Genomic DNA, 72,089 nt, shown 5'->3' with positions numbered 1-72,089 from the left:
AATAAAAGACCACCACTTTTATAGAGACATAACGCCACATAATTATAAAAAGTATAGTGTGTGGATCTAATCAACCACCACTGGCACCAGACCCTCAATGCCCTTAAATTTTACCTCGTTAAAATATTTAAAGTGTACTCATTCCGATTGCGAGACCTCGTAAGAGTCCCGTATCGTTATTTTTCGTCACTACCTACCCGTGTACCTCCCCCCTGTGCGGGGTACAATATTGATATGATATTAAAATAATACCATTAATAAATAACATAATAAAAGACCACCACTTTTATAGAGACATAACGCCACTGTGTGGCGCCGCCATCAGTCTCCTTAGACTCGGTACTTTGTCGTCGCCGTCGACTTCGCACCTTCGCCCCATATAGTAGTGGCGCGGCGCGACGGGCCTAATGTGTAAGTGAAAAAAAAAAAAAAATTAAATTAATTGTTATTTTACAATATCTTCTAATATGAATAAGAGTACTTTGTATTGGTACGTTTTGTTTTTTGTTTTTTTTTTTTTTTTAAACGGAACTGAACCTAAGTGACCGGCCTGCGGCCGGGCACCCGTCTTATTCATGTTCTAACCTAACCTAACCTAACCTATCCAAACCTTTTAAAACTAGTTTGGATTCCTTTAGACCTCAGCCCACCGGCAACTACGACTAACTAAACACTGATCTAGCTATCTGGCTTTCATCAGTGCATCAACAGCAGCATAACTAGTATTAAAATAGTAATGAGTTTTTATTAATGCATATATTCACATTAAATCTTGAATCTAAAGTCTAAAGGTGTCAAAACTAGATTTAGGTTAGGTTAGGTTAGAACATGAATACGAGGGGTGCCCGGCCACAGGCCGGGCACTTACTTGGGTTCAGTTCAGTCGAAAATTATATATTATTTACTATTATTTATATTTGAATGAGAATGAAAAATAGCAATTATTTTGAATAGTTTTCAGAATGAGACAGACGGGTGTGGTAGGGTAAAATCTCCAATTTAAAGTTCCCTTATTGCGTATATGTTATGTGTGTTTGCATAGTAGTTTACTATAATGGTAAGCGGTTCGTGTAACGATCTTGCGCGTCTATATTTACAAGTGTGTGGGCAGTTCGTGTATTGATTATTCGATGACGAGACCTCGTAAGAGTCCCGTATCGTTATTTTTCGTCACTACCTACCCGTACCTCCCCCCTGTGCGGGGTACAATATTGATATGATATTAAAATAATACCATTAATAAATAACATAATAAAAGACCACCACTTTTATAGAGACATAACGCCACTGTGTGGCGCCGCCATCAGTCTCCTTAGACTCGGTACTTTGTCGTCGCCGTCGACTTCGCACCTTCGCCCCATATAGTAGTGGCGCGGCGCGACGGGCCTAATGTGTAAGTGAAAAAAAAAAAAAAATTAAATTAATTGTTATTTTACAATATCTTCTAATATGAATAAGAGTACTTTGTATTGGTACGTTTTGTTTTTTGTTTTTTTTTTTTTTTAAACGGAACTGAACCTAAGTGACCGGCCTGCGGCCGGGCACCCGTCTTATTCATGTTCTAACCTAACCTAACCTAACCTATCCAAACCTTTTAAAACTAGTTTGGATTCCTTTAGACCTCAGCCCACCGGCAACTACGACTAACTAAACACTGATCTAGCTATCTGGCTTTCATCAGTGCATCAACAGCAGCATAACTAGTATTAAAATAGTAATGAGTTTTTATTAATGCATATATTCACATTAAATCTTGAATCTAAAGTCTAAAGGTGTCAAAACTAGATTTAGGTTAGGTTAGGTTAGAACATGAATACGAGGGGTGCCCGGCCACAGGCCGGGCACTTACTTGGGTTCAGTTCAGTCGAAAATTATATATTATTTACTATTATTTATATTTGAATGAGAATGAAAAATAGCAATTATTTTGAATAGTTTTCAGAATGAGACAGACGGGTGTGGTAGGGTAAAATCTCCAATTTAAAGTTCCCTTATTGCGTATATGTTATGTGTGTTTGCATAGTAGTTTACTATAATGGTAAGCGGTTCGTGTAACGATCTTGCGCGTCTATATTTACAAGTGTGTGGGCAGTTCGTGTATTGATTATTCGATGACGAGACCTCGTAAGAGTCCCGTATCGTTATTTTTCGTCACTACCTACCCGTACCTCCCCCCTGTGCGGGGTACAATATTGATATGATATTAAAATAATACCATTAATAAATAACATAATAAAAGACCACCACTTTTATAGAGACATAACGCCACTGTGTGGCGCCGCCATCAGTCTCCTTAGACTCGGTACTTTGTCGTCGCCGTCGACTTCGCACCTTCGCCCCATATAGTAGTGGCGCGGCGCGACGGGCCTAATGTGTAAGTGAAAAAAAAAAAAAATTAAATTAATTGTTATTTTACAATATCTTCTAATATGAATAAGAGTACTTTGTATTGGTACGTTTTGTTTTTTGTTTTTTTTTTTTTAAACGGAACTGAACCTAAGTGACCGGCCTGCGGCCGGGCACCCGTCTTATTAATGTTCTAACCTAACCTAACCTATCCAAACCTTTTAAAACTAGTTTGGATTCCTTTAGACCTCAGCCCACCGGCAACTACGACTAACTAAACACTGATCTAGCTATCTGGCTTTCATCAGTGCATCAACAGCAGCATAACTAGTATTAAAATAGTAATGAGTTTTTATTAATGCATATATTCACATTAAATCTTGAATCTAAAGTCTAAAGGTGTCAAAACTAGATTTAGGTTAGGTTAGGTTAGAACATGAATACGAGGGGTGCCCGGCCACAGGCCGGGCACTTACTTGGGTTCAGTTCAGTCGAAAATTATATATTATTTACTATTATTTATATTTGAATGAGAATGAAAAATAGCAATTATTTTGAATAGTTTTCAGAATGAGACAGACGGGTGTGGTAGGGTAAAATCTCCAATTTAAAGTTCCCTTATTGCGTATATGTTATGTGTGTTTGCATAGTAGTTTACTATAATGGTAAGCGGTTCGTGTAACGATCTTGCGCGTCTATATTTACAAGTGTGTGGGCAGTTCGTGTATTGATTATTCGATGACGAGACCTCGTAAGAGTCCCGTATCGTTATTTTTCGTCACTACCTACCCGTACCTCCCCCCTGTGCGGGGTACAATATTGATATGATATTAAAATAATACCATTAATAAATAACATAATAAAAGACCACCACTTTTATAGAGACATAACGCCACTGTGTGGCGCCGCCATCAGTCTCCTTAGACTCGGTACTTTGTCGTCGCCGTCGACTTCGCACCTTCGCCCCATATAGTAGTGGCGCGGCGCGACGGGCCTAATGTGTAAGTGAAAAAAAAAAAAAAATTAAATTAATTGTTATTTTACAATATCTTCTAATATGAATAAGAGTACTTTGTATTGGTACGTTTTGTTTTTTGTTTTTTTTTTTTTAAACGGAACTGAACCTAAGTGACCGGCCTGCGGCCGGGCACCCGTCTTATTAATGTTCTAACCTAACCTAACCTATCCAAACCTTTTAAAACTAGTTTGGATTCCTTTAGACCTCAGCCCACCGGCAACTACGACTAACTAAACACTGATCTAGCTATCTGGCTTTCATCAGTGCATCAACAGCAGCATAACTAGTATTAAAATAGTAATGAGTTTTTATTAATGCATATATTCACATTAAATCTTGAATCTAAAGTCTAAAGGTGTCAAAACTAGATTTAGGTTAGGTTAGGTTAGAACATGAATACGAGGGGTGCCCGGCCACAGGCCGGGCACTTACTTGGGTTCAGTTCAGTCGAAAATTATATATTATTCACTATTATTTATATTTGAATGAGAATGAAAAATAGCAATTATTTTGAATAGTTTTCAGAATGAGACAGACGGGTGTGGTAGGGTAAAATCTCCAATTTAAAGTTCCCTTATTGCGTATATGTTATGTGTGTTTGCATAGTAGTTTACTATAATGGTAAGCGGTTCGTGTAACGATCTTGCGCGTCTATATTTACAAGTGTGTGGGCAGTTCGTGTATTGATTATTCGATGACGAGACCTCGTAAGAGTCCCGTATCGTTATTTTTCGTCACTACCTACCCGTACCTCCCCCCCGTGCAGGTTGTGGGTAATTTGCGCGCCTGCTGCCTTCCTTGGATGTGGTAGCAGTTTCTCAGGCTCCCTCACCGGAATCGAACCCTGATTCCCCGTTACCCGCGACAAACAATGGTAGTCGCAGAAACTCATTCCGATTACGAGACCTCGTAAGAGTCCCGTATCGTTATTTTTCGTCACTACCTACCCCCCTACCTCCCCCCGTGCGGGGTACAATATTGATATGATATTAAAAAAATACCATTAATAAATAACATAATAAAAGACCACCACTTTTATAGAGACATAACGCCACATAATTATAAAAAGTATAGTGTGTGGATCTAATCAACCACCACTGGCACCAGACCCTCAATGCCCTTAAATTTTACCTCGTTAAAATATTTAAAGTGTACTCATTCCGATTGCGAGACCTCGTAAGAGTCCCGTATCGTTATTTTTCGTCACTACCTACCCGTACCTCCCCCCTGTGCGGGGTACAATATTGATATGATATTAAAATAATACCATTAATAAATAACATAATAAAAGACCACCACTTTTATAGAGACATAACGCCACTGTGTGGCGCCGCCATCAGTCTCCTTAGACTCGGTACTTTGTCGTCGCCGTCGACTTCGCACCTTCGCCCCATATAGTAGTGGCGCGGCGCGACGGGCCTAATGTGTAAGTGAAAAAAAAAAAAAAATTAAATTAATTGTTATTTTACAATATCTTCTAATATGAATAAGAGTACTTTGTATTGGTACGTTTTGTTTTTTGTTTTTTTTTTTTTTTAAACGGAACTGAACCTAAGTGACCGGCCTGCGGCCGGGCACCCGTCTTATTCATGTTCTAACCTAACCTAACCTAACCTATCCAAACCTTTTAAAACTAGTTTGGATTCCTTTAGACCTCAGCCCACCGGCAACTACGACTAACTAAACACTGATCTAGCTATCTGGCTTTCATCAGTGCATCAACAGCAGCATAACTAGTATTAAAATAGTAATGAGTTTTTATTAATGCATATATTCACATTAAATCTTGAATCTAAAGTCTAAAGGTGTCAAAACTAGATTTAGGTTAGGTTAGGTTAGAACATGAATACGAGGGGTGCCCGGCCACAGGCCGGGCACTTACTTGGGTTCAGTTCAGTCGAAAATTATATATTATTTACTATTATTTATATTTGAATGAGAATGAAAAATAGCAATTATTTTGAATAGTTTTCAGAATGAGACAGACGGGTGTGGTAGGGTAAAATCTCCAATTTAAAGTTCCCTTATTGCGTATATGTTATGTGTGTTTGCATAGTAGTTTACTATAATTGTAAGCGGTTCGTGTAACGATCTTGCGCGTCTATATTTACAAGTGTGTGGGCAGTTCGTGTATTGATTATTCGATGACGAGACCTCGTAAGAGTCCCGTATCGTTATTTTTCGTCACTACCTACCCGTACCTCCCCCCCGTGCAGGTTGTGGGTAATTTGCGCGCCTGCTGCCTTCCTTGGATGTGGTAGCAGTTTCTCAGGCTCCCTCACCGGAATCGAACCCTGATTCCCCGTTACCCGCGACAAACAATGGTAGTCGCAGAAACTCATTCCGATTACGAGACCTCGTAAGAGTCCCGTATCGTTATTTTTCGTCACTACCTACCCCCCTACCTCCCCCCGTGCGGGGTACAATATTGATATGATATTAAAAAAATACCATTAATAAATAACATAATAAAAGACCACCACTTTTATAGAGACATAACGCCACATAATTATAAAAAGTATAGTGTGTGGATCTAATCAACCACCACTGGCACCAGACCCTCAATGCCCTTAAATTTTACCTCGTTAAAATATTTAAAGTGTACTCATTCCGATTGCGAGACCTCGTAAGAGTCCCGTATCGTTATTTTTCGTCACTACCTACCCGTACCTCCCCCCTGTGCGGGGTACAATATTGATATGATATTAAAATAATACCATTAATAAATAACATAATAAAAGACCACCACTTTTATAGAGACATAACGCCACTGTGTGGCGCCGCCATCAGTCTCCTTAGACTCGGTACTTTGTCGTCGCCGTCGACTTCGCACCTTCGCCCCATATAGTAGTGGCGCGGCGCGACGGGCCTAATGTGTAAGTGAAAAAAAAAAAAAAATTAAATTAATTGTTATTTTACAATATCTTCTAATATGAATAAGAGTACTTTGTATTGGTACGTTTTGTTTTTTGTTTTTTTTTTTTTTTAAACGGAACTGAACCTAAGTGACCGGCCTGCGGCCGGGCACCCGTCTTATTCATGTTCTAACCTAACCTAACCTAACCTATCCAAACCTTTTAAAACTAGTTTGGATTCCTTTAGACCTCAGCCCACCGGCAACTACGACTAACTAAACACTGATCTAGCTATCTGGCTTTCATCAGTGCATCAACAGCAGCATAACTAGTATTAAAATAGTAATGAGTTTTTATTAATGCATATATTCACATTAAATCTTGAATCTAAAGTCTAAAGGTGTCAAAACTAGATTTAGGTTAGGTTAGGTTAGAACATGAATACGAGGGGTGCCCGGCCACAGGCCGGGCACTTACTTGGGTTCAGTTCAGTCGAAAATTATATATTATTTACTATTATTTATATTTGAATGAGAATGAAAAATAGCAATTATTTTGAATAGTTTTCAGAATGAGACAGACGGGTGTGGTAGGGTAAAATCTCCAATTTAAAGTTCCCTTATTGCGTATATGTTATGTGTGTTTGCATAGTAGTTTACTATAATGGTAAGCGGTTCGTGTAACGATCTTGCGCGTCTATATTTACAAGTGTGTGGGCAGTTCGTGTATTGATTATTCGATGACGAGACCTCGTAAGAGTCCCGTATCGTTATTTTTCGTCACTACCTACCCGTACCTCCCCCCCCCGTGCAGGGAGTGGGTAATTTGCGCGCCTGCTGCCTTCCTTGGATGTGGTAGCAGTTTCTCAGGCTCCCTCACCGGAATCGAACCCTGATTCCCCGTTACCCGCGACAAACAATGGTAGTCGCAGAAACTCATTCCGATTACGAGACCTCGTAAGAGTCCCGTATCGTTATTTTTCGTCACTACCTACCCCCCTACCTCCCCCCGTGCGGGGTACAATATTGATATGATATTAAAAAAATACCATTAATAAATAACATAATAAAAGACCACCACTTTTATAGAGACATAACGCCACATAATTATAAAAAGTATAGTGTGTGGATCTAATCAACCACCACTGGCACCAGACCCTCAATGCCCTTAAATTTTACCTCGTTAAAATATTTAAAGTGTACTCATTCCGATTGCGAGACCTCGTAAGAGTCCCGTATCGTTATTTTTCGTCACTACCTACCCGTGTACCTCCCCCCTGTGCGGGGTACAATATTGATATGATATTAAAATAATACCATTAATAAATAACATAATAAAAGACCACCACTTTTATAGAGACATAACGCCACTGTGTGGCGCCGCCATCAGTCTCCTTAGACTCGGTACTTTGTCGTCGCCGTCGACTTCGCACCTTCGCCCCATATAGTAGTGGCGCGGCGCGACGGGCCTAATGTGTAAGTGAAAAAAAAAAAAAAAAAAATAATAATTAATTGTTATTTTACAATATCTTCTAATATGAATAAGAGTACTTTGTATTGGCACGTTTTGTTTTTTGTTTTTTTTTTTTAAACGGAACTGAACCTAAGTGACCGGCCTGCGGCCGGGCACCCGTCTTATTAATGTTCTAACCTAACCTAACCTATCCAAACCTTTTAAAACTAGTTTGGATTCCTTTAGACCTCAGCCCACCGGCAACTACGACTAACTAAACACTGATCTAGCTATCTGGCTTTCATCAGTGCATCAACAGCAGCATAACTAGTATTAAAATAGTAATGAGTTTTTATTAATGCATATATTCACATTAAATCTTGAATCTAAAGTCTAAAGGTGTCAAAACTAGATTTAGGTTAGGTTAGGTTAGAACATGAATACGAGGGGTGCCCGGCCACAGGCCGGGCACTTACTTGGGTTCAGTTCAGTCGAAAATTATATATTATTTACTATTATTTATATTTGAATGAGAATGAAAAATAGCAATTATTTTGAATAGTTTTCAGAATGAGACAGACGGGTGTGGTAGGGTAAAATCTCCAATTTAAAGTTCCCTTATTGCGTATATGTTATGTGTGTTTGCATAGTAGTTTACTATAATGGTAAGCGGTTCGTGTAACGATCTTGCGCGTCTATATTTACAAGTGTGTGGGCAGTTCGTGTATTGATTATTCGATGACGAGACCTCGTAAGAGTCCCGTATCGTTATTTTTCGTCACTACCTACCCGTACCTCCCCCCCCCGTGCAGGGAGTGGGTAATTTGCGCGCCTGCTGCCTTCCTTGGATGTGGTAGCAGTTTCTCAGGCTCCCTCACCGGAATCGAACCCTGATTCCCCGTTACCCGCGACAAACAATGGTAGTCGCAGAAACTCATTCCGATTACGAGACCTCGTAAGAGTCCCGTATCGTTATTTTTCGTCACTACCTACCCCCCTACCTCCCCCCGTGCGGGGTACAATATTGATATGATATTAAAAAAATACCATTAATAAATAACATAATAAAAGACCACCACTTTTATAGAGACATAACGCCACATAATTATAAAAAGTATAGTGTGTGGATCTAATCAACCACCACTGGCACCAGACCCTCAATGCCCTTAAATTTTACCTCGTTAAAATATTTAAAGTGTACTCATTCCGATTGCGAGACCTCGTAAGAGTCCCGTATCGTTATTTTTCGTCACTACCTACCCGTGTACCTCCCCCCTGTGCGGGGTACAATATTGATATGATATTAAAATAATACCATTAATAAATAACATAATAAAAGACCACCACTTTTATAGAGACATAACGCCACTGTGTGGCGCCGCCATCAGTCTCCTTAGACTCGGTACTTTGTCGTCGCCGTCGACTTCGCACCTTCGCCCCATATAGTAGTGGCGCGGCGCGACGGGCCTAATGTGTAAGTGAAAAAAAAAAAAAAAAAAATAATAATTAATTGTTATTTTACAATATCTTCTAATATGAATAAGAGTACTTTGTATTGGCACGTTTTGTTTTTTGTTTTTTTTTTTTAAACGGAACTGAACCTAAGTGACCGGCCTGCGGCCGGGCACCCGTCTTATTAATGTTCTAACCTAACCTAACCTATCCAAACCTTTTAAAACTAGTTTGGATTCCTTTAGACCTCAGCCCACCGGCAACTACGACTAACTAAACACTGATCTAGCTATCTGGCTTTCATCAGTGCATCAACAGCAGCATAACTAGTATTAAAATAGTAATGAGTTTTTATTAATGCATATATTCACATTAAATCTTGAATCTAAAGTCTAAAGGTGTCAAAACTAGATTTAGGTTAGGTTAGGTTAGAACATGAATACGAGGGGTGCCCGGCCACAGGCCGGGCACTTACTTGGGTTCAGTTCAGTCGAAAATTATATATTATTTACTATTATTTATATTTGAATGAGAATGAAAAATAGCAATTATTTTGAATAGTTTTCAGAATGAGACAGACGGGTGTGGTAGGGTAAAATCTCCAATTTAAAGTTCCCTTATTGCGTATATGTTATGTGTGTTTGCATAGTAGTTTACTATAATGGTAAGCGGTTCGTGTAACGATCTTGCGCGTCTATATTTACAAGTGTGTGGGCAGTTCGTGTATTGATTATTCGATGACGAGACCTCGTAAGAGTCCCGTATCGTTATTTTTCGTCACTACCTACCCGTACCTCCCCCCCCGTGCAGGGAGTGGGTAATTTGCGCGCCTGCTGCCTTCCTTGGATGTGGTAGCAGTTTCTCAGGCTCCCTCACCGGAATCGAACCCTGATTCCCCGTTACCCGCGACAAACAATGGTAGTCGCAGAAACTCATTCCGATTACGAGACCTCGTAAGAGTCCCGTATCGTTATTTTTCGTCACTACCTACCCCCCTACCTCCCCCCGTGCGGGGTACAATATTGATATGATATTAAAAAAATACCATTAATAAATAACATAATAAAAGACCACCACTTTTATAGAGACATAACGCCACATAATTATAAAAAGTATAGTGTGTGGATCTAATCAACCACCACTGGCACCAGACCCTCAATGCCCTTAAATTTTACCTCGTTAAAATATTTAAAGTGTACTCATTCCGATTGCGAGACCTCGTAAGAGTCCCGTATCGTTATTTTTCGTCACTACCTACCCGTACCTCCCCCCTGTGCGGGGTACAATATTGATATGATATTAAAATAATACCATTAATAAATAACATAATAAAAGACCACCACTTTTATAGAGACATAACGCCACTGTGTGGCGCCGCCATCAGTCTCCTTAGACTCGGTACTTTGTCGTCGCCGTCGACTTCGCACCTTCGCCCAGTGGCGCGGCGCGACGGGCCTAATGTGTAAGTGAAAAAAAAAAAAAAATTAAATTAATTGTTATTTTACAATATCTTCTAATATGAATAAGAGTACTTTGTATTGGCACGTTTTGTTTTTTTTTTTTTAAACGGAACTGAACCTAAGTGACCGGCCTGCGGCCGGGCACCCGTCTTATTCATGTTCTAACCTAACCTAACCTATCCAAACCTTTTAAAACTAGTTTGGATTCCTTTAGACCTCAGCCCACCGGCAACTACGACTAACTAAACACTGATCTAGCTATCTGGCTTTCATCAGTGCATCAACAGCAGCATAACTAGTATTAAAATAGTAATGAGTTTTTATTAATGCATATATTCACATTAAATCTTGAATCTAAAGTCTAAAGGTGTCAAAACTAGATTTAGGTTAGGTTAGGTTAGAACATGAATACGAGGGGTGCCCGGCCACAGGCCGGGCACTTACTTGGGTTCAGTTCAGTCGAAAATTATATATTATTTACTATTATTTATATTTGAATGAGAATGAAAAATAGCAATTATTTTGAATAGTTTTCAGAATGAGACAGACGGGTGTGGTAGGGTAAAATCTCCAATTTAAAGTTCCCTTATTGCGTATATGTTATGTGTGTTTGCATAGTAGTTTACTATAATGGTAAGCGGTTCGTGTAACGATCTTGCGCGTCTATATTTACAAGTGTGTGGGCAGTTCGTGTATTGATTATTCGATGACGAGACCTCGTAAGAGTCCCGTATCGTTATTTTTCGTCACTACCTACCCGTACCTCCCCCCCCGTGCAGGGAGTGGGTAATTTGCGCGCCTGCTGCCTTCCTTGGATGTGGTAGCAGTTTCTCAGGCTCCCTCACCGGAATCGAACCCTGATTCCCCGTTACCCGCGACAAACAATGGTAGTCGCAGAAACTCATTCCGATTACGAGACCTCGTAAGAGTCCCGTATCGTTATTTTTCGTCACTACCTACCCCCCTTACCTCCCCCCGTGCGGGGTACAATATTGATGTGATATTAAAAAAATACCATTAATAAATAACATAATAAAAGACCACCACTTTTATAGAGACATAACGCCACTGTGTGGCGCCGCCATCAGTCTCCTTAGACTCGGTACTTTGTCGTCGCCGTCGACTTCGCACCTTCGCCCCATATAGTAGTGGCGCGGCGCGACGAGCCTAATGTGTAAGTGAAAAAAAAAAAAAAAATTAAATTAATTGTTATTTTACAATATCTTCTAATATGAATAAGAGTACTTTGTATTGGTACGTTTTGTTTTTTGTTTTTTTTTTTTTAAACGGAACTGAACCTAAGTGACCGGCCTGCGGCCGGGCACCCGTCTTATTAATGTTCTAACCTAACCTAACCTATCCAAACCTTTTAAAACTAGTTTGGATTCCTTTAGACCTCAGCCCACCGGCAACTACGACTAACTAAACACTGATCTAGCTATCTGGCTTTCATCAGTGCATCAACAGCAGCATAACTAGTATTAAAATAGTAATGAGTTTTTATTAATGCATATATTCACATTAAATCTTGAATCTAAAGTCTAAAGGTGTCAAAACTAGATTTAGGTTAGGTTAGGTTAGAACATGAATACGAGGGGTGCCCGGCCACAGGCCGGGCACTTGGGTTCAGTTCAGTCAAAAATTATATATTACACATCCTTGCTTCGTCCTTCGAGATTAGGTATCGCCTTTCTACCACTTATTTGAAAGCAGAAAAAAAAAACTGCAGTTTTTTGCGGGTAGGTACGTAAATCAACCTGGTACTGGGCGCCTGTAGTGTCCGTCATTCGCGTTTTAGTGCCTCGCCGATCACCACATTATTAAATTTTTTACCACTAAAAAGTTTCAAACGATGCCGAAACGTAGTCACAAAAACGACAGTGATTATTTAAGAAGAAAATTAAGGAAGATTGAAAAGAAGCTTGCTAAACGTGACAAACGTTTGCATGATAATGCTTCTTCCTATAGTAGCAGCATATCAGCAGATGAATCACCCGTGCCCGTGCTACTGGATTCTGATGAAGGTATTTACAGTGAATTGTTATCTCAATCTGAAGGTGATGTAAATAGTTACAAAAACTATCACTATAAATAATTTGTAATGTTACGATTCCAACTCGTGTTGTGTGCATCTTGTGGGGATGTTACCTTCATTCTATTAGTGAATGTGTACATTTAAAAGGAATGTTACCTTCACATTGTTTAATTATATTTTTATTTGAACTCATGCGGTTCATAAGATTTCCAAGTGTTGTGGATAGTTTTGAAGGACTATCGCCGCGCTAACAATAATGATATTTTACGTCACTTTCCAACTCGTGTTGTGTGCATCTTGTGGGGATGTTACCTTCATTCTATTAGTGATTGTGTACATTTAAAAGGAATGTTACCTTCACATTGTTTAAGTATATTTTTATTTGAACTCTTGCGGTTCATAAGATTTCCAAGTGTTGTGGATAGTTTTGAAGGACTATCGCCGCGCTAACAATAATGATATTTTATCGGCATACTTTATAATATATATTATGCATGTGTGTTGTGGCCATCTAATAGGGATGTGACCCTTCGCTATATAGGTATAATTAATGTAGTTAATGTAGGTTCACCAGCACCGACACTCGTCTTTTTTCAGACGAATTACAACTCGAACCCGAGTTAGTGCAAATTACTGATACCCAGCCGAGCACGTCCACTTCTGCAGTAGAAGCCACTGTCGGGGGCTTATTGCCGATAGAACTGCCTCCCGAAACAGGAGTTAAAGCTAACCCTCCGCAACTGGACGAGGAGATTCTGGTTTTATTAGGAGAAACGCCTTCAAAGGATAAAAAATATGGACCAGACATTCGGAATGAGTTAGCAGTTCGCTGGGAGCACATCACTACAACTGGCTTATCCAAAGATACCAGAAAAGAGCTCTTTGATAAACATCTTGTGCCAAAGAATTGCGCTAACATTGATGCACCAAAGCTCAATCCCGAGATAAAGGCCGCGTTATCGGATGAGCTCGTTTAAAAATATAAGGCGTTAGAAGATAAGCAAAAACAGATCGCAGCGAGCATATCTTGCGTTAGTGAGGCTCTCACACGTTTGTTCTGTTTAGAACACAGGGATCAGTCTGTAATTAAATTATTGATCGAGGCCGGTCAACTTATGTGCGATTCACAGCACAACCAATCCATGACGAGGAGGAGCTTTATATGCTCCACAATAAAAAAAGATATTAAGGATCAGCTCTTTAATACAGAAATAGGCAGTTTCTTATTCGGCGAGAAGTTAACCGACACACTCAAGGCTGCAAAAGCAATATCAAAATAACCCCAGCAGTAAGAAAACCTCCCTTAGCTCAAAAACAGCGCCTTGCTCCTGTCCGGATTCAAACCGGAAGCCTCCACTCCTGGCTGCGAGGCAAGCCGGAGCAGCGAGGAGGTTCGAGCCCACAGATACGGCACAGCGCTCACAGCAACCGCAGCAGCAGCGACAGCCGCCGCGCTCGCAGCAGCCCCCCGGCCCGCCTCGTTAGACACGGCAGGTTCCGCTGGACGATTATCCTATTTTTATGACCAGCGGCGATTAATAACTAAAGACCCAGTCATACTGTCTTGGGTAAGAGGATATAAAAGTCCTTTTTTCGATATCTCAATCTTACGTACCAAGCTCGCCTGTATTAACACCATCCAAATTCCTTCAATACAAAGTGGCCATCACTGACCTTATAGATAGCGGAGCAATATCACAATGTGATCCGTGTGCAGGACAGTTTCTTTTTAGCTATTTTCTTGTTAAAAAAGCAAATGCAGATTTATAGCAGATTTATATTCAATTTAAAGTCTTCAAACAAACATATCGTATACGTATCACTTTCAAATAGAAAATTTGAGAATAACTTTGAAGTTAATATCAAAGAATGGTTGCATGGCCACTCTGGATTTAAAGGAAGCATATTTCTTAGTAGCTATACATACGAGCTATAGGAAGTATCTCCGATTTAAATTTGAGGGAAAAATGTATCAATTTAATGTTTTACCTTTTTGGTCTAAATACAGCCCCCTTCGTCTTTACGACACTGCTAAATCCAGTGACGTGTTTACTGAGATCTTAAGGTTACTTGTTAACTATATATTTAGATGATATATGCGTCATTTCTAAAGATTATCAAAACTGTCTAAGAAACATTTCACATACAAAAGATATTTTAGAGTCTTTAGGTTTTATCATTAATTTATAAAGAATTGTACGATTCCTAGTACTGTTTAAAATACCTCGGTTTTCTAATAGATACGAACAAATTTCACGTTAGTCTGACTAATGAAAAACGAATTTTAGTTAAACAAGATGGAAAGAAGTAAATATCTTGCTTTGTGTAATGCAAACATCTACGATAGCTACATGTCACTACCACAATCATTACAAGGTGATTTTACGTGGTGGTAAAAATGTATTGAAGTAGCAGTCAATCCCATTAAGCAAGACTACTACTGTCTAGAATTTTTTCCGAAGCTAGCAAAAAAGGGTGGGGGCGGCATGCGGTGAGGAAACTGCTAGTGGCCAGTGGAGTAGTTCAGAATTAGTCAAATATTTTAACTACCTAGAATTACTGGCTGCTTATTTAGGCCTCCAGATATTCGCAAAGAAATTAAAAGATTGTCAAATTTTATTTCGTATTGACAACACAACTGCTATTTCCTATAGTAACCATATGGGTGGTGTCAGATTTTCACAGTGGTGTGAAGCTCGCGAGATATTTCTGTTTGCTTCATACATAAGTTCAAAAGATAACGAAATAGCAGATGCGGAGTCACGAAGATCTTTGCGGTTATAAGTATTAAAAGTTTTAAGAAAGTTAATAACAGCCCAGGCTGAAGGTATAGTCGTGGTTCCATTTTGGCCCACACAGCCTTGGTTTCCACTATTTCAGGACCTACTCTGTTCTGAAATAATTCAATTTAAATATAAGGATAATGTTGTATTATCTGTTTCCAACAGCCAACCCAAGCTCACTTTGATTGCAGGGAAGTTATCAGGACGGTACTACTGAAAAGAAGCGTACCACCGTCATAGTTGGATGTCATGATGGCTTCTCTGTCAAACAATTCAATAAGACAGTATTATGTCGCAATAAGACGCTGGGTTAGCCTTTGTACAAAATACAATGTAGACATATATGAGGCGTTAACTCCAATGGTAATTTATTTTCTAACTGATTTATAACAGTCCGGCTTAAAATTTGTTTCATTAAACAGTCATCGCTCCGCTCTGTCATTGATCCTAGGATTGAGAGTAGGGTCTGATGACCGCGTTACTAGACTTTTCAAAGGTTTCTACAGACTTCGTCCTACAACCCCAAAATATAATGTAACATGGGATCAATCCGTAATTTTAGAGTTTCTGTCTAACTGGTATCCCAATGACAGTTTAAATTTAGAAAATGTAACTAAAAAAAAAAAAATAGTCACTTTACTTACATTAGTAACTGCACATAGAGTCCAAACTATGGGAAAAATAAAATTAGAAAATATAATTATATTATTAATATGTTGTATAATAACTTCACGTCCAGGTTCAGTTCAACCTTGCCTAAGTATCCCATTTTTTAAAGACCGACCGCAGATATGTCCCGCGGAGACATTGGTAGCATACCTAGATAGGACGAAACCTTTAAGAACCAACGAAAAGCCCCTATTCATTAGTTTTAAGAGACCACATAAACCAGTATCCACGAACACTATCAGTCGATGGATAAAAAATATATTATCAGTTAGCGGAGTTGACACTCCTTTATTTTCCGCTCATTCCGTCAGACATGCAGCAACCTCCGGAGCCTACAGGAAAGGTATTTCTGGATGGAGTGGCAACTCTATGATATTTGCCAGATTTTACCGTAGAGATATTCAATGTGATCAATGAAATCAGTTCGCTCTATCAATCCTAAAAACTGAAGCTGGATTGATTGTTCATTGTGTTATAATTTAACATTAAGTAAATTATACACATGATTACATAATAATAATGCTAAGTTAGCATAATTTTGTTATAATCATAAGACTCGTTTAGTTACTTTTTTTTTTCAAATAAATATTGTAAGTTAATTACAATATTATCAAAATAAAAAAGCGTTTTAATATTTCACTATCTTTCAAAATCTACAATGTATACCTAATCTCGAAGGACGAAGCAAGGATGTGTAATTGGAGATTAAACGAACTTACCTGAAGTGAAGTTCTATCCCAATTATACGACTTGCTTCGTCCGAAGAGATTAGCTCCCCCCCTGCCCAAAAGCTCCCAGGCTAGGTGAAATATTAAGGGTCCGGGGCAGGCTTTCAACTAAATGACGGACACTACAGGCGCCCAGTACCAGGTTGATTTACGTACCTACCCGCAAAAAACTGCAGTTTTTTTTTTCTGCTTTCAAATAAGTGGTAGAAAGGCGATACCTTGACGTATTACTACAATGTATACCTAATCTCGAAGGACGAAGCAAGTCGTATAATTGGGATAGAACTTCACTTCAGGTAAGTTCGTTTAATCTCCAATTATTTACTATTATTTATATTTGAATGAGAATGAAAAATAGCAATTATTTTGAATAGTTTTCAGAATGAGACAGACGGGTGTGGTAGGGTAAAATCTCCAATTTAAAGTTCCCTTATTGCGTATATGTTATGTGTGTTTGCATAGTAGTTTACTATAATGGTAAGCGGTTCGTGTAACGATCTTGCGCGTCTATATTTACAAGTGTGTGGGCAGTTCGTGTATTGATTATTCGATTCTTTTGAAATACTTATAATTCTCAAACTCAACTCTATGTCATTACCAGTAATTGTACTGGTACTTGTATAGGATAATTATAAAAAGTATAGTGTGTGCATCTAATCAACCACTGGCACCAGGCCCTCAATGCCCTTAAATTTTACCTCGTTAAAATATTTAAAGTGTACTCATTCCGATTACGAGGCCTCGTAAGAGTCCCGTATCGTTATTTTTCGTCACTACCTACCCCCCTACCTCCCCCCCGTGCAGGGAGTGGGTAATTTGCGCGCCTGCTGCCTTCCTTGGATGTGTTAGCAGTTTCTCAAGCTCCCTCACCGGAATCGAACCCTGATTCCCCGTTACCCGCGACAAACAATGGTAGTCGCAGAAACTCATTCCGATTACGAGACCTCGTAAGAGTCCGGTATCGTTATTTTTCGTCACTACCTACCCCCCTACCTCCCCCCGTGCAGGGAGTGGGTAATTTACGCGCCTGCTGCCTTCCTTGGATGTGGTAGCAGTTTCTCAGGCTCCCTCACCGGAATCGAACCCTGATTCCCCGTTACCCGCGACAAACAATGGTAGTCGCAGAAACTTATTCCGATTACGAGACCTCGTAAGAGTCCCGTATCGTTATTTTTCGTCACTACCTACCCCCCTACCTCTCCCCCGTGCAAGGAGTGGGTAATTTGCGCGCCTGCTGCCTTCCTTGGATGTGTTAGCAGTTTCTCAGGCTCCCTCACCGGAATCGAACCCTGATTCCCCGTTACCCGCGACAAACAATGGTAGTCGCAGAAACTCATTCCGATTACGAGACCTCGTAAGAGTCCGGTATCGTTATTTTTCGTCACTACCTACCCCCCTACCTCCCCCCGTGCAGGGAGTGGGTAATTTACGCGCCTGCTGCCTTCCTTGGATGTGGTAGCAGTTTCTCAGGCTCCCTCACCGGAATCGAACCCTGATTCCCCGTTATCCGCGACAAACAATGGTAGTAGCAGAAACTCATTCCGATTACGAGACCTCGTAAGAGTCCGGTATCGTTATTTTTCGTCACTACCTACCCCCCTACCTCTCCCCCGTGCAAGGAGTGGGTAATTTGCGCGCCTGCTGCCTTCCTTGGATGTGGTAGCAGTTTCTCAGGCTCCCTCACCGGAATCGAACCCTGATTCCCCGTTACCCGCGACAAACAATGGTAGTCGCAGAAACTCATTCCGACTACGAGACCTCGTAAGAGTCCGTTATCGTTATTTTCGTCACTACCTACCCCCCTACCTCCCCCCGTGCGGGGTACAATATTGATATGATATTAAAAAAATACCATTAATAAATAACATAATAAAAGACCACCACTTTTATAGAGACATAACGCCACTGTGTGGCGCCGCCATCAGACTCGGTACTTCGTCCTGACCGTCACCTTCGCACCTTCGCCCCATATAGTAGTGGCGTTGCGCGACGGGCCTAATGTGTTAGTGAAAAAAAAAAGAATAAAAATTTAATTAATTGTTATTTTACAATATCTTTTAATATAAATAAGAGTACTTTGTAGTGGTACGTTTTGTTTTTATTTTTTTTTAAACGGAAGTGAACCTAAGTGCCCGGGCACCCGTCTTATTCATGTTCTAACCTAACCTAACCTATCCAAACCTTTTAAAACTAGTTTGGATTCCTTTAGACCTAAGCCAAAGAAATTGTCCCTCACATGGGCTACAAGACCATATGAAATAAGAACATAATAAGTCCACACTGCATTCGTCAATAATTGACGACTTTTTTTTTTTTTTTGTGTTTGTTATTTTTTAAAGGTATTTTATACCCTAAACCCAATTAAAAATGGTGTCACCGGTAGTAAATTCAAACCATCGGTCATAAAAATAGGACAATCGGCCCGCGATAGGTACCTGAGGTTCCACTAGTGACGCCACTTCGCGTACTGGTGAGAGTAGCCAGCCGGGCGGCAGCCGAGCAGCGCATGCTGGCACCGGTCCCGCGGCTGGCGGGGCTGCCGCCGCTGCTGCTACTCGTGGCGTCGCCCCCTCCCATTAGTTTAAAGCGCCCCGATGCACCGGTGTCGCTTCTGCAGTTACTCTGTATGAAGGACACTGAGCTATCGACTTAATCTTTGCAGGCCGGAGCTGAAAAGGTGCTCATCAATTCTAGACCGTGTCTCTAATATTTTTATTGAGAGTATTTAGAGCCACGAACCTTCGCGACCGGGACTAGAGAGACTCATTATAGAGATAAGATAACGGATATCGCAGATGAGTCTGCCCGCGTAACTCAAGGTTTTTATTATTTCTTGGGCAACATTTTTAGAAGCCAGGGCCCAGTTAAGTACTTGTCCTATTGCGGCAAGTCTACTGGAAAGTTAGTTTGGCTGTATAAATCCTTATTTATATTGACCTCGAGATTTCTAAATGTAGTATTGAAACTCTCATGTTTGGACAGATTTCGAGCGGTCAATAACGTTTTTCCTGCTCCAATTGGATATCTATAGTTAAGCCACTTGTCAATATATGCATCCACCATGATGCAATATCCTTGTGTAAGTTTTCACCGTAATATTTCCTTCGGGTTTTTTTTTTTTCATCCTCTCCAAGTAGGACTAAAATTTCAGGTTCCAATGACGGTGTAGTTTCGCCAGGGGGCTTGGTATGGACATTTTCCGAATCTACCCCTAGCAGTTCAGGCCCGGTCTGTATTAGCGATGTGCACGCAATAGACGCCACGGCCGACGTGCTAGGCCCGGTCGGCAAGTCGGTCAGCTCAGCCTCGTCATTTTGAGCCCTATCGTAGTTTTCATTTAAATTAGATCTAAAAATGAATTATTATTCCTTCCTCATCACCTATCTAGGTGGATTTTGGATCTTGTAAATTCCATTAGATATTAAACTAAAGTTTTTTATATTTTCTCAACAAGGCTCTTGTGGAGTATATGTGCCTTTATAAGGTGCAATTCTTTATCCTCTACACGTTTTACGTGGAGTGTGAAAACCTCAACACTGTTAAAGTGGAGTGGTAAGAGACATATCCTCAACACGACTCGCGTGGAGTAACGGGTCTCGACACTGTTCAAATGGAGTGATTGTTTTAAGTATATATTCTCTACACGATTCACGTGGAGTTGAGGCAGTCTATAAAATTATAATGTAGTAAGTAGGTACCTATGCCCATATTTGATAACTTCGGAACTGCAATCTGTTTCCGGCCTCGTATCCAAAATATTCCATAGTCATTTTTAATGATTTAAATGCCAAGATGAGAAAAAATAAAATATCAGGGTAGTTGTAACCCATTTGGTAATAAATCATGCGTAAACAAATTTCTACCTTATTTCAAAGTAAACTGATAAATATTACCTTGCTCGTCCTGGTTAGCCTCGTTTCTTTCTGACGACACGGACGATACAGAACATCGTCGTTTTCTTAATTTGGAAGCAAGCGGTTTGCCTGATTTTTCGCAATATATCGTAGTAATCACGCTCTCACTTTCGTTTTCCCATAATAATTTTATATGTAGGTAGCTACAAAAAATCCTAATCAAAAACAACGTGCGACTTTGATAACACAAAAACATGTAATGAGTGCAGGTGGCGCTGGCGCAGGGCAGCTAGCGTTAGCTGGGCCTCCAACCATGGGAGTGAGACAGAAGTGTTTTCAGGATGCTATAGCTTTAAATGTGTGACAGAGATAGCACCAGACCGTGTACTGCTGCAAGTAATATTATAGTAATTGTCTTCGGTTGCAACACGAAATATAATTGTTATTAAACGGTGTTATTTAGCTTACCCCGTTTGTTTTATTTATTATTCTTGGGTCAAATTTAGTAATTGAAATTTCACCCTCTTCCTGTCAACCGATTAATCTGAAATTTTGTATACACTTTGGATTTTGGTGATAATACAATTATGTTTATTCATTATCATTATAAATTCAAGATGGCCGCCGCTACAAAATGGCGGATAATTTATGTTTTATTAATCCCATCAATATGGGTATCAAATGAAAGGGCTCAACAAGCAGAATACAATGTACTATATAAAATTAAAATCCAAGATGGTGGCCTCTACAAAATGGCGGATAACTTAGGTTTTATCAATCCCATCAACATGGGTATCAAATGAAAGGTCTCAACAAGTAGAATATTGATTTCGCAAGAGACGGAGTACATCTTATACACCCGAAAGCCATATAGTTTCCAGCTAAGTACAATTACGGGACGGCTGAAAGAAGAATGTTGCCTTTAATACTATCATGGGCTTCTACAATTTACAAGTGTGTGGGCAGTTCGTGTATTGATTATTCGATACTTTTGAAATATTTATAATTCTCAAACTCAACTCTATGTCATTACCAGTAATTGTACTGGTACTTGTATAGGATAATTATAAAAAGTATAGTGTGTGCATCTAATCAACCACTGGCACCAGACCCTCAATGCCCGTAAAATTTTACCTCGTTAAAATATTTAAAGTGTACTCATTCCGATTACGAGGCCTCGTAAGAGTCCCGTATCGTTATTTTTCGTCACTACCTACCCCCCTACCTCCCCCCGTGCGGGGTACAATATTGATATGATATTAAAAAAAATACCATTAATAAATAACATAATAAAAGACCACCACTTTTATAGAGACATAACGCCACTGTGTGGCGCCGCCATCAGACTCGGTACTTCGTCCTCACCGTCACCTTCGCACCTTCGCCCCATATAGTAGTGGCGCGGCGCGACGGGCCTAATGTGTTAGTGAAAAAAATAAAAAATAAATTTAATTAATTGTTATTTTACAATATCTTCTAATATAAATAAGAGTACTTTGTAGTGGTACGTTTTGTTTTTATTTTTTTTTAAACGGAAGCGAACCTAAGTGCCCGGCCTGTGGCCGGGCACCCGTCTTATTTATGTTCTAACCTAACCTAACCTATCCAAACCTTTTAAAACTAGTTTGGATTCCTTTAGACCTCAGCCCACCGGCAACTACGACTAACTAAACACTGATCTAGCTATCTGGCTTTCATCAGTGCATCAACAGCAGCATAACTAGTATTAAAATAGTAATGAGTTTTTATTAATGCATATATTCACATTAAATCTTGAATCTAAAGTCTAAACGAAATTAAAACTAGTTTTAGTTTTGGGTTTTAGTTAGGTTAGGTTAGGTATATGAATAAGACGGGTTCTTCAGACTTAGGTTCAGTTCCGTTAAAAAAAAAAGACAAAAGTATTTTCTATTTTGTACTCTTATAAATATATATTATGAAAAATAGCGATTAGTTTCAAAAGTTTTCATTAGTCACATAATGTTAAGGGCGCATAGGTTCAGATGAAATTCAATCATAACAATTCATATATACTTGTGTTCAGTTCAGTCAAAAATTATATATTATTTACTATTATTTATATTTGAATGAGAATGAAAAATAGCAATTATTTTTAATAGTTTTCAGAATGAGACAGACGGGTGTGGTAGGTTCGGTAGTATGAAATATGTAAAATCTCCAATTTAAAGTTCCCTTTTTGCGTATATGTAATATGTGTTTGCATAGTACTTTACTATAATGCATTTGTTAACCCTATCGGTTCTTTTTATCAGACGATAAAAAGAACCGATAGGGTTCTTTTTATCGTCTGATAGACATTTATATATTGAAAAATGGTAAGCGGTTCGTGTAACGATCTTGCGCGTCTATTAAACTTCGTGATTCGCCCGAGAGATTACACTTATTTACTTGTAGTAGCACGATCATGTGCTGCCATCCTACACAATTTTAGAGCAACAATTTAAAAATAATATTCTCTGCTCTAATGTGGGTAATCCATACACGTTTTGTGTGGCTGCCATCGCGCACGTATTTTTTATTACTTTTTGAGTTTTTTAGTGGGTTTTTCAGAGGAAATCATGGAAAAAAGGAGACGAGAAAGAGTATTTAGATCGAACGATTATAAAGTTAGAGAAAAAGTGTCTCGAATTCGCTGACGGCGCGAGCGAAATTATCACAGTTCGAGTTTAAAACGTAATAACTATGCGGCGTCCAGGCAGGAGATATTACCACATGAAGGTGTGTAAGTTTTTAAATTTTGAATTTTATTAGTTTTTCGAATAACCTAAATCGCCGACGCCGGCGCAACGTGTACCCTTGACCTACTTAGAATATTTCAATAACAAGATTTGTTGTGTTGCCTGGTGCTTTTGAGTTAAGTCTGTAAGGCTTATGCCAACCATAAATATACTACAGTTTAACCTGTAAGGTTGGTCGTGGTATTTGGGATAGCACCAAAAAATTCTAGAATGTAGTCCGGGAGTCTATGTCATGAGTTTTAAATATTAAAAAGCTGTTCGGTATGTGGCTGTTTTCTAATTCAAGAGTACAAAACTTGAGTTTGTATCACAAAATTATTACAATGTTTTTGTTCAAGTTCAAGAACATAGTCCGGGAGGCTATGCCATGAATTTATATATTTATTATTGTGTGGGTCACTGTTATGTAATTCTAGAGTACAAACCGTGAGTTTGTATCACGAAATTATTACAATGTTTTTATTCATGTTCAAGAACATAGTCCAGGAGGATTTATGTCATAAATTTATATATTTATTGTTGTGTGGGTCGCTGGTATGTAATTCTAGAGTACAAACCGTGAGTTTGTATCACGAATTAGTTAAAAACCGAGCTTATACCTATAACAACAGGATTCCCATATGAAGTTATCACCGTCTTTGATTTTATTTTAATTCCAATGAGTACTGCGATGCATATGAACGCACTAACATCTACCTTGGGTTCCACGACGGAACTAGCTCGCGACATGCTTTCCTCAGCTACTCTGGCTGCTGAACCACCTCACGAAGATGCACCTTCAGGTATTCAAACGCTAGAGCCGACAGGGCTATCTTGTCCTTTACTTGGCGAGGAGACTGTGCGGGGAGAACGGTTCGATGAAGGTGTTAATAAGAAAGTTGCTAGCAGATGGTCCGATATTTTGGTCAATGATTTAAATAATGAGACTAAAAATTATTTATTGAAATGTAACATTATACCAGAAAAATTAAATTTAGCTCAAGCTCCTGCTCTGAATTCCAAAATCTAGGCAGCTGTTAATGGCACTGCTTTGAGGCAAGATAATATACTAGCCGATAAGTGGAGGGTTTTGTCTAATATCAAATCTTTGGTCGTCAATACATCCACGTCTGATTTAAACAAAGCATTTGACGTTGAGAGCTTTAAATGTAATACTTTAATATCTCTTAGCGATGCAGGTATGAATTCCTCCCCTGACTTAATAAATAAAGTAAAATCTAAATAAATGAAAGATAACGTAAAGCAGTTAAAACGTGATAGCTTACTTTTTGGCAGTGAACTTCATGATAATTAAATATCAATGAAGGCTTTTATAAAGACGGGCAATGTATAAAAGCCTACCCCTGCCAAGCCAAAATCAACACAGAAAAATGTACAGCAGACAGGAGTAACGTCTAGGGCTTTAAACTGAAGGGGCCTACCACCGCCGCACGCGCAGCCCCGCCAGCCGCGACAGACTACGATGGCTGGTGGGCGCAAGCAGCAACCGATGGGTCGCGGGACGTATCGCCGTACCCAGTGGTTACACAATCGTCAGTCGCGTCGTTGGTAGAAATAAACAGCAGTACAGCTTTTTTATCATATTTGTTCACAAATAACCAAAGCAAAGTAACGCCTGTTTCTATCCAATATTTGGTCACAAATTGCGAGTGATCCCGTAGTTTTATCTTGAGTTAACGGTTTGTAACTCCCTATTTTGAAAAATAATTGTCATTTTCAGTCTTTTCTCTGATGGACATTAAGTCTGACAAATGAACCGGAAATGACTGCAGAGATGGATCATCTTATAAGTTCTGACGCGTGAAGTGAGTGTAAACTATGTGAAGGTCAATATTTATCGAATATTTTAGTTGTTGGAAAAGAGTAACTAAAAAAAAAAAAAGAAAAGATTTATTCTAAATTTAAAGTCAGTAAATGAATTTATTACGACACCTCATTTTAAGCTTAAAGATTACAGAACTCTTATGCTCTACTGACCTCAAGGACGCATATTTTCTTATAAATATTCAGAGATTGTTTTCCAATTTTATTGGTAGGAAAGCTGTATGAATTTCAAGTTTTACTCATACTATTTGGCCTTAATATAAAGCCTTATGTGTTTAAATTGCCCAGTAATGCGATTTCGGGCTTATTTTTTGTTATATATTTGGATGATCTATTATTATTTGGTAGTACCTACTTACGTAGACTGTGGGCAAAATTATAAAATTACAGCAAATTTGCTATTCATTAGGTTTAACCGTAGAGCGTAAGCAGAAAGCCGAAGTGCAACTTTTTTGCGGTTTGTTTTTAATATTAATAGCATTTATATTAGAGACCCAGTAAAAAAAAAAAAATAGGATCAATTTAAAACTTTTACGCCTTTCGACGTTAAAAGGATGTAAGCTGGTGGATGGTGGTCTAGTGAAGCGGTAACTCAACGCTTTAATTAACGTAAGTTGGCTGCGGCATTATTTGGATTAAAAATGTTTTGCTTATAATCATGGTTATTGCGCAATCCGCTTACGAATTGATAATACAGAGTTTCATATATTAATAGGATACGATTTCCCTGTCTTAATAATCGAAGTCGTAATATATGGCAATGGTGCGAAGAGTGACATGTGTTTGTCTTTGCGTCTTATATTAGTTTTAGGGACAACTATATCGCAGACGCAGAATCTCGCCGCATTCATGTCGATGTGAAGTGGGAGCTGACTGTCGATGCCTTTCAGCTCATATGCAAAAGGTTCAACCGCCCTGACATTGATTGGTTTGCTAGTCGGTTAAATACAAAATATGAAAGTTTGTTACGTTCGTTACATTTTGTTTAATTTTAAAGGTTTTACAAAGGATTAGCCCCGAAGGAGCCAAAGGTATTGTTGTGGTCTCACAGTGAGTCAATTATAATTATTAATAGCGGTAGTCTGGCCAACACAACTTCCACTATATTGCATCCATTTTTTGGCAAGTCACTAATTGCTAAGTCAATTGAATTCACAAGTGTAAAAAAATGTTTTGTTTATGAACTTAAATAATTTTAATATGCATTGTTTTACCGTATGTTTACAGAAATAAGGGCTATTTCTTTAATTTACGCATAATATAAACTTATTATCTTCTCCTTACAGTGCCAATCTTAAATTTCAAGCAAGCTTTACTCTGGTTGCTGGAAGTCTTCAAAAATTCTTGAATCAGGCAAGTCTTCTTGAAACAAGGTTCTCCTCCGGTGGCGTAGACGTATGCAACGTGATGAAAGCGTCATTAGCCGCTCGTACTTTAAATAATATAATGCGAGTTTTAAAGGATGGTTTATATTTTGCCAAGACATGAATTTAGACTTGCTAGAAGTAGCCAAGCATGAATCACCCAAGGGTTACAAGGTTTATGGAAAGAGGTTTAAAAGTTTTCAAAATAGAATTATACTTAAATCTAGAACAAGGGACGGGTGTCCATAGTTCTAGATTATTTAAGTCATTGGTACCCAAATGGCTCCAGTTATTGCTCATCAAGTACATCATCGGTGATTATAGTATTAAACATTAAGAAATATGATAATGTAAAGTTTATAATTCCTATAACGGATATATTCAGAACTACTGGCGTGAACATTACACCGCCAATCTTGATTCTTCCTTATTTTAGTCAAAGAAAATACATTTGTTTCAGCTGATAAAGGAAACCAAATTTGTATTGTGGTGTGGTGGTGTGGTAAGTTCCCAATCATTAAGTCCTTGGATCAAAGCCACCCTAACTGAGAGCGACATTGAAACATCTGTCTTCAACCCGCATAGCAGCAGAGACACAGCTACTTCCGCCGCTAACAGGCTCGGTGTAAGCATAGATCTTATTAAATAAACGGCGGGTTGGACTAGCAGACCAAAAACTTTCAGAAAGTTTTATAATGGATTAGAAAGTAGCTTTAGATAAATCTAAAGGTTTTGCTCGCTCTTTTTCGGGTTATCTTCAATTGGCGAGTTATGTGAATCGAACGCTATTTTCATAATTATTACTATAATCAGAATTTAATACATCAATATTATCGTTCAGTTGATATACATAGTTTGAGTATGAGTTTATATATATATATATATATATAGTTTTGCCCTTTTTTCCCCTCAATAAGGGTTTCCTAATACAATTTCGTGCTACTCTAAACATCTACAAGTAAAATAAGTGTAATCTCGAAGGGCGAATCACAAAGTTTAATAGAAAGTCAAACGAACTTACCTGTAAGTGACGTTCAATGACTATTAAACGATGTGATTCGCCCGAGAGATTACACTCCCACCCTGACCCAGGCATCTATAGATCCTTCCCTTATTTGCACGAAATAGCAGGTCACGATGGCCATGGGGGCAAACGTGTATGAATTACCCACATTAGAGCAGAGAATATAATTTTTAAATTGTTGCTCTAAAATTGTGTAGGATGGCAGCACATGATCGTGCTACTACAAGTAAATAAGTGTAATCTCTCGGGCGAATCACATCGTTTAATAGTCATCGAACGTCACTTATTACAGGTAAGTTCGTTTGACTTTCTATATTTACAAGTGTGTGGGCAGGTCGTGTATTGATTCTTCGATACTTTTGAAATATTTTTTATTCTCAAACTCAACTCTATGTTGTTACCAGTACTTGTACTTGTACTTGTTTAATTATAAAAGTATAGTGTGTGCATCTAATCAACCACTGGCACCAGACTTGCCCTCAAATTGTACCTCGTTAAAATATTTAAAGTGTACTCATTCCGATTACGAGGCCTCGTAAGAGTACCGTATCGTTATTTTTCGTCACTACCTACCCCTACCTCCCCGTGTGCCGGGAGTGGGTAATTTGCGCGCCTGCTGCCTTCCTTGGATGTGGTAGCAGTTTCTTAGGCTCCCTCTCCGGAATCGAACCCTGATATCCCGTTACCCGTGACAAACAATGGTAGTCGCAGAAACAACCATCGAAAGTTGATAATGGCAGACATTTGAAAGATGTACATCGGGGTACAATATTGATATGATATTAAAAAAATACCATTAATAAATAACATAATAAAAGACCACCACTTTTATAGAGACATAACGCCACTGTGTGGCGCCGCCATCAGACTCCTTATACTCGGTACTTCGTCGTCACCGTCACCTTCGCACCTCCATTCCATATAGAAGTGGCGCGGCGCGACGGGCCTAATGTGTAAGTGAAAAAAAAAAAAAAAAAATAAACTAATTGTTATTTTTAAATATCTTCTCATATAAATAAGAGTACTTTGTAGTGGTACGTTTTGTTTTTTGTTTTTATTTTTTTTAAAACGGAACTTAACCTAAGTGCAGCACCCGTCTTATTCATGTTCTAACCTAACCTAACCTATCCAAACCTTTTAAAACTAGTTTGGATTCCTTTAGACCTAAGCCCACCGGCATCTACGACTAACTAAACACTGATCTAGCTATCTGGCTTTCATCAGTGCATCAACAGCAGCATAACTAGTATAAAAATAGTAATGAGTTTTTATTAATGCATATATTCACATTAAATCTTGAATCTAAAGTCTAAAGGAATCCAAACTAGTTTTAGTTTAGGTATTTGGTAAGGTTAGGTTAGTATATGAATAAGACGGGTTCTTCGTCTGGTTCCGTTAAAAAAAAAAACAAAAGTATTTTCTATTTTGTACTCTTATAAATATATATTAGGGAAAATAGCGATTAGTTTCAAAAGTTTTCATTAGTCACATAATGTTAAGGGCGCATAGGTTCAGATGAAATTCAATAATAACAATTCATATATGATTTTTTATTAATGCAATTAATATTCAGATTAAATCTTGAATCTAAAGTGTAACGGAATCAAAACTAGATTTAGGTTAGGTTAGGTCAGAACATGTATATGAGGGGTGCCCGGCCTCAGGCTGGGCACTTGGGTTCAGTTCAGTCAAAAATTATATATTATTTACTATTATTTATATTTGAATGTGAATGAAAAATAGTTACTGTACTTCAGTAAATAATGCACTTAGGTAAATAATGTACTTAAGTGTATAATGTACTTAAGTATATAATGTAAGTAAGTATATAATGTAAATAAGTATATAATGTATTTAAGTATATAATGTATTTAAGTTAATTATGTACTTAAGTATATAATGTACTTAAGTATATAATGTATTAAAGTATCTAATGTATTTAAGTATATAATGTACTTAAGTAAATAATGCACTTAAGTATATATTGTATTAAAGTATATAATGGACTTAAGTATATAATGTATTTAAGTTTATGATGTAATTTAGTACATAATGTATTTCGGTATATAATTTAAATAAGTATATAATGTACTTAAGTATATAATGTATTTAATAAAATAATGTACTTAAATACCAATGAAAACTTTTGAAACTAATCGCTATTAAGTATATAATGTATTTAAGTACATACTGTACTTAAGTATATAATGCACGTAAGTACATACTGTATATAATGTACTTAAGTAAATAATGCACTTAATTAAATATTTCAATAATGTACTTAAGTGTATAATGTACTTAAGTATATAATGTATTTAAAGTATATAATGTATTTAAGTAAATAATGCACTTAAGTATATTATGTACTTAAGTATATATTGTATAAAGTATATAATTGACTTAAGTATATAATGTATTTAAGTTAATTATGTACTGAAGTATATAATGCACTTAAGTAAATAAGTGAATAATGTACTTAAGTGTATTATGTACTTAAGTATATAATGAAAGTAAGTATATAATATTTTTAAGTATATAATGTATTTAAGTTAATAATGCACTTTAGTATTTAATGTATTGAAGTTTATAATATACTTAAGTATAAAATGTATTTAAGTATATAATGTTTATTTAATATATAATGTACTTAAGTTAATAATGTATTTAAGTTAATAATGTACTTAAGTATATAATGTACTAAAGTAAATAATGCACTTAAGTAAATAGGTAAATAATGTACTTAAGTGTATAATGTACTTAAGTATATAATGTAAGTAAGTATATAATGTATTTCAATCATTGGTGATAAGTTTATAAATTTGTTAAGTATATAATGTATTCAAGTACATACTGTACTTAAGTAAATTATGCACTTAAGTAAATAAGTAAATAATGTACTTAAGTGTATTATACACTTAAGTATATAATGTAAGTAAGTATTTAATGTAAATAAGTATATAATGTATTTAAGCACATAATGTACTTACGTAAATAATGCACTTAAGTAAATAAGTCAATTATGTACTTAAGTGTATAATGTACTTAAGTATATAATATACATAAGTATATAATGTATTTCGGTATATAATATACATAAGTATATAATGTTTTTAAATAAATGATGTACTTAAATATATAATGTATTAAAGTATATAATGTTTTTAAGTATATAATGTATTTCGGTATATTATGTACATAAGTATATAATGTTTTTAAATAAATGATGTACTTAAATATATAATGTTTTAAAGTATATAATGTACTTAAGTAAATAATGCACATAAGTATTTAATGTATTTTAGTATATGATGTACTTAAGTAAATAATGCACTTAAGAATATAATGTTTTTAAGTACATAATGCACTTAAGTAAATAATTCACTTAAGTAAAAAACAAAAGTATTTTCTGTTTTGTAACCTTATAAATATATATTATGAAAAATAGCGATTAGTTTCAAAAGTTTTTATTGGTCACATAATGTTAAGGGCGCATTGGTTCAGATGAAATTCAATAATAACAATTCATATATAATTTTTTATTAATGCAAATATTCAGATTAAATCTTGACTCTAAAGTGTAACGGAATCAAAACTAGATTTAGGTTAGGTTAGGTTAGAACATGAATATGACCGGCCACAGGCCGGGCACTTGGGTTCAGTTCAGTCAAAAATTATATATTATTTACTATTATTTATATTTGAAAGAGAATGAAAAATAGCAATTATTTTGAATAGTTTTCAGAATGAGACAGACGGGTGTGGTAGGTTCGGCAGTATTAAATATGTAAAATCTCCAATTTAAAGTTCCCTTATTGCGTATATGTAATATGTGTTTGCTATAATGCATTTATACCATCTGTGGTCGCTGTCAAGCTGACATGTCGTAAAATCAGCTGCTCGTATTTTATTTATAATTTAAGTTTTAATTTTAGTCTTAATATTCGTAAAACTGTGTAAATTATTTGTAAATAAGTGTTTGTTCATTAGATAAATAGTCATATAAAGTGTAATCAACTCAGCGAGCACAAAAAGCGAACTATCCATGTGACAGGAGGTTCGTTCGGCGAGAATTCAAAATCCAACGTCTGTAACGCCGTATGATTTACGTTCAAAGGATTTTACTGGGGAGTATTGCTTTTATTTTCTTTATCGTTCTCTGTTATCACGTTATAATATCCCGCTAGCTATTAAATACATTACTCCCTACACAGTACATTCTCGTTGATCACGAGACACGTCCCTATATACACTCTGACAAAATCATTCTTGCTTTACTTGACGGATTTGTGGAAGTGAAGAAAAAGAATTATTGAAACTGTCTCAGACAACATTTACAGCATCTACTCATGCACACCTTATGATATAGGTCACTGTTCTAGTAATCTACTTTAGTAATTAATACATTTTAGAAATAACTTCAATAGTCAGCGCAAAAAATAGTATTTGTAACTGTTGGATATGCCAAACTAGTATGTTTTTATATTTCTAATCAGATCTTTAATTTTACTCTGTTTAATAATAATTTGAATCCTACTTTTATTCCTTTGGTCTCTCTCTTCTGTAGGTCATCTATTTTCCTTCACTTACATACACTGTTTGGTGTGTTTCAGAGACAAGTTCTATAAAATGGCTCCTCCAATGTTAACCAGAAGAGCGGCTGCATTGGAAGAGCAATTGAAATTAAAGAATGCCCTCCGTGAACTCAAGTCACTCAAACAAGTAAATGCTGACTTGGTGAGGGAACAAGATGACAGTGAAGTTGAACTGAGAGCAATTATAGCCAAGAACTCCCAACTAAAAGGTGAACTAGCAGAGTTAAACAGTGCACACAATCTGGTCATAGAGGAGCGCGACCAACTCCAGAAGGCAGTCAGCTCATTTGAACAATGCATATCAACCTATGAAGAAGCTCTAGGGAAAATTTCTATGTTGGAGGGTGAATTAAGTAGGGCATGTTCAACAATCAATGACCTTCAGTCACAATTACACAGTGCTGAAATACTATCAACAAATAATCTGTACGATGAACTTGTTGCTTCATCCTCAACAATGCCAATGTGTATCGATCTGACTTGTGATAGTCCTTGTATTAAAAACCCCAAGCCTCAGCAACATTCCTGTTCCTATTTAAATAGCCATAACAAAATAAAGAAATACATTAAAATAAGTAAAATAATTAAAAAAACTCAAACTTTAATAAAAAAACAAAGGGCTGGCACAAAAAACTTGGTATTAAGAAAGGAACGCTCAGTTTTAGTAAAAAAATTAAACACCCTTTCATTATCCTCTCAGAGAAGTAGAGAAAACTATGAAAGTGAAATTCAAAGCCTCAATGATGTAATTAAACAATTGGAGGACTCACTTAAAACTATAACCATTAAATATGAGCTATCACAAAGGCAGATTGATGAACAAATTCTGGCAGCTGATGAGTTGTTAGCCCTAGGAACCTACAACATGGCTCGCTTTGAGTCTTTAGCAAATAAATGTAACTGTACTCATGAGATACCTATGACTAACCTAAAATTATGTGATACAGTATCTTCCAACCAATTAGAAACATGCCTAGAGCAGTGCACAACTGTCATACCAGACCCTTCACCTTTATTAAAAAGTATGCCTAAAAAACAGACAATTATATTTTCCGACATGTTAGGTAAAGGTTTTGGACCTATTATGAACCATTACCTTGATCACTCAGTGACTAATAGATGTTCACCGGGGGCTAGTTTAGATTATCTTATTAATAGTTTGAATAGTGACTATTTAGATGTAAATAAAAATTTTGTTCTCTTAATAGGAGACAGTTTGAATGTCAACAAGCATCAAATTATAAGATGCATTGATAAATTACTAAGCTTTACATAGTAAAACTCAATGTAAATTCGTTATGTGTGCCTTTCCTTACTGTAGCACATTTAGTTCAAAGCAGAATGAACATATTTATAATTTAAATTTATTAATTTATAACCTGACATGCTGTCGTAGTGACGCAGTTTTTTATTTTGACATCAATAAATCCATGTCATCCCTATTGTCTAGAGATAGTTTAATCTTATCTAAGAAAAGTAAGCATCACTTGGCATCTTTACTAGCTTACAACTTAAATGATACTGTTACAAGTATTGTTACTAAGTCTATTGACACCTCTACATATTGTACTTCAAGTACCACCAATATTTCTAATATTGACCCTAGTACTTGTTCTAGTACTATAATTAATTCAAATAGTTATTTAAACTAGACAGTGAGACAACGGGGAAGCTCTGTAATATGAACATTGTACATCAAAACATACAGAGCTTCACCGGCAAAGAATTAGAAATAGAACTGTTTGTTGAAAAATTCAATGTACACATATTGTGTATAACTGAGCATTGGCTCACTGGAGCACAAATAGCAGTTAACATCAATAACTTCAAAATGTCAAGTGTGTTCTTTAGAAAGACTGCTATTCATGGTGGATCCTTAATTTTTGTACGCAATAATATAAAATGTAAGGAGCGAAAATATATAGTTAGTCTTTCTGTGGAGCGCATAATTGAACTGTCTTGTGTGGAGCTGGAGCGTTATATAATAGTGTGTGTGTACCATCCCCCCTCAGGTGATTTCAACCAATTCGAGGATGTAATGGAAGATGTCCTTAAGCGATTGTGCATGTCTACTAAAAATGTAATAGTATGCGGGGATTTCAATGTTGATATCTTATTACATAATACTACTACGACTAGGTTGTTAAACTTATTTAAATGCTTTAATTTGAATAATGCTTTCGATGAACCTACTAGAATCACAGCAACTTCAGCATCTTGTTTAGATAATTTTTTTTTTAACTGTGATATCTCAGGTAAATCGATATTAAACAATTTAAGGTCAGATCATTGTGGCCAACAAATTACTGTTGTTGGTACAAATAGAAATAAACATATTGTTAAGTACAGGCCGATAACTCAGAGTAAACTAACGCGATTGAAAGGTGAAATATCAGCCAAAATTCCTGCTCTCTTTTTTGAAAACTGTCATCCCGACAATCTTTATCGTACGCTTTTCAATGAAATAGAAAGTGCATTTAATAAAGTATTTAATATTAAATACATAGATTTTAATAAAAAAATGAGGTTTAGTGATTGGGCGACTATAGTCGCCCAATCACTATAATCACGCACTATAATCACGCATAGGCATTTACAAAAGCAGGGATAAGTTGTATGAGCTATATGATGAAAAACAATACAATCAGACTCCAACTTTCCTTGAATATGTAAAAAGTTACTCCAAAACATTTAAAAATGTTTGTAGACAAGCTAAGTCGCTATACATTAAAGATCGGATAGTAAAATCTGAAAACAAAATACAAACAACCTGGAAAATTGTTAATAATGAATCTGGGAAAACTAAATCTCGAGACGGAAATTTTGAATTAATTATTAATAATAATATGGTAACTACTGATGCAGAAGTTGCAAGTACTTTTGAAAACTTTTTTCAGAATGTTCCTATTTTGTTAACAGATTCACTAAATTCCTCACCTACTGCAGCTCAGAATTTATTAAGAGGCAACATTAATGAGTGGAAAGTTTTATTTCATTTCAAACATATAGATGCATCGGATATCAGTAAAAACTTCAAGTTGTTAAAATTAAAGAAAACAGGTGATATATGGGGAATGTCGGTAAAGGTAATATCTCATATTATTGACGTCATTGCTCCTCTTTTACCCATAATTTTCAATGAATGTGTTGATTTAGGTACTTTCCCGAACCTAATGAAACATAGTAAACTCATTCCTCTATTTAAATCTGGTAATAAAAATGATATAAACAATTACAGACCTATCTCAATCTTACCAGCTCTTAGTAAGATATTTGAAAAAATTATATTAAATCAACTTTTATATCATTTTAATGTAAATAACTTACTACACCCTGAGCAGTATGGCTTTACTAAAGGTCGTAGCACAACGGACGCAGGTGCTAAACTTATAAAACATGTTTATGATGCCTGGGAATGTTCACAGAACGCCATGGGTGTTTTTTGTGATCTATCTAAAGCTTTCGATTGTGTTGACCATAAAACCTTGCTTCTTAAGCTAAGCCACTATGGTATCCAAAACGTTGTACTAAATTTGGTTGCCTCTTATCTCAGCAATAGAACCCAAAGAGTTTGCATAAATGATGCAAAGTCTCAGGGTTCAAATACCTCAATGGGTGTCCCACAAGGCTCGATTTTGGGTCCTTTTCTATTTTTAGTGTATATAAATGATCTACCGTACCATGTCAGTGGAACATGCGACATTGTATTGTTTGCAGATGATACATCTCTAATTTTTAAGACTGATAGGAGTAAAGATAACTCTGACGAAGTAAACCGTGTTATGTCGCATGTGTCGCACTGGTTTACAGTTAACAACTTACTTTTAAATGCAAAAAAAACAAAGTGTGTCGAATTTATCTTACCAAATGTAAAGAAAATTGATAAAAATATAATGATAAATGGTGAATCACTAAGAATAGAGACTTCCACAGTTTTTCTGGGCGTGACCTTGGATAATAAGCTACAGTGGGGTGCCCATATAGATTCACTAGCGGGTAAACTAAGCTCGGCTGCCTACGCAGTCAGAAAAATTAGACAGATTACTGACGTTGAAATAGCTAGGCTAGTTTATTTTGCGTACTTTCATAGTGTTATGTCCTATGGAATCTTGTTATGGGGTAAAGCAGCTGATATCGAAACTATATTTATATTGCAGAAAAGAGCTGTACGGTCAATATATAAACTTAAATCACGCGAATCCCTCCGTGAGAAGTTTAAAGAAATAGGCATACTTACTGTAGCTTCACAATATATTTATAACAATATAGTATTTGTAAGACAACATATTAGTATTTATAAACAAAAAGTGGACATAAACAGTCGACTTACAAGAAATGGTCATAAATTAGTGTCATCTGCATATCGTCTGCGTAAGGTACAGGGATCATTTGTGGGATTGAGTATACGCTTTTATAATATGATTCCTAAGGTGATTTTGGACCTGCCAATGCACAAGTTTAAAGAATTTGTTAAAACACACTTATTACAGCGAGGTTACTATACAATTGATGAATTTTTTAATGACAAGGTTGCTTGGAAGCTTCCGGCTCCGCTTTCAGCTCACACAAGATAGAAAAATGAATGTTAAAATGCAAAATGTAAATTGTTGATGTTGGAAAAGAGCAACTGCTGAGTTTCTTGCCGGCTTCTTCTCGGTAGAATCTGCCTTCCGAACCGGTGGTAGAATCACTACAAACAGACAGACTTGACGTTTCAAAAGTGCTTATATTAGGCCTACTTGAAATAAATAAATTTTGAATTTTGAATTTTGAATTTTACTTTACTATAATGCATTAATTTAAATATCGGTCTTGTTATCGTTTCCTTTAATCATTGGTGATAAGTATATAAAATTTTTAAGTATATAATGTATTTAAGTACATACTGTACTTAAGTAAATAATGCACTTAAGTAAATAAGTAAATAATGTACTTAAGTGTATTATACACTTAAGTATATAATGTAAGTAAGTATTTAATGTTAATAAGTATATAATGTATTTAAGCACATAATGTACTTAAGTAAATAATGCACTTAAGTAAATAAGTCAATTATGTACTTAAGTTTATAAAGTACATAAGTATATAATGTTTTTAAATAATAGATGTACTTAAATATATAATATATTAAAGTATATGATGTACTTAAGTAAATAATGCACATAAGTATATAATGTATTTCGGTATATAATGTACATAAGTATATAATGTTTTTAAATAAATGATGTACTTAAATATATAATGTATTAAAGTATATAATGTACTTATATACTTTAATACATTATATAACAATTATTTTGAATAGTTTTCAGAATGAGACCGACTGGTGTTGTAGGTTCGGTAGAATTAAATATGTAAATTCTCCAATTTAAAGTTCCCTTATTGCATATATGTAATATGTGTTTGTTATAATGCATTTATTTACTTTACTATAATGCATTTATTTAAATATCGGTTCTTGTTATCGTTTCCTTTAATCATTGCTGATAAGTATATAAAATATTTAAGTATTTAAGTACATACTGTACTTAAGTAAATAAGTAAATAATGTACTTACGTGTATTATACACTTAAGTTTATAATGTAAGTTAGTATTTAATGTAAATAAGTATATAATGTATTTAAGCACATAATGTACTCAAGTAAATAATGCACTTAAGTAAATAAGTCAATTATGTACTTAAGTGTATAATGTACTTAAGTATATAATATACATAGGTATATAATGTATTTCGGTATATAATGTACATAAGTATATAATGTTTTTAAATAAATGATGTACTTAAATATATAATGTATTAAAGTATATAATGTACTTAAGTAAATAATGTACTTAAGTAAATAATGCACATAAGTATATAATGTATTTTAGTATATGATGTACTTAAGTAAATAATGCACTTAAGTATATAATGTTTTTAAGTACATAATGCACTTAAGTAAAAAACAAAAGTAGTTTCTATTTTGTAACCTTATAAATGTATATTATGAAAAATAGCGAGTAGTTTCAAAAGTTTTTATTGGTCACATAATGTTAAGGGCACATTGGTTCAGATGAAATTCAATAATAACAATTCATATATAATTTTTTATTAATGCAAATATTCAGATTAAATCTTGACTCTAAAGTGTAACGGAATCAAAACTAGATTTAGGTTAGGTTAGGTTATGAATATGACCGGCCGCAGGCCGGGCACTTGGGTTCAGTTCAGTCAAAAATTATTTATTATTTACTATTAATTAATTATTTATTAATTATTATTGCTCTAACCAGGTTGCTCTTCTAATAATTTAAAATTACATTGTGAGATGGCGATAACAAAAAAAAAAAAAAAACACCCGGCTAAGTTTGTTGTGGGCTTCTTCTTAGACCGGGACGCGTTTGGAACCCTCGTAGCTTTAGTTTTAAGTTTACGAATGTGGTTATCGCCATCATCTCACTACCGTGTAATTCTTATGTACGCATCAAAAGTGCCACCTGTGGGCCTACTTGAATAAAGATATTTTTGACTTTGACTTTGACTTTGACTTTATTATTTATATTTGAAAGAGAATGAAAAATAACAATTATTTTGAATAGTTTTCAGAATGAGACAAACGGGTGTGGTAGGTTCGGTAGTATTAAATATGTAAAATCTCCAATTTAAAGTTCCCTTATTGCGTATATGTAATATGTGTTTGCTATATTGCATTTATTTACTTTACTATAATGCATTTATTTAAATATCGGTTCTTGTTATCGTTTCCTTTAATCATTGGTGATAAGTATATAAAATTTTTAAGTATATAATGTATTTAAGTACATACTGTACTTAAGTAAATAATGCACTTAAGTAAATAATGTACTTAAGTATATAATTTATTAAAGTATATAATGTATTTAAGCATATAATGTACTTACTTAAATAATGCACTTAAGTATATAATGTACTTAAGTGTATAATGTACTTAAGTATATAATGTATTTAAAGTATATAATGTATTTAAGTATATAATGTATTTAAAAACATAATGTACTTAAATAGCAATGAAAACTTTGAAACTAATCGCTATTAAGTATATTATGTACTTAAGTATATATTGTGTTAAAGTATATAATGTATTTAAGTATATGATGTAATTAAGTACATGATGTATTTCGGTATATAATGTACTTAAGTAAATAATGCACTTAAGTAAATAAGTCAATTATGTACTTAAGTGTATAATGTACTTAAGTATATAATATACATAATATAATGTAATGTATATAATGTATTTCGGTATATAATGTACATAAGTATATAATGTTTTAAAATAAATGATGTACTTAAATATATATGATGTATTAAAGTATATAATGTACTTAAGTAAATAATGCACATAAGTATATAATGTATTTCGGTATATAATGTACATAAGTATATAATGTTTTAAAATTAATGATGTACTTAAATATATAATGTATTAAAGTATATAATGTACTTAAGTAAATAATGCACATAAGTATATAATGTATTTTAGTATATGATGTACTTAAGTAAATAATGCACTTAAGTAAATAATTCACTTAAGTAAAAAACAAAAGTATTTTTGTAGATGCGTTTACGCTTGGGCAGGTGCAGGAAAAACGAATTATTAGCGTTAAAATAATTTGCGTTTATTCCTTCTTCCAAAATGTAACAATGAGTTGCAGAATTCAATTCTAACGTTCTTTAAATTTTTTCTATAATGACACTGACGTCTAACTGACATTAAAAAACACAGACAAGTCAAATTCACTGCGCCGTCACTTTGTGAATGCGTTCCGTTTCGCGCAAACATACCCCCGGCCTTGGAATTGCCAGGTTCCTAAGTTATCTTCATTGTCTTCGTTGTTTCATCTTCGAAGAATAATGGGCATATTTTTGCGAATGACCGTCTCACAACTCCCGTTGCCGTGCGTATGTCTGCAACCCGTGATATGCCATCCTTGCCTGGAACAGCGTTAGTGATGCGTCCAAGTTGCCATCTAAGAGGAGGTAAATTGTCGTCCTTGATGATGACCATCATGCCTGGCTGCAGAGTATCAACGCCGCTCATCCATTTGCATCTCGTTTGAAGTTCAGAGATATACTCCTTAGACCATCTCTCCCAGAAGTGGTGTCTTATTTGTTCCAATCGTTTGTAGCGACTGAGGCTGGTACCAGTATTGTGTCGCATGTCTTCATAAACTGGCGCCGTCAACGATCTTCCAACTAAGAAGTAAGCAGGAGTAAGTGGTAGGAAATCTCGGGGATCGGAAGATATGAGTGAAAGTGGTCTGAAGTTGAGAATTGATTCGACTTGTGTGAGAACTGTAGTAAGTTCTTCGAAGGTTAAGTGAGCGTTACCAATAACGCGAGTTAGGTGGTATTTAGTGGATTTTACTCCAGCCTCCCACAAGCCACCGAAATGAGGACTGTACGCCGGTATAAATCTGAATTTGATGTCCTGACTAATTGCGTATTCAGAAATGTCAATCGAACAATTCTTTAAGAACTTGCCAAATTCATTCATTGCTCCAATGAAATTTTTTCCATTGTCTGAGAAAATTTCAGTTGGCTTCGCGCGCCGTGAGATGAATCTTTTTAGAGCTAGAATGTACGATTCAGAGGCTAGGTCACTAACGAGTTCCAAGTGCACTGCGCGAGTCACGAAGCATATAAATAAGCAAATATAGGATTTCACAGTTCTAGCACCTCTACCCTTACGGTTCAATGTTCGTATCGGTCCCGCGTAATCCACCCCACAATAAAGAAAGGGGTAAGATGGAGTTATTCGCTCTTTCGGTAAATTACCCATAAGTGGATGTAAAGTGTTACCTTTCAGTCGTTTGCATAAGACACACTCATGTGTAACCTGACGCGCAAGGTTTCTCCCGCCTATAGGCCACCATTTTTGTCGAACTTCATATAACAGGGCTTGAGATGGCACGTGAAGCAAGCGCGTATGCTCATGACGTAATAGCAAAATTGTAAATCGATGTTTTGAGCTAAGCAATATCGGATGCATCTTATTATACTCGAATTCGGTTGAATTTGCAATACGGCCCCCTACACGAATTAAATCACACTTTTCATCAATAAATAAATTCAATTTTAATAAGGACGATTTTAAATTTTTTGTATTATTATATTTTATCAAAATATATTCTTCTCCATACGATTCCGCTTGCGATAGTTTGGCTAGACCCAGTTCGGCCTTTCGCAGTTCATCCAAACTAAGGGCACCATCTTGCCGGTTGATTTTATAGTTGCGCGTGCTAAAAAAAATATAGAAAATGGAAGGCCCAGGTATTCAGATATTCACTTCAATACCCACAATGTTCAGGATGGCACTTAGATCTTTCATTAATTAACAGTATTATTGAAGCTAAATACCTAGTTTCTCATATTAAAGTATTAATTTTATAAAAGACATCATTAAAGCCCACCAACCTGCTTTAGAGCAGTGTTGTGGGTCTGTACTCTATAAACCTGACTTCCCAAGGAGTGAAATAAAACAACTAGACTGACTCTAATACTGTATATTAGGCTTCTCTATAATTCATATTACTTATTACCTTCAAATGACTCTACTACCAGTTCGGAATGCTGTCTTCGGCAGAGAAGACCACTGGCAAGAAACTCTACCGTTGCTCTTTTATTCAATCAATTAAAACAAGACTTATAAACACAATTACAACATTATCATATGTTATAACGCTAGGCCCTTTGATACAAGACATATAAGACAGGTCAAACATAACTACTATTATCACTTATAACATCAGGACTTTTGAAACAAATTGTTTGTATAGAGCAACGTATGCTACATAAGCTATCTGTATGAAATAATGCTAGGGCTCCATATATGATACCTGAATAACCCAAAGGATATAAGAGATATACTTATCTGATGCTACATCAGGTACAACCATAGTACCAACAACTTTTAACAACTTATCTCAACTCCATCACCAGTATATACCACTCTTGTTTTGCCACAACAATATTTCGTTAAGTATGTCGTTTCCATTATAAATCATCTATTCCCAATTTGTAACGTTCTATCCACAATACTTTACTTAATCTTCTATTCTCAATTCATTAATTTAAATCCGTCCTCACTTTTCTTTTGCCGCCAATCTAACTTGTCAAACTCGCGTCTCCCGCCATAGATCCTATACTTTTATTTGACAGTCTAATAAAGTCCATTATTCTATTTTCAATACATTATCAATGAGTATACAAACTATGATTTGTTGATATATTTAATATAATCATCGGGTTTATCATAGATAAAGTGCTGTAATTCCCTATTTCCTAACACGCGCGTTGTGAATAAATCTTAGTACGTATGCAAAGGTGCGTCTCATTCGCCTGAAATGAGAAAACCGCGGGAAGGGAAACAACTCCCGGTCTTGAGTAATAATGAATACCGAACTCGATTTAACCTCAGGCAGCTCTTCGCAGGTTAAAATGTTTTTTGTTTCAGAGCTAATAATAGTATCATTAAAGATAGGATCATGGAGAAATTGGGGTCCATTCCACCACAACTTAGAAGTGGCGAGATCGTTTAAAAGAACGCCGCGTGAAGCCATATCAGCTGGGTTATCTTTACCACTTACATGCCGCCATGGGAGTTCACCCGTTAGCTCGAGAATTTCGACTACTCTATTTTGAACAAAGGTTTTTAATAAATTAGGAGCCATTTGCAGCCATCCTAAAACTATGGTTGAATCCGTCCAAAATACCACCTTGTTAAATTTACATCGGAGTGAGTCGCTTATTTTCTTGAATAATCGTGCACTTAATACAGCCCCGCTTAATTCAAGTCTGGGTATTGTGAGCGGTTTCACGGGCGCGACTTTGGCTTTAGCGCATAACAATCTATTCGTTATTGTGTTATCATTACTTACAGTGCGAACATATGCGCAAGCACCATAGGCTACCTGCGAGGCGTCCGAAAAGATATGTAACTCGATGGACAATGGTTCAAGTCCAATAACGTGTCGCGGAATAATAATTTTATTAAGTGTCGACAAACTCATAGTGAACCGGTTCTACGTTGCGATTATGTCATTCGGGAGAGCGTCATCCCAATCTGTTTTCATTAACCACAACCTTTGCAACAGTATCTTTGCTGATATTATTGCAGGGCTTAATAAACCCAGTGGGTCGAATATTTGTGAAATGTGCGATAATATTGTGCGTTTGGATACCTTTGTGTCATCTTTAAACTGCGTGTTGTAATTGAAATCATCGGTAGAACTATTCCATCCTATCCCTAAAGTCTTGCATTCACCCTTTTCATCTAAGTTTAATTGTTTAATGCTATTGAAAAGGGATCGATCGCAATCGTAATTAAATATCCATTTTCGCAAAGAAAAGCATCCTGATTGCAAAACTTTATAAATGTCTTCGCATAGTTTTGTCAGTTTGTCTTTGTCATCTAGCCCCGTTATCATATATCTACAAAGAAATCTTCCATGATAACCCTTTTGACGTCGGGATCTGGACAAGTAATTCCTAATTCCTTTAAGCACCTTACTGCGAGGAAAGGTGCGGACGCAGTTCCGTACACGACTGTGTTAAGTCTATAGACACCTAAAGAGTCTGTTGGATCATCACGCCATACTATAAGTTGGAGATCACGTTGATCTTCAGATACTAGGATTTGACGAAACATTTTTTCTACGTCTGCACAGGCTACGTACCTGTGTTGTCGCAATCGTAGTAAGATAGCCAACAAATCGCCTTGTATGGGGGGTCCTATACGCTGGAGATTGTTAAACGATATAGACGTGGACGAGGGGAAACTCGCGTCAAAAACTACACGTAATTTGGTCGTGGTGCTGTGGGCTCGAAATACGCCATGGTGCGGCAAGAAACAGTGTGGCGTTCCATAGTTATTACTAGGATCCAATCGAGTCATGTGGCCTAGATTCTCATACTCGTGTATGAAATCAGTGTACATTTTTTTGTACTCTGGTACGCGTTGTAATCGCCTTTCTAATGATACGAATCTATTAATGGCTTGAGGATGCGTCTCGCCTAATTCATGTGGTGATAATTTGAGGGGAATGTTAACACAAAACCTTCCGTCGTTATTGCGCGTAGTAGTTTTGACGAAATCGTCTTCGCATGCCTTCTCCTCCTCTGTGCGCGTATCACATGGCTTAGGAAGTTCCTCAATCTCCCAGAACAGACGTAATTGTTCATTAACCGTTTGAGAAAAATTACACTGGACATGACCCGTCTTGCACGCATTATTATGTACGGGACCAGAAATAATCCAGCCTAATCGAGTATTTTGCAAATATGGACCAGAAGGTAAACGAATTTTACCTTGGCTTAGTAAATCCCAGAACTTGTCAGCCCCTATTAATATGTCAATACTTTGACTTTCGTAGAAATCGGGATCTGCTAATTGTAAGTTACTGGGAATTTTGAAGTGCGCATCTTGTTTAGGTATAGCAGGGACCGTAGATGTAATGTTCGGTAGAACTATACATTGTAAGCGTGTAGTGTAGGAGCTGGTGCGCGATTTAATTTCAATATCACAGGTTAATGTAGCCTGTGTTACTGTATTTCCAACACCGCGTATTTCTTGAGCGGACTGTATTACTGGTATATTTAAAACGTCGCATAACGATTGCTTTATTAGACAACGCTCACTGCCAGAATCTAAGAGTGTACGGGCTAACTGATAATGATTGTATTTGTCTCGTACTTCGACCAGTGCAGTTGATAACAGGACTCGTTGCACACAGGGATATTGAGCACATAAAATCTTTGAATGCATGCTGGATTGCCTATCACACAGATTTGATTTTGTGTATGCTGTAAGAGATGCAACCATGACAGAAGGCTTCTTGTCATCACACCCTGCCTGAGACCCTATACCACTGTCTAATTTATCACATATTAAAGAATTGTGCCTTTTATCACATTTCCTACAAGGTCCAAATCTACAGTCACTTACAGAGTGCCCACCAGACCGCAAACAATTCTCACAAAGTTTGTTGTCATGTACAAATTTTAATCTTGCATTTAAATCCAAATTGAGAAATTGACTACATGCATATAGTGAATGATTTGATTTACAGAGTAAACAAGACCGCTGTACTATGTGGGGTTTACCTTTAGTGCTGGAAACATTGCAGTGTACCTTCGAATTGGTTTGCGTATGGAGTTTCCTATTCTCATTCATTTTAGTAGTAACATTTGCCTGCAAGGTGTCTAACATGTCAGCCCTATCCTTAAGAAACACTAGCAGCACATCAACCCTCAGAGGGGACTTGGAATCTTCAGATTTATTTAATATTGTGTTTCTGTATTGTTCCCAAGCACGCTCTGTAGTTTTATCCAGTTTAGAAACAATAATATAGATCAATATTGTATCCCAGCTATCCACTGGTTCACCTAATATCTTTAATGCGCGTAAATTTTTTAAATAAGTGACTATTAAATTTCTTAATAAATCTGGGGCCTCCCTTGTTAATGCCTGAAGTGTAAATAATGCTTTAATGTGACTGTGAACCAACAACTTATTGTTATTAAATCTATTCAATAGTAATTCCCATGCTACCGAGTAGTTATTAGTGGAGAACTCAACTGAATCTATAACAAGTGCTGCACTGCCTTTTAATGATGATTTGAGGTAATGAAATTTTTGAATACTGCTTATCTGAGTGGACTCATGGACCAACGACTGAAAGGTATCCCTGAACTCTAACCAATGACCACATGAACCATCAAAGGTAGGAACTGAGATAGTTGGAAGTTTTATTGTATCATTGTGACTATGACAACGTTTGGAACATGCACTAGTGACTTCTTCCTTCCTCATCAAACCCTCAGCACGAGCCAATGTACTATAGTAACTATCTTCCAACCCATCGCGTTGTTTTAATTGCTCTTCTAAATCTACTTCTAAAACAGACTCCTCTATTTGAGTTTGAAGCTGATTAAACTCAATATAAAGGCTAGTTGCTCCTTGCATACGCAACTTTAAATCAATTTGAGTTTGACTGGACAAGGTTTCATTAGTTTCAAACCCGTTAACAAAGGTTGCAAACCTAGTTAACCTGCCTTTAACTATTGCGCGTTTTTTCACTAGATCGCGTATTAACTGATTTGTGCCCTCGTCGTCGGTTAATGCTATTCTATATGGCGATTTAGACCTGGGTTTCAAGTCAGCAGTACTCATTTCGATTGCTTAAAAAGGGTGAAGTACTCACGTTTAACGCGTAGAAATACCTTAGGAAAAGGCGAGGAAGGGAGTAAGTTTCTGATCTTCTTGCGTTTTCCCTCGACTTCGTGCGCTTTATTAGTCGAAACACCATGTGCCCGTGTTTTTCTGTGTCGCTTGCTTTTAGCATCCGGCTCGAAGGACCAGCTATGTAGATGCGTTTACGCTTGGGCAGGTGCAGGAAAAACGAATTATTAGCGTTAAAATAATTTGCGTTTATTCCTTCTTCCAAAATGTAACAATGAGTTGCAGAATTCAATTCTAACGTTCTTTAATTTTTTTCTATAATGACACTGACGTCTAACTGACATTAAAAAACACAGACAAGTCAAATTCACTGCGCCGTCACTTTGTGAATGCGTTCCGTTTCGCGCAAACAATTTTCTATTTTGTAACCTTATAAATATATATTATGAAAAATAGCGATTAGTTTCAAAAGTTTTTATTGGTCACATAATGTTAAGGGCGCATTGGTTCAGGTGAAATTCAATAATAACAATTCATATATAATTTTTTATTAATGCAAATATTCAGATTAAATCTTGACTCTAAAGTGTAACGGAATCAAAACTAGATTTAGGTTAGGTTAGGTTAGAACATGAATATGACCGGCCGCAGGCCGGGCACTTGGGTTCAGATCAGTCAAAAATTATATATTATTTACTATTATTTATATTTGAAAGAGAATAAAAAATAGCAATTATTTTGAATAGTTTTCAGAATGAGACAGACGGGTGTGGTAGGTTCGGTAGTATTAAATATGTAAAATCTCCAATTTAAAGTTCCCTTATTGCGTATATGTAAGATGTGTTTGCTATAATGCATTTATTTAAATATCGGTTCTTGTTATAGTTTCCTTTAATCATTGGTGATAAGTATATAAAATTTTTAAGTATATAATGTATTTAAGTACATACTGTACTTAAGTAAATAATGCACTTAAGTAAATAAGTAAATAATGTACTTAAGTGTATAATGTATTAAAGTATATAATGTATTAAAGTATATAATGTATTTAAAGTATATAATGTATTTAAGTATATACTGTACTTAAGTATATATTGTATTAAAGTATATAATGTATTTAAGTATATGATGTAATTATTTACATGATGTATTTCGGTATATAATGGTAATAAGTATATAATATATTTAAGTTAATTATGTACTTAAGTATATAATGTACTTAAGTAAATAAGTAAATAATGTACTTAAGTATATAATTTATTAAAGTATATAATTTATTTTAGTATATAATGTACTTAAGTATATATTGTATTTAAGTATATAATGGACTTAAGTATATAATGTTTTTAAGTATATGATGTAATTAAGTACATGATGTATTTCGGTATATAATGTAAAAAAGTATATAATGTATTTAAGTTAATTATGTACTTAAGTATATAATGTACTTAAGTGTATAATGTACTTAAGTTTATAATGTAAGTAAGTATATAATATTTTTAAGTATATAATGTATTTAAGTACATAATGTACTTTAGTAAATAATGCACATAAGTATATAATGTATTTAAGTAAATAATCCACTGCAGTATCTAATGTATTGAAATAATAATATACTTAAGTATATAATGTAAGTAAGTATAAAATATATTTTAATCATTGGTGATTAGTATATAATATTTTTAGGTATATAATGTATTTTAGTACATACTGTACTTAAGTAAATAATGCACTTAAGTACATACTGTACTTAAGTAAATTATGCACTTAAGTATATAATGTATTTATTTACATTATATACTTAATAGCGATTAGTTTCAAAAGTTTTAATTAGTCACATAATGTTAAGGGCGCATAGGTTCAGATGAAATTCAATCACAACAATTCATATATGATTTTTTATTAATGCAAATATTCAGATTAAATCTTGACTCTAAAGTGTAACGGAATCAAAACTAGATTCAGGTTACTTGGGTTCAGTTCAGTCAAAAATTATATATTATTTACTATTATTTATATTTGAATGAGAATTTAAAAATAGCAATTATTTTGAATAGTTGTTAGAATGAGACAGACGGGTGTGGTAGGTTCAGTAGTATTAAATATGTAAAATCTCTAATTTAAAGTTCCCTTATTGCGTATATGTAATATGTGTTTGCATAGTACTTTACTATAATGCATTTATTTAGCTATCGGTTCTTGCTATCGTTTGATAGACATTTATGTATTGAAAAATGGTACGCGGATCGTGTAACGATCTTGCGCGTCTATATTTAAAAGTGTGTGGGCAGTGCGTGTATTGATTCTTCGATACTTTTGAAATATTTTTAATTCTCAAGCTCTATGTCATTACCAGTACTTGTACTTGTATAGGATAGGATAATTATAAAAGTATAGTGTGTGTGCATCTAATCAACCACTGGCACCAGACTTACCGTCAAATTGTACCTCGTTAAAATATTTAAAGTGTACTCATTCCGATTACGAGGCCTCGTAAGAGTCCCGTATCGTTAGTTTTCGTCACTACCTACCTACCTACCTCCCCGTGCCGGGAGTGGGTAATTTGCCCGCCTGCTGTCTTCCTTGGATGTGGTAGCAGTTTCTCAGGCTCCCTCTCCGGAATCGAACCCTGATTTCCCGTTACCCGTGACAACCAATGGTAGTCGCATATATCCAAACCTTTTAAAACTAGTTTGGATTCCTTTAGACCTAAGCCCACCGGCAACTACGACTAACTAAACACTGATCTAGCTATCTGGCTTTCATCAGTGCAAATAATATCACAGATTTTTGACCCTTTAAGTCTGTTAAGCTACTATAATGACAGCAAAAATTTTGTTACAAATATTTTGGCTATTAAAAGTGGATTGGGATTCACAATTACCAGACGAGTAGGTAAGTGAGTTCAATCGGTTTTTGTTCAGGTAATTTAATCGAACTTAGCGACATTCGAATACCGCGTTATGCTTTCGCTGAGCATCATACGCACTCTGAATAGCACGAGTTTACTGATGCCTCGTAAAAGGCTTATGGGCATGTGCGTACGTACGCACACTAACGGTAAACGGTATCGATCAGATTACTATTCGCAAACGGAAAGGTAGCTCCTAAAAACCTTTAACTGTGCCTAGGTAACAGCTTTCGTGTGGCCTAACAGGAGCTAAACTCTGTGTCAAAATACTTGACTCACTACGCGGTGAGTTTAACAACGTCACGCTTCACGGTAAGATTCGCTGATAGCGTTCTCCAGGTTCTCACAGTTCAACAGCATTCAACTTGCCACGGCGTATGTTAAACGTTTTATACATAACGTGCGATCACCTATCTAACCTAATCTATTACAACCTATTGCATCCCCGTTTGGGGTGGTGCTACTAAAGTAAAGTTTTTAAATGTAGAAAGGGCCCAACGTGCGTTACTTAAAACCATGTATTTTAAGCGTTATCATTTCTCCACTGATAATCTTTATAAGCTTTGTGACCTGTCAGAAAATTCTATATCTTAATCTCTATTTTGAAAATGCATAAAACAACAAAGTTTGATACTAGTCGACTAAGTGGGAATAGAAGAATATGCAATGTTTTACTCAGTCATAGAACAAGGACTGCTTTTGCTCGTCGACAATACATCACGCAAGCCACCACTCTTTACAATAAAATAAGCAAAGAATTTGATATATACCAAAAAACGATTTTTGAATGTAACAAAACATTGATAGCCTGGCTGAAGACACTAACCTATGAAGTAACTGAGACGCTTCTTCAGTTTATTTCTATTTAAAATGTAATGGATATAGACGCACTTAATAACATGTACACACACACTCACACACAAACACACACACACGCGCGCACACACACAAACATAAACACACCATACACACTACTCAATCGTTTTATTTTTATTTTATCTTGTTTTTGCTATGGAAGAGTAAGGCCTCCTGACACAGGTATTTTGATGCTTACTAGGAGGTCTTCACAACATGTATCATTTACAATGTAAGAAACGAAATAAACGATTTTTATTTTTATTTATTTTATTTTATCACCACATGCGAAACTAAAGGGTACGTTGGGCGAGGATGAGCTGTGACAGGCTGTAATCGCACTTGCTCGATTATCGCAGCTGGAATCATTTCCTGAATATTATACGTTATGCAACAATAAACTCTTAGCGAGGCGCAGCAATTTAATTAAAATAGGCGTGTTTATTGATTTGAAAAAAAATTGTTAAGAGTTGGGGGTCGTTTATCTAATACGCCTGAATTTGAGCACAACAAAAAAAACGTTCCGAACATATTCGGCAACTGCATGCAGCACCGCAGCTTTTATTGTTCACTTTTCGAGAGACATGGTGGCCTATCGGTGGTAGGAAACGAATTATCTATGAATGGGTTTGCACATGGTTAAGCGGAAAAACTCTAACGCAAAGAATGGGCCACCTCCCATCGGATCGTTTAGCTTTAAGTTTTTCATTCTTAATTACCGGGGTTGATTATTTTGGGCCAGTGTTCGTACTAAATCGGTATGGAAGAGGGCTAGGTTAAATAAGGTTTACGTAAGTTTGTTTGTTTGTATTGCTACCCGACAACCCGAGCTATTCATCTCGAGTTCGTGGGGGACTTGTCTGATGCGTACCTGCTCGCACTAAAGCGTTTTATTTCTCGGCCCGGAAAAACCCTCAAAAATTTACTGGATAATGGAAAGAACTTTACTGGTCTCATGACAGAATTCTCAAAAATTTTAGATAGTTGTAAAGACGAGATAAAGGATTTCGCTGTAAAAAAAATTGGTTGCCTGTAAAGTCGGTATACGGGCGAAAGTTTTACGTGACAACGACTTTGAGTGGTAAAATAATTTTAATGTGAATATTCATTCGTATAGTAGGAAGAAGGATGAAATAATAGTAAAAATTTAAAACATTTATTTATACAAAGAATCTCGCACTGAATTTCATATTAACAAAATTTTATTTTTACCTTTAGTCCTTTACACATACATACGTATTTATATACAAATATACATACAATAACTTGCAATACATTTGCGTACAATGAAACAGCGTTTACTACAAAGGGACGCGTGCCTTTCACTTTTTATGTCTGTCTCTCTCGCTCTTAGGCGGGCTAACCATGCCCGAGTGGAAGGGACGCGTGCCTCTCACTCGCTCTCATTGTGAGCGCATAACGTGAGCGGAGCGTAACGCAGTTTCTTGAAGTGTCACCCGGCAAACCAATTTATAAGACGTTGTCACGTCAAAATTATATTAAATCAACGCAAACTGAATCTGGTTACACAGGTTGAAGCTGTCCTTAATTCTCGTCCACTATCTCTTATGTCAAGTAAATTTTTGAGAGATAAATTTAAAGATTTTAAAATAATGACAGTGTATAGTCAGTACATGTTTGAAAATGTAATGTACGTTCATAAAAACATTTCTAAATTTAAGAAAAAATGTGACTGCAATAATTTATACATTAGAAGTAAGAATAAACTTACAGTGCAATATACTAGGTTACATAAAATTCATAATTCGTTTAAAGGAAATTTCATACAATTCTACAATAAACTATCTATTGACTTCTTGGAGATGTCTCTTAAAAAGTTCAAAGTTTGTATTAAACGTAAGCTTATAAAAAAGTCCTATTATAGTATAAAGGACCACGTAATCGATAAAAAAGCTTGGGTGTAAATTATTGCTTAACTTAACTCTTCTAATAATTTAAAATGACATTGTGAGATGGTGATAACAAAAAAAAAACACCCGGCTAAGTTTGTTGTGGGCTTCTTCTTAGACCAGGACGCGTTTGGAACCCTCGGAGTTTTAGTTTTAAGTTTACGAATGTGGTTATCGCCATCATCTCACTACAGTGTAATTCTTATGTACGCATTAAAAGTGCCACCTATACTTGAATAAAGATTTTTTTGACTTTGACTTTGACTTTTTGCTGACCACAGTTTATAATGTTTTAACCTAAACAAAATCTGACAGTAATGGTAAAGTAAGAAGGAAAGAAAGGCAAATCAATATGTGCTTATAATTTTATTGTACACAACATGATTGAAATTTAAAACACAACATGGTTACTAATATTTTTAATTTTTTTTTTTAAGGAAGCTTCTCCTTTTGCCCTGTGGTGCCTCTTCATGTAGTGTATCTTAATGTCGTGAGCTTCTTATTTAGTCTGGTGCAGCACTGCATAGAAGGTGTATGAGGATTTTAGTATCTGAAAAAGAAGATTTTTTTTATTTCATATATATTGGAACGGCGGATTCCCGTAGGCATGATGATATTAACACAGTATTGTATTTATCTAATAAAATATGATTGATGTATAATGAAAAACGTATGTTTATAAATATACGATTTTTCTTGGTAAAGTTTGGTATTTATTTTCAATAAACTGCAAAATCTAGCGATCCGCATCTTCAGGTAAAACATCGTTCGAAATTATGACGTCTATATAAAATAACAGTTGATAAGTTTTCTGTTATCAATACCAAAATTAATAATCTTAAGCTATAAACAAAGGATTTACTAAAGTTCTAATTTGCCTATGACATCATGAGTGCGGCCGACAAGACACCCGGAAATCGTTTTCGCGGTAAATTGTTATTTTTTGCAATATGAATCCCACCAAAAACATTCTGTAAAAAACTAGCCAAGTCTTGATGAAGATTAATGAAATCTAGACAAAGTCGTGCCAAATCTAAGGTTCTTTACTGCGATTTCTTTATTATTATATGATAATGTTGTGTGACTTGGCCGTTGAACATTCTTTATACGTTAGTGGGTACAAGTCAATTTTGTTTACACGTAATGTTATATCAGTTGTTACTACCTATGTTTGTTAAGCGAGATTATAGCCCACACTGGGGTGGGTAATTGGACGTTAGTGTCTCATTTTAGGCTGTTGTTGATTGTGCAACACATGCATTCCGCATTGACAAGTCTGACTTCTGCTCTCTTCTGTTTGGAGCGTTAAATCGACCACCGATCTATCGAACATCGAGATTCTCAAATAGGGGCCTGAATAGGGGCGTGTGATGAGCATAAGTGTTTTTCAGTGTCTGGGTGTTTATATGTATTTTCTAAGTATTTATTTATATATAATTCCTAAAAATATTCATCAGTCATCTTAGTACCCATAACACAAGCTACGCTTACTTTGGGGCTAGGTGGCGATGTGTGTATTGTCTTAGTATATTTATTTATTTATTTATTTAATATGTGGCGAACTGGTTCGAGTAAAGGACGGACTTATAGATATGACCTTGCGAAATCAGTGAAAGCCTGTTTATCAGCTGTTAACTATACCGACACTGAAGATATGTTAAAGATTATAATAAGCATATTGTTTAATTTTTCACATGTCTTGTTGTTGTTCACGCACACAAACACGCATCCTTTACGTACTCACGCACAAACACTCACATTTGTTAAAATATGTAGATTTGAGGAAACGTACACTACACACACATATCAGCTTTAAAATAAACAAGCACTTTGTAACATGAGAAAGGACCTACCAACTCCGCTTTCTGCATCCAGGCTGCGAGCGATCTACCAAGGAATCTCATTCGCCTCAAATGGTGAGTTATTATTATAATTATATCCTTAAAACCTTTAATTTCTGCAAAAATAGAATATTTTTTGGATATAGAAGATGTTTCCGAACGTCATAGGGCAGTTTTTCGAGATTAGTCATCATTCCAATGATAAATAAGTATCCAAATGACGCTGCCCTGCGGCTCGGGCGGCGTACCTTGACGAAGGTGTCCAGCGAGAGCGGCACGACGCAGCCGGCCGCGGGCCGCAGCGGGCGCCGCGCGCGCTCCATCAGCAGCAGCAGGCAGCGCCGGAAGCGCGGCGGCGTGCGCTCCCACGACATGGCGTACACCGAAAACACGATGCGGTCGCTCTGCGCCCCGCGCGAGCGGCAGCGGCGCGAGTGCCAGGGACGACGAAAGAAACATTACAAGGTGTCTTAGCCGAGACGAGACTTTTACTGTCTGCCTTTGTTTGACTAACTACGGTTAGAGGTAGAAAGTATTGACGGTCCATTGGTGTAGGGGTCAGTGAGCCTGCTTTCTGAGTCTAAGGATGTGGGCTCGATTCCCATGGAAAATGTTTGAGTGATGATCATGAATGTTTTCAGTGTCTGGGTGTTTATCTATTTATCTATACTAATATTATAAAGGTAAGGTAACGTTATTGAGTTTGTGAGGTTGTAAGTTTGTGACTTAGTTAGGGGTAATCTCTTGATCCCTCCTTCTGGAAGTCGGGAAATAAATCACAGCACTCAGTACTAATCGAACCACATTCATAATTTGAACACTAATTTTGTCTGTCTGTCTCTGTCTTTCTGTCTGTCCGGGCATCACGTAAAAACTACTGAACGGATTAAAATTTAATTTTGGTATAGTGAATACTTTTTATCCCGATAAGTTTCCTCGGGGAAATGTGATGAAATTTTTTATAAATTCAAACCGGTTTTAATAATTCTTGTTTTATTTGAAAGTGTATACTATTAAGCATGTACTGTCTAATGTAAATGAAGATCTGATAAATATTGTCGTATATAAAGGACATAACTCTTCACAGATAACAGCAAGTCGCAAGGCATATGGGACATCGATCGAATGCATGCGTATCATCCCACTAATATTTATTTACTAATTTAAATGCAATAGTTTGTGAGGACAGATGTATGCATGATTGTATGGATGGATGGATGGATGTATGTATGTATGTATGGATGGATGGATGGATGTTTGTTACGCTTTAACGCCACAAAGAATGAACCGATTTGGCAGAGACATACAATAGTCTGGAATAGCTCATAGGCTGCTTTTTATTCCGAAAAAAGCAAACAGCTTTTACTTCTATTTTTTCCGCAAAATCCGAGCAGTTCGCTTTTTACATTGACGTGTCTTTTTGGATAGGCAGAGTTGAGGGAGGAATTAAATTTACACATTGTAAAACAAAGTCCTCTGCCGCGTCTGTCTGTCTGTCTGAGCGCGAAAAACTGAAAAACTACCTATAGTATTTAAAAGATTTTGAAATTTGATTCATATTTTTTTATAATATGACCAATAAACATGCCTAACGATTTTAATTAATTATTTTTAAATATAAAAAAACTGCTTTTGATCGTCCCTTTTTAAAGTGAAAGTTCTTTAGAATCGTTGTGATTTCAACTCGATGAAACGAAAAAATAAGTCCATAGAGACACAAAGACATCAATGTATAGGATTCAGCCGGCGAGAGAATGAGATAGAACACATTAGACGTTCTCGGACTCCATGAGTTTAATGCATGTGTTTGTGCCTGCGTATAAGAAAGGTTTAGTATAAGGCCTTTGATAGGTAAGTAGTAAAAATACAACCCTTCTTTTTGCAGTCAGGAAATGAATCATAGCACTGAGAACTAAGCGAAACACATTTGAACACGAGTAAAAAAGTTTAACGCCCAATGAAGTGGGCTTGGGTCAGCTATATATTATTATACAAGCTTTAAAGCTATATAATATATCAGATATATATTATAAAGCTTTTAAGTTTGTTTTGTGGAACGCGCTTATCTCAGGAACTGCTATTTTAATTTTTTTTTGATATACTTCTTTAGCGGCGTTAGGAAAAATCATGGGAGTGAAATTATACGATATACTCGTATCATGGGAATGAAATTATACGCACATAGTTACACGATTTTAACAGTAAGTAGTTGCAAAACTGAGTGCGAGGGGCATACATCGTCAGTCAGCTCACATTTTACGATGCGACTTTCTGCTTTATCAAAAAAAGGTTTGACAGTGTACACTTACAATAGTCAAAATCTGCGTGCTAATTCCGGTGATTTAATTGATTCAATTGTACAAAAGTTTTATGACATAACTAGATAATTCGTTATAATAAAACTTTCAATGTATTAAGTACCCTTTTTCTATTGCTAGTGTCGTTTTCTCTACAAAAAGAGTTTTATTTTGTTACGCCAAAGAAGTGTAACTTCTAACGCGTGTACATAAGTGGTACACACACGTATTTAATTTATTTACCCTCTTTTCAAAATTACTGAAACAAACCCAAAATTGGCCACATAAAATCATTGTCAATACATAACGAGTACTACGATATGAATTAACTGATCATTTTAAATGTAATGTCACCTCTACGGTGAGCTCGTTGCCGCAGTAGCAGTACAGGAACAGCTCCGTAAGGATGCAGATAATGAAAAGCAACATGGACGCGAACTCGATGCTGAGTACACTAAGCTGCCAACGGAAATATCGCATTCAAACTAACTATCATTCTTGTACTGTAGGTCAATTATGATTTTGTGTTGTAATCCCGCTGAAACTCACGCTTGCGAGCTGGTATGCGGCCATGCAAAGAATCCAGCCTCCGATACCAAACTGAATGAGTATTGCCGTTCCAAATATGGCTTGAAAGGAAGCCGCAGTTCTGAAAATATATGATATGTATCAAATTCTCATCCTGACGCGCTGGCGGGCTACCGGGTACCGCTCTTCATCACCCTTCTCTCTTGTACCATGTTTTGGTTTGGAGACCCCGCATCTATCATCAGCATCATCCACACAGGGCGCGAATCAGAAGTAATTAAGGCCGTAGTCCACCACGCTGGGCCAGTGCGGATTGGCGATATTTTTAATTACTTAAAACCCACATGAACATAGCATAAGCTATAACATAGCTTAGAAATATTAGAGGTGCGTGCTGTGATTGGAACTCGCCCACCCGAAAGTGAAGTCAAGCTCTTACCACAGCTCTATCACCGCTTCATAACTATGCTGATGAGCGAAACAATATTTTATTTTTGTTTAACTTTTTTTAACAACTAACAATATCGTCTTCATTTTAACTGTTGCAGGGAGTTAAAATATTTTATTTCTTGCTTTTTAATTGTTTCAAAAAATCGTTTTTGAGTAAAGCTTCTTTAGGAGCGACTAGGGAGTAACTCTGATTTTTTCTGACGGAAGTAGAAGACGTCTGTGTAATTTCCGCTATTTAAAAATAATAATTTGGATTGGTCGTAAGTATATACCATATTCTCCACGCTTCTTGATTTATACGCCAGCTAGTGACAAATATCATAATCAATTAGGATTATTTATTTAATATATTTTCAAACGGATCAATTGTGAGTAGCAAAGTGAATACAAATTCAACAGTTTGAAAAAAAAAAATACTTTAAATTAATTTTTTTTTGAAAATCTCTAAATATACTAGTTTATTTATTACTTTTGTAATAAAACAATTATTAGTAAATTTTCCACTCTCAATTATTCTATTTAACAAATGAAAATATTTATAAAAAGTAAAAGTGATACTAATGAAATTTAAATAAAATATAAAATGTAATAGTGAATATTAAATGAAATGGCGGAGTCCCGGGAACATTTTACTCTTGCATCAATGAATAAAAATAATAGTTTTAGTTTAATCGCGCGTAAAGGTTACACGCACACACTTTTTTGTCAATAAATTGTTAACATTCTTATGACGGAAAAAATAATAAAATCAATTGCTTACTCGGTGACTTTATGATAATGGTGGTAACAGTCAACGAACAGTCTCATCAGTGCCGTTTCGTATCCCTCGCCCTCGGCTCGTGCTGCGCGCGCGGCTCGCTCGGGGAGTGTTTCCAAATCGCTCCTGGGAATATGTTGACTTTCAAAAGTTTTTGTCGGAATTTGGAAACGTGTTCTTGAAATATTTGCGTTGGCCAATTATGAACATATCGGACCGATTGGCAAAAATGAGAATAAGCTTTATTAAGGACTTACCATTTCTACCATCTACAATTGATCCTAACAAAATGTACTCTACTTTTTATAATACATTTATTACAGTATTCAATTCTATTTTTACTAGTAAGTCTGTTGTGATTGCTGATACAATGTTTTTGAGTGAGTGGGCTATGATTGAACTTCATAAAAGTAGGCAAAGGTTATACGAACTGTATGCAGAACGAGAATATGATAACAGCGATGAGTTAAAAAAAAAAGTTCAATTATTTTCCAAGAATTTTAAACGAGATTGCGTTTTGGTCAAGTCATCATTTCTTCAAAATAAAATAAAAACCAGCACTAATGTTATAAAAACAACTTGGAATATAATTAATGAGTAAAAAGGACATCTGTCTCCACAACAAGATCATTAAACTCTTCACCAGACACTGCCTTCTCTTTGTTAAATTCAGACATGTTCGTAGTTCTCAGGCTCAGACGTTAAAAAAGTCTTTAATTTAATACTTATAATAATATCTAATAAGAAAACAAATGATTTGTGGGGCATTTCCGTTAACGTTGTTAAATCCTTGATTGATATAGTTCCACCCAACCTATCATTCATATTTAATAATTATATAGACTGTTGTGTGATTCCTGACTTGAAGAAACACAGTTAATTAGTTCCTCTGTTAAAATCGGGTAGTAATACAGATCCTTCTAACTTTAGACCAATATCTGTACTACCCACTCTCAGTAAAATCTTTGAAAAACTTATATTAATCCAGTTATTTAACTATTTTAATAAAAACAATTTATTGCATGCCAAGCAATTTGGTTTTACACGGGGTCGCTCAACAACCGATGCTGGTGTTGAGTTAATACATAATATATTTGAAGTCTGGCTGGATTCACGAGACGCACTTGGCGTCTTCTGTGATTTGTCCAAGGCTTTTGATTGTGTTCAGCATGAGACAGTCAGAAAATTACACCTCTATGGAATTCGGGGCAAAACTCTAGATTTAATGATTTCCTATTTAAATGATAGAATACAAAAAGTTGACGTTAATGGAAAGCGGTCTAACGGGTCATTCGTGAAAATAGGTGTCCCTCAGGGGTCTATATGAGGACCTTTTCTGTTCCTCATTTACATGAATGAGCTTCCTTATCTTGCTAAGGACAATCACGGGATAGGATTGTTTGCGATTAAACGTTGTGGTTTGAGGTCAATAATTTAGCTCTGAACGGAAAAATATTTCTTGGTTAAACGTTAGATGCTAAACTTCAATGGGGCCACATATAAATAATTTATCAAACAGAATTAGCTCTGCATCATACGCGGTTAAAAAGATACGTAGTATGACATATGTAGACACTGCCAGACTTGTGAATTTAATTACTTTCACAGCATTATGTCCTGCGGAATATTATTATGGGGTAATGCTGCTGATATTGATTCTATTTTATTACTGCAGAAGAGGGCTGTTTGAGCAATGTATAAAATGGGCCGAAGAGAGTCTTTAAGAGGTATATTTAAAGCAGCTAAAATTTTAGAAATTCATTTAAGGGTAATTGTATATCATTTTATAACAAATTACCAGATGAAATCCTTGAGATGTCTCTCAATAATTTCAAGTTTATACAAAACGCAAGCATGTAGAAAAATTCTATTATAATATTAAGGATAACATGTATGATAAAAAAGCTTGGGTATGAATTGCTCTAACTTCATAGCCCAACATTAACTAGACTGTGAGACGGTGCCAAGAACACGATCTTCAGCAATGTAGGAGCGACTAGAGAGAGTGCCTATAATATAAGAAGGTATCTCTCAATTTCTCCAAGATCCCTTAAATTAATCTCGCATACAGAACCTCAGTATCGTAAGTTGAGTTTTGCACTGGTACAGGATGGTCGCCAGGAACGCGTCCATGCTGGTGTTGGCGATGCCCACCAGCGTCGTCACGTAGAACGAGTACAGCAGCACCGCCGCGAACCTGCGGAGAGCGACCCTTAGCTGCGGGCGGCGGGGCGGAGGCGGGCGGGGCGACACGCACACGGGCAGCGGCGCGGTGCTGACGCCGGTCCAGAAGGGGAAGCGCACGGGCCGGGCGCGCGCGCGCTGCAGCACGGGGAACAGCAGCCACAGCGCGCACGTGAGCGCGGCGCAGCCCGCGTAGCCGCGCAGCAGCAGGCGCGCGCGCCGGGCCAGCGCGCGCTCCAGCGCGGCGGCGCGCGCGCCCGGCGGCCGGCGCGCGTCGAAGCTGCGCGCCAGCGCGTCCACGGCGTCGGCGCGCCGCAGCAGCACCAGCTGCTTGGCCGCGGCCGTGACGTGGCACAGCAGCAGGAACAGCACGCGCGCCAGCTCGCGCAGGCCGCGCGCGCGCGCCGCCGCCGCCGCCTCCTGCAGCAGGTAGGCGCCGGCCAGCAGCAGCACGAGCGCGCGGTAGGCGGCGTGGCGGCGCGAGCGCGGCGCGGCGCGCATGTAGCCCGCGCGCCGCAGCAGCGCGCAGTGCGGCGCCACGCAGCGCGACGGCGGCGGGGCGGGCTCCATGTGCTGGCGGCCTTAGACGGCGCGATTTAGTAAAAGTTGATTATTTGAACGTAACCGAGCGTAAGCTGTTGTCCGGGAGACGTCTACGCTTTCTGGAGATGTCGCTGCGAGCGGCGCCGCGGGGCCGGCGGGTGCGGCGGACGGGCGGCTAATGACGGGGCGGGCGACGCCGCCCCGCGTCGTCGCGAGGCTTCATTAGCGGACGAGTTAATTACTACCTTACGCCTGTTAGCGGGAAGTCTCTAAAATGTATTTTAATTACTAGGAAGTGTCCCCGCTTCCGTTGTGCGTGGACAAAGTACTACTAATTTTTTTTGCATATTTAAGATTTTGAAGTCAACCAGATACATGCTTCGCCATGTCCTTCTGTTCATATGTCCGTCTGTCCATCGAATAATCTACACATTTACTAGCTGACCCGGCGAAATTAGTATCACCTCAGAATAAATAAATTTGGTACATTTAATTCAGTTAGTACTTAATGCACTTTAATAAAATAAAATGAAATAATAGATCACCCGATGAACTTCGTATCGCCTAAACGTCTATCATATAAGATATTGGGGCTTTAATTTAAAAATAAATATATTAGTAAAGCAGCCAGATAAGGATTTAAACTTTGTATGAAATTCCTTAATTTTTAATGCCATGTCCAAGAAACTCGTTATTTATGCTTAAAAAAACCTTAGGCTAAAATTAAAAATGGATATGTATCGCAGTTTTTAAATTATCCACTTGAAAAGGGGATAAATACGGGTTAAAAGTTTGTAGCAAAGTTGTTACTTTTTCAATTCATGCTGAAATTCGCGCCATTTTGCGCGATGTCCGTTAACGAGCGACTGGCCGCTGGCGTCGTACGATGTATCACTGATCCGCGCAATACCAAAATATTATGACGTAGCGGGGACAAAAAGTATTTTATTTATTTATTTAGAAAATAGTAGCTTCTGTTTTGTTAAATTCAATTAAATAATATCTACTGATTTAGTATTGAAGATAGTAATAAAATAATTCAATTATGAACTGATAACGATCGCTAGTAACTTTATAGTTATGTACTTCGAATATAATAAATAATAATAAAGCTTTATTTACATTCCTTACAATTAAGTACCTTACTGGCTAAATATAATAGAGTTAAGTAAATACAATTTTCCTTAATCCTAAATTCTTATTTTCTATTTTAATGTTTTCATAGCTAAGTAATATATTGCCCTTATTGTACTTTTACTATCTAATTTACGTAAGGACCGCCAGCGGCGGTAAAAGCCTCCTCCATATTTTTCCATTTGCACCTGTCCCTTGCAAGAGTACTCCATGTCTTACCCGCAACTTTCGCGATGTCGTCCTCCCATCTTTTCAATGGCCTACCGGGTCTTCTCTTCCAATCCATGGGATGCCAGTTGGTAACAATTTTTGTCCATCTACTATCTTGACATCTTTGAATGTGACCCGCCCATCTCCATTTAAGTTGCATAATTAGCTTTATGGCGTCTCTTGCTTTGGTCTCTCGTCTTATATCAGAGCACCTAATGCGGTCTTTTAGTTTAAGGCCAACTATACTCCTCTCCAAACCTCTTTGACATGTCCTTATTTTTTTCAATGTCCTGATTGAGAGAGGCCAGGACTGGCATGCATAGGTAAGACATGGTAATATACACGTCTCTAGCGCTTTTGTTTTTAATCTTATTGGTAAATCTCCTTTAAAAATTTCCTTCATGCTCCAATATTTTTTCCATGTATTGGTGATTCGTCTATCTATTTCTTTGTCAATAGAGTTTTGGAATGAGATCAGATGACCAAGATAGATATATTCTTCTACGTATTCTATAACTTTCGATTGTATTTGTATCTGACTGCATGTGGAGTTTGTGATAATTTTCGTTTTTTCTTGATTTATATGCAGACCTACTTTCATACTTTGTAAATTTAATGTTTCCAACATATACTGTAAACCATCTGAACTTTCAGAAAATAGTACTATGTCGTCCGCAAACCTCAGGTGTGACAAGAAGCTACCGTATATCTTTAGCCCGACGTTGTCCCAATTTAGTGTCCTGAATATATTTTAAAGGACAGCTAAAAAAAGCTTTGAAGAGAGCGGGTCGCCTTGCCTTAAACCTCTTTCTAATTTAAATGGGATTCCGACCGTGTCTATACGCACGCTAGATGTACTTTTGTGGTAGAGTTCTTTTATAATGTCTATGTATTCACTATTAATACCCTGTTCTGCTAGAGCATTCCACATATCATTATGGGAAATGGAATCGAATGCTTTAGAATAATCGATAAATCCAATGTATCATCATCATCATCATCACATCAACCGATAGACGTCCACTGCTGGACATAGGTCTTTTGTAGGGAGTTCCAAGTTCCACGATTCTGAGCCGCTTGGATCCAACGGCTACCTGCGACGCGCTTAATGTCGTCTGTCCACCTCGTTGGGGGTCGACCAACGCTGCGCTTACCAGTACGGGGCTGCCATTCCAGCACCTTGGGACCCCAACGTCCATCCTTTCTCCGAACTATGTGCCCGGCCCATTGCCACTTAAGCTTCGCGACTCGTTGAGCTATGTCGGTAACTTTGGTTCTTCTACGAATCTCCACATTTCTGATTCGATCGCGTAGAGATACTCCGAGCATAGCTCTCTCCATCGCCCGCTGAGTGACTCTAAGCCTTCTTATGAGGCCCATAGTTAACGACCATGTTTCAGAGCCATAGGTCATCACTGGCAACACGCACTGTTCGAAGACTTTCGTCTTCAGGCACTGAGGGATTTCTGACGAAAAGATGGCACGGAGTTTCCCGAACGCTGCCCATCCGAGTTGGATTCGGCGGTTCACCTCCTTCTCGAAATTGGACCTACCTAACTGGATCGTGTGTCCTAGGTATACGTATTCGTCAACAATTTCGAGTGCAGTGTTCTCAACGATTACTGGTTGAAGCGGAACATGAGCATTAGACATAATCTTCGTCTTGCTCATGTTCATTCGTAGGCCAACCTGTTGAGAAGCTCTGCTGAGGCCATCGAGCATCGTATTTAGGTCTCCCAGAGTCTCTGCCATTATGACTACATCGTCGGCAAACCGAAGTTGAGTGATGTACTCGCCGTTAATGTTGATGCCAAGTCCGTTCCATTCCAGAAGCTTAAAGACGTCCTCCAACGCAGCGGTAAATAGTTTCGGGGAGATAACATCTCCCTGTCGCACGCCTCGCTGCAATTGGATTGGTCTCGTAGTCTGATCCTGTATACGAACTGACATAGTGGCGTTTTTGTACAAACACTGCAACACTTGGATATACCGGTAGTCAATTCGGCATCTCTGCAGTGACCTAAACACAGCCCAAGTTTCCACCGAATCAAAGGCTTTTTCATAGTCCACAAACGCTAAGCAAAGTGGCCGGTTATACTCTTCAGTCTTCTGTATAACCTGCCGCAGCGTATGAATGTGGTCTATGGTACTAAAGCCCTTACGGAAACCGGCTTGTTCGGGAGGCTGGAAGTCATCAAACCTACGAGCGAGACGATTCGTAATGACTCTCGAAAACAGCTTGTAGATATGACTCAGCAGCGAGATGGGTCTGTAATTCTTCAACAAGGTATTATCACCTTTTTTGAAGAACAGAACCACCACACTCCTGTGCCATGCCTCTGGCGTTGTGCCTTGGTGAATAACGGAATCAAACAATCGCTGAAGGACTTTCAGTATCGGTTTTCCACCTGCCTTCAGGAGTTCTGCCGTTATTCCGTCATCACCCGGCGCCTTGCCATTTTTAAGCTGCTTGAGAGCCACACTAATCTCGTATAGGCTGACGTCTGGGATATCTTCGGTATAATGTCGAGTTAATTTGGCTCTAGGATCCTTAGCCAAATCTTCAACAGGCGTCTGTACTGTGGTGTACAACTGTCCATAAAAGTTCTCAACCTCACCCAAGATCTCAGGTTTGGAAGAGACAAGACTACCATTATTGGTCTTCAGTCGCATCAACTGGCTCTGACCGATAGACAGATCTCTAGCGAACACTTTAGAGCCTCTGTTTTGCTCGATGGCATTTTTAATACGCTCTGTATTGAAGTGCCGCATATCACGAGTCTGTGATTTAGAGATCTGCCTATTAATCCGCCGGTAAGCGGACGCGTCTGCTATAGACTGTAGTCTCATCTCTTGCCTCTCCGTCATAAGCTTGAGTGTATTGGTTGAGAACCTATTGGCCTTGTTTCTACGGTGGGCCTTGTAGAATTTGGACCCGACTGTTTGGACAGTTTCCACCAGCCTGTTGTTCAAATCGTCCACAGTGTCGCAATCTGCTAGGCAACCGAACCGGTTCTGTAGTTCTAGTTGAAAGCTCTCGGGGTTTTGAATATGGGCACGAGTAGGCCGGAGTGTAGACTTCACCAGTCTGACTCTTTCAAGTTGAACGTTTATACTCAATGTGCCTCTTACCATACGGTGATCACTTCCGGTTTTAACCCTGTTGATCACAGAGACATCATTGAATACATGCCGTTTGGTCGACATGATGAAGTCGATCTCGTTTCTCGTGGAACCATCGGGGCTTATCCAGGTCCATTTCCTGTGTGGCCGCTTCTTGAAGAAGGAGTTCATCATATAAAGGCCCTCCTTCTCCATGAAGTCAGCCAACATTTGACCCCTGTGGTTCCGTTGCCCATACCCAAATTGCCCCACCCTCAACTCTGAACCAGTTCGCTCGCCAAGCTTCGCGTTGAAATCCCCCATCACAATATTGTAGTAGGTGTTCGAGGCATGTATGGCTTTTGAAATGTCCTCATACAAAACCTCTACATCCTCGTCTGGGTGTGCCGAAGTCGGCGCGTATACCTGTATGACCTTCAACGAATACCGTTTGGTAATTCTGAGTATAAGGTATGCTACCCTGCTCGACACACTTTCGACTTTTACAACATTGTTGACGAGAGACTTGTGGACGATAAACCCGACACCACCCTGTGACTGTTGGTCACCCTCCCGGTAGTAAAACAAGTTGCCGGATTCCAAGATTATCGAGTCCTCCCCCTCTCGCCGGACTTCAGACAATCCTATAATATCCCAGCGCAACTTGCTCACCACTTCTTCCAGCTCAATCACCTTTCCATCGGTCCTCAACGTGCGTGCGTTGTATGTTGCCAGGTCAAGTCGTCGGGGTTGGCAGCGGAATCTCTGCCGGAGATTCTTAACACCCCTTGCCCCGCCGTTACCATAACCGCTGCCAGAGCCAGGAATAGCGGGGCCGCCGGGAACTAGGGGCTGTGGTTTTTTTTCTCCTTCCCATTAAAGATATGCCCGATAATGACCACGCTGGGCAGGCGGGTTGGTCATCGCAGGGCTAGACTGATCGCCCCGGCGTCGCTGCTGCCCGACACCGGTCTGTGCCATTTGTGCAGCCTAGCCAATTCGAAGTGGTTATACCGCCACTTGTCGGTCGCCAGAGCCTCGTCGGTTAAACGGCAGGGTGCACCACGTGCAGGTGAGGTTGGCAATTTGGGAGGCTGACTGGTACTAGCCACACCCACTTACACCCCCCAATCCAATGTATAATGGTTTTCAATATTCCTTGTATTTTTCTACTATATTTTTTAGTGTGTGAATATGATCTATTGTGGAAAATCCTTGTATAAAACCTGCTTGTTCTACTCCCTGGTTTTCATCTATGATTTTTGTTATGCGTCGCAATAAAGTGGTAGCGAACACTTTAAAGATGCATGATTTTAGACTGATAGGTCTGTAATTACATATTTGTTTCGGGTCTCCTTTTTTATAAATTAATGAAATTTCAGAATATGTCCACTGAGTCGGTAGTTTTTTCGTATAAAGTATAATGTTAAAAAGTTTCGTCAATGGTATAATAAGACTGTCCTTTCCAGCTATTATTATTTCATCTCTAATACCGTCCGGTCAAGGGCTTTTGTCATGTTTTAATTTATTTATTGATAACTCTACCTCTCTTTCCATAAACGGTGGTGCTGGGTCCGTATTGTATGTTTCTACTTTTGTACCATTTGTATGGGATTGTTGACTGTATAGAGCTCTATAATATTGAGTAGCTATCTGAATAGTTTCATTTCTGTTAGTAACGGTACAGCCTGTAGCGGTTTCTATCTGACTCATGACGATTTTCGTATTGGCTAACTTCTTATAAGCTTTCTTCACAGCTCCAGTTTTTTCTAGTAAGTGTTGGAGTATATGTAGTCTGTAATTTTTAGTATTTTCCCTTAATTTTTTATTAATAGTTCTATACAGCATGATCAGTTTTTTCTTTTCTTTTCTTGTTTTATTTCTTTTATTCTTCAACTCGTGTCTTTCATTTATTAGATCTTCCACTTCCTTATTTATTATATTTTGCCTTTTGTTTTCTCTACTTGTAATTTTAGATACTTTTGTGCTATCAAATATAGTTTTTTCTATGATGTCATACATTTCTTGGGGGTTTTCCGTCTCATTCCAATATGTTTTGATTATTTTGCTTGCAAGTGATGCTTTAAGTTTAGGTATATCTACATATTTTACTGACTTTTGATTGAATCGTCGTCTAGATCGTTTTTGACAGGTAATATTTAAAGTTGCTCTTACCATCCTATGATCACTTGGAAATTTTAAACTGCTAAGGACATTAACATTCTCTATCGACTTAGGGACATTTGTTGTAATGAAGTCTATTTCATTTCTTGTCGATCGCTAGTAACTTTATAGTTATGTACTTCGAAACTCAAGTTTTATTTTTAAGCTTTATCTTTATAGTACCCAATGAACTTCGTAACACCTATAAAACTACTTCTTTTGAAGATAATGAGAGCTATAAAATCTGTTTGGTTGTTACTTCGGGTTTTCCCAAATTTTGTTTAACCCTTTTCTTAGTATCAATACAAGCCCTTCGCTGCAATCTCACTTCGTGGCAAGTGATGATACAATATATAATGCTAGCCGGCTAAACTGTTAGAATAATGCAGTTTCATTATATCTCGTTATCGGCTTCTACGCGGCATTAAACCAGTAGCCTCCAGAGCAGTAGCCACCAGAGCAGTAGCCACCAGAGCAGTAGCCACCAGAGCAGTAGCCACCAGAGCAGTAGCCACCAGAGCAGTAGCCACCAGAGCAGTAGCCACCAGAGCAGTAGCCACCAGAGCAGTACAGAAAATGCGGAAATTGCCGGGGATCGCAGCCAGGATCTGCCACATACGAGTAGCACTGCGCCACGGAGGTCGACATACCCCTTATATTGAGATTAGTAAAACAACGTATAGTCAAATCGGTTCAGTCATTTTCGAGACACGCACACATTTTTGTTATATTGCGGCGATAAATTGCCCCTCCTTTTTCTGAATATCAAGTAAAGCAAGTGAAAAGTGTATTGTGGTTCTGTCATTTGATTCGTGCTTCTTAGGATTTGAATGAAAGCGGATGAGCTCTTAGAAACTTATGTTTTATTGGATTTTAATTGTAACTTCCAAATAATTTATGTCCTCGAGTTTAGTAATGAAACAACAGAGGAAAACATCACATGTTTATTAAATATAGAATAGGTTCAGTCATAATGGAAACTCTTAAAAACTGATAAAACAAGTTTATGTACAAGTTTTTATTGCTAAAACTGGGCTTACGAGCCGAGAAAAAGAGGCCGTTGCCGAGGACCTTCGGTATCTCAGGGCTCGCGCCCGCACTCAGCGGCGTCAATGTTCGTTTCACTCTCGCACTCGTGCGGCCGGCCGGCCCGCACCGGCGCTCGCCCGGCTCAGAGCACGGCACCGCGTCGCCGCTCCGCGGAGGAGTACCTGCAACATCAGCAGCGGTCACCGGCGCCCCGAGACGCCTCCTGCGGCTACTGACAGCGGCATGCGGGGCGAGCGGGTGCGGGATTTGCTATGAGGCTAGTTCTATATCGGCGTCGGGCCAGCGCCGCATGCACCCGGCGTCCGGGCGGGAAAAGTTACTAACTTAGGATTTACATTACTTATTGACACCTCCGAGACCCCATCAACAGTTAAGCAACAGTTTCTACACTTCAGCGGGCCCGTCGTGTCTGGTAGATGTGCAATAACTTTAGAAGTTTGACAACCTGTTATCAAATATCAACGTGATATCATTATTTTTCATTGCTTAACCCACTAACCTCTATTATCTATAGTATAGTAGAGGTCAGGGCTTGAACTCATTTGCCGAGATGACAATATGCAAAATAACTATCACCGATAATGTGATGACGCACCATAGTTTTTAACGTAATTTAATATTACCGAGACACGGATGCCTTAAATTCCGAGTGAGAGCTTGCTCCCACTTTTCCTGAATGTAAATAGAGTCTCGGGTTGTTCTTGCACTACTTGTCGTGGCGTGCGCCCGTGCTCGCCTGCGCAAGCCATGCTCGAGGATATGCGGGTCTGCTCTACTTAAAGCTAAGTTCGGAAGCCGGACTTACGCGCCATTCCGCCTTTAGAACCGATGGCTTCGGGAAACAGAAAATAGACATTTATAGTTCACAGTTAGTAGCATCAGCAGCACGATGTTTTGGTGTGCAACAAAATCATTCTACTAAAGCTGCTCGCTCGTAGATACCTCCTAGCAGTAGCTTTCCGCCATTCGGGAGGACAGGAGTAATCATTATTGTCAGCCTAATAACGTCCGCCACCACGCTGCTTCAATGTGGATCGGTGGATTGCAATGGGTTTTATCAGACATAGGTGATACCGACCGGGGCCTACGGCTTAACGTGCTCACCGAGACGCGGAAACGGATGAAATACGCGATGCAATAGTGCCATTGCAAAACATTTGGAGCTATTTCCGCTAAGTAAAGTTATGAATTTGTATTATATTTTTGAAGTAAAAAAATTTTTAGGCGCGACTAGGGAGTAACTCTGATTTTTTCCTGATAGAAGTAACACTTACGTCAGACGTCTGTGTCGTTTCCGCTATTTAAAAATAATAATTTGGATTGGTCGTAAGTATATTTTTATTTTATTTTATTTTATCATCCAGGAAAACTTACAGCTTATAACAGAAAATAAAAAATGAAAAGAAAGTAATGAAGTATAGCCAATTACAAGTTTTCACAGATATAATTTACAAAGTAAGAAAGGAATATGCTCACATGGAAGTATAGTGCAAAGTTAAAATATTTATGAATAGTGTAAGTCCAAATATGAGAACGAAGTGAGTGAAGTATATGTCATATTTTACACGCTTTTTGACTGATGTGCCAGCTAGTGGCAAATATCATAATCAATAAGAATTATTTATTTCCATTATAATCAAACGGATCAATTGTGAATAAAAAATCAACAGTTTAAAAAAATATATTTTGAATTGTCATTTTTTAAAATCTCTAAATATACTTGTTTATTATCAATTAATTTTCTGACGATTGCGACATTCTATAATAATCAATGACAAGGTAATATTGACATGTGCTGACCTACAATTTTCTACTCTCAATTATTCTATTTAACAAATGAAAATATTTATGAAGTAATAATAAATATTAAATGAAACGGCGGAGTCCCGGGAACATTTCACTCTATCATCAATAAATAATAATAAAAGTTTTACTTCAATCGCGCGCTAGGGTTACACGCACACACTTTTTTTATACATTCCTATACTATTGATCAACTTTCATCCAAGTCGGAAGTCTGGTTTCCTGTCCTGGGCAACAGGAAACAAGCCTTTAAAAACAACAAATATATAATATAAAAACAATGATTCACACACAAACTCACGCATAGCCATGTAAAAGTGATATGTGATGCCACTTTTGTGGGTTCGTATACTAAATGTCCTAGTCGCGGGTTCCCAAACGACCTAGCATGGGTGATCCCTGCCTTTGCTCGGTCGTGCCGCGGGGAGGCGGCGGCTCGCGTACCTGGCGGAGGGCGGCGCGGCGCGCGCGGGCGCTCGGCGCGGGCGCGGCCGCGGCGCCGCGTACGAGCCGTCCTCCGTGCTGGAGTCGGCGCCCGCTGGCAGCGAGTCTGCACGTGCGCGTGCGGGAGCAATGAGCAACAAACTAGTAGCACATGTGCGATGAGCATGATGATATAGTGAGTCAACTGCTGTACACTCATTGGGAGAGCCGGCGCGCGAGCAAAGCCAGCTGTCCTAACGCTGATATCGGCCTAGCGGGCGGCCCAGTCGACTCACTATGTGCACATTACAAGTACACGAGATTGTAGTAGAAGTACAGTACTGTAGTAGCATTAATATGAAATACGTAATATGGAATCCATTGAAATGAACAAAAAAGTGTATAATTAAGTACACTTTTTTTTACCATAAACGATTCAATTACATCTTAGCTATATCTCCTAATCAGTTCAAGGATTTTATTAAAGCATACTGATTAAGAGATACCAATACAATATATATTAATCCAAATGCATGAAATACAGGACTTTTTTTCTATGTGCATTTTTTATTCGCGAGATTACCACACGTAGGTAACACGCAATCGTTAATGTCTGTAGGAATTCTTAACTAAAACAAAAATAGACTAGAATTTGTGCACCGGAAAAAAATCCTGCATAGAAGAGACGAAGGTCGATCGCTTCAAATACGGAGACCGGTGAGTATTTCGGGCAAAGAGCCGCGAGAGAGCGACGCGACACGCAAGGAGCGAGCGAGCGTGCGGTCGCTCTCCGTGGCTGCGCGCCCGGAACGCTCACTCGTCCCTCGCGCGTACCGCTGCGGCGCGCGGACGGCGCGCGGCGCTGCTCCACGGCGCACGCGGCGCACGGCGAGCCGCTGGACTCCGAGTCGCTGTCGCGCGCGCTGCCGTAGTCTGCGAGGCAACAACGCACGTTAGGGACGCTCGCACGCCGCCGGGCGCTCGCCGCCACTCACCGTTGGGGTGCGCCAGCAGTTGCGGCCGCGGCGGCGGCGCGCCCAGCTCGTGCGGCGAGCGCGCGAACGAGCGCAGGTGCAGCGCGCACGCGCCCGCACTCGACATGCTGAACGTGGCGTACGGGCTGATCTCGTGCAGCTCGCCTGGCCGGGGGACATGCTTTTACATTTCCAAAATTATGTGGATCCTAGTCTAGTGCGTTGGATTGGTTCTCTCACCGTCGGGCGGGCCGAGCGTCTTCCCGTTGCTCAGCGCGGGCGGCGCCGGGCAGTGCGGCGCGCGTGCGACGCCGCAGCGACGCGCGCGCCGCAGCAGCACCGCGGCCGCGCCCAGCAGCAACGCTAGCGCCGCGGCCAGCAGCGCGGCCGCCGCGCCCGCGCCGCTGCGCCACCAGGCGGCCGCCAGCGGCGCGTCCGCGTCCGCGCCGCTCATGCGCGCCTCTAGCGGCAGCTCGGCCGGCTCACCTATCCGCTCTGCGCGCAGATCGTGAAGTTGTATTCGCGCAACGAAACTAC

General features: G+C 37.7%; 2 protein-coding genes across 2 annotated transcripts; both read right to left on the bottom strand.

Moving 5' to 3' along the window:
• Positions 1-40,045: 40,045 nt before the first annotated feature.
• LOC120631072 lies at positions 40,046-44,173 on the bottom strand. The gene is made up of 4 exons (XM_039900492.1): positions 43,949-44,173; positions 42,636-43,040; positions 41,211-41,314; positions 40,046-40,478 (listed from the first exon to the last, which is right to left on the bottom strand). Exons 1-4 carry the CDS (start codon positions 44,171-44,173, stop codon positions 40,046-40,048), a joined length of 1,167 nt encoding a protein of 388 aa, XP_039756426.1.
• Positions 44,174-52,592: 8,419 nt separating this feature from the next.
• On the bottom strand, positions 52,593-60,720 carry LOC120631063 (odorant receptor 4-like). Its single transcript, XM_039900480.1, has 7 exons — positions 60,224-60,720; positions 60,041-60,163; positions 57,970-58,092; positions 56,781-56,880; positions 56,586-56,690; positions 54,183-54,338; positions 52,593-52,643 (listed from the first exon to the last, which is right to left on the bottom strand). Exons 1-7 carry the CDS (start codon positions 60,718-60,720, stop codon positions 52,593-52,595), a joined length of 1,155 nt encoding a protein of 384 aa, XP_039756414.1.
• Between the last annotated feature and the right edge of the window lie 11,369 nt (positions 60,721-72,089).

The sequence above is a fragment of the Pararge aegeria genome, chromosome 2 (assembly GCF_905163445.1).
Source record: "Pararge aegeria chromosome 2, ilParAegt1.1, whole genome shotgun sequence".
NCBI lineage: Eukaryota > Metazoa > Arthropoda > Insecta > Lepidoptera > Nymphalidae > Pararge > Pararge aegeria.
Note: the sequence above shows the minus strand (reverse complement) of the source record. Positions and strands in the feature narration are given on the sequence as shown.

What these genes read in the sequence shown, in the direction of transcription:
- LOC120631063 (XM_039900480.1), bottom strand. Translation starts at nt 60,720, where the DNA reads ATGGAGCCCGCCCCGCCGCCGTCGCGCTGCGTGGCGCCGCACTGCGCG. An exon ending in CATTATCATAAAGTCACCGA is followed by an intron (nt 56,881 to 57,969) that starts GTAAGCAATTGA and finishes ATATATTTTCAG; the next exon opens with AACTGCGGCTTCCTTTCAAG. An exon ending in CCGCATACCAGCTCGCAAGC is followed by an intron (nt 56,691 to 56,780) that starts GTGAGTTTCAGC and finishes TTCCGTTGGCAG; the next exon opens with CTTAGTGTACTCAGCATCGA.
- LOC120631072 (XM_039900492.1), bottom strand. Translation starts at nt 44,173, where the DNA reads ATGTACACTGATTTCATACACGAGTATGAGAATCTAGGCCACATGACT. An exon ending in GACCCCCCATACAAGGCGAT is followed by an intron (nt 43,041 to 43,948) that starts TTGTTGGCTATC and finishes AAACCGCTCACA; the next exon opens with ATACCCAGACTTGAATTAAG. An exon ending in CTGAGGTTAAATCGAGTTCG is followed by an intron (nt 41,315 to 42,635) that starts GTATTCATTATT and finishes TCGTCCTTATTA; the next exon opens with AAATTGAATTTATTTATTGA.